The sequence below is a fragment of the Ursus arctos genome, unplaced genomic scaffold (assembly GCF_023065955.2).
Source record: "Ursus arctos isolate Adak ecotype North America unplaced genomic scaffold, UrsArc2.0 scaffold_6, whole genome shotgun sequence".
NCBI classification, from domain to species: domain Eukaryota; kingdom Metazoa; phylum Chordata; class Mammalia; order Carnivora; family Ursidae; genus Ursus; species Ursus arctos.
This window is the reverse complement of record NW_026623078.1, coordinates 13113918-13186006: the sequence shown is the minus strand read 5'-3', so window position 1 is coordinate 13186006 and position 72089 is coordinate 13113918. Positions and strand designations below refer to the sequence as shown.

Here is a 72089-nt window from a genome sequence, read left to right as displayed (position 1 = left end):
GGATCACTCTTAGGCTTGTCACTACCTTTCAGTCTTGTCTTTTTCTCACAGATATTCCCAGGCTACCCTTGCTTTCTGAGTGTGGTAGGAGCAGTAGAGTTAAACTACTGGATTTATTGTTGACTTCTCTGCTTTCAGGTGATTTGAAATTTGGATGTTCTTCTAGTTCAACTGAGGATGTAGGTTGTAGTCCTACTGGTGTTTCTTGTTGTCATCGTTGTTATTGTTCTTCCAGTCACATTGGGATATTTTAATTTAAGAAGCTGCCATTTCTTTGGCTACTATTTATTACCTTCCCTTTTTAAATTAAAAATTACTCATCAGCTCACATAGCTTATAGCATTCAGATATATGGGAATATAGCACCATTTTTTCTTTTCCCTAGAAGAGTTTACATAGAACCTAGAGCCAGGGTTGGCAAACTTTTTCTATAAAGAGACATATATAAATAGTTTTCACTTCACAGGTCATATGGCCTTCATAACAGTTATTCAAATCCCACAATGTGGTGTGAAAGCAGCTGTAGGGTAGCACCCTCAGCTGACCTGCAGACGTGGAACTGTAGATGGTTTCCACCAACCCACAGATGCATGGTGTGTTATACTAAACAATTCTTGTATTAAGTTACTTACTTCTTTTTGGGGTGATTTGTTTATGGCAATAGATAACTGGATAAGCCCATTAGAATAGATATATTCATAATATACATAATATATTTATATTTATACAGTAGATCCTTGAGCAACACGTGTTTGAACTGTGTGGATCCACATATATGTGGATTTTTTAAAATATACACAATATAATACTGTAAATATATTTTCTTTTCCTTATGATTTCCTTACTAACATCTTCTTTTCTCCAGTTATTGTAAGAATACCATGTATATTACATATAACATACAAACCGTGTTAATTGACTGTTTATGCTATCAGTAAGGCTTCTAATCAACACTAAGCTATTAATAGCTAAGTTTTAGGAGAGGCAAAAGTTATACACAGATTTTCAACTGTGCAGGGATTTGGTACCCCTAACCTGCTTTGTTTAAGGGTAAACTGTATACAACACACCAGGGTTGGTGCTAGAAAAAAGGAATGCCATTTACTCATTTTTTTAATTCATTCATTTCTTGTTAGAACTTCTTGTATATTAAGGATTGGCTTTGCATTTTTTAATAATACTAAACAATCTCAAAAGATACAGAATTCATATGTCAAAAAAGTTTCTATTCATTTTGAAGTTGAATAATGTATTATTCCAATAAAATATTTACACAAAATTTAGTTATTTCTATGGACATATTCACTTTGCATGACTTTCTGAAATGATCACAGAAATTTCAGTATTGGAAGGGAACTGGAGGGAACTTCAAAGTCAGTAATGATGAATATTTTCTTCATTCTTTGGACAATTAAATGAATTTCTCTTTCCAGAAAGAAAACACTGAAATTATTTTGCACACATCTAAGTTGGGGGGGGGGCATTGTGGAGCTCCTGAAGCTCATGTGTGCACCATGGGTTCAAACACTTTTGGTTCAATGACTAGCAACACAGAGCCCCTTTTTACAGATGAAACCAACATTCGTGGAAAGTAAGGGAAGTACACAGCTGTCCAAACAAACAAAAAACCCATAATAGGTGATGAATTTGAACTAAGTAGATTATTGGTTTTTGATTATTTGGGCTAAACTCTTCTTTAGTCTGAACTAAACATAATTTCTTCAACTCTCTGCTGCACTTCAGTGGCATAGATAAAGTTAGAGAGCTACCTTAAGGTTCATTTAATTCCCTCTGCAAAGAGCCAGCTCATAAAATAGAGTGATTCTTCACTCTCTTCAGAACACTTTCTCTGGCTTACATTTTTCTTTCTGACAATTTCCTGGGCAGTAACTTCATGAACATATAGAGTGCTGCAAAGGTGAATGTGGGTGAGAATCTATGTGTGAAAATCCCAAATGACCCAAAATATTGTTTGTAGCCAGAGGAACAAATTCAAGAGGACTTGGCACCATCCAGACGTATCTTATCAGATTTTGTTGTCATAGTCAAACCTGACATAATAAAATATCAAAGGTCTGTTATTTGAATAAAACATTTTACTTTATGATTTTTGTTAATATTGCCTAATTTTCATGTTTTATTTCATATTTTTGATATATCGTGGAAAGGGGAAGAACATGTAAAAATAGAGATTTTCTTCTTGGAAGAAAAAAGGAAATCCGTGGATAATCATTTCCCAGGGCCACACAGTGTTTCACAGATTTAATGCAATTGTTCTCAACATTAGACTGACTTGGGAATGTTTAGCAATACGTCCATACTCAGCCCCACACAGACTCAGCTCTTACTAGGTATGAGACATTATGCTAAACTCAAAGATAGAGGAACAAGACCTAGACACTCTTTTCAGAACATCATATTCTAGGTCAGAGGCCATAAAATTGGCACCAATTTGGCCTGAAGATGTCCATTATGTTAGCCCATACAGAGTTAGACTCCCAAAATTTAAATTAGTGGCAAATTCATTAAGCTACAGTTTTTAGCCTTAAAAAATCAGAATATATAGCAACATTAAGGCCATGTTACACATGACAACTATCAGCTGGGTGGGACTGCTCCTTTAGAAGGTATGAACCCTTGCCTAATTCTACCTGATCCATACATTCATGCTGTTTGTGGGACCTTGTAAGCACTTGAGTCTGAGACATGTGGTCAAGTTGAAATAGAAAAAAATGTAGACCTGTCAGTAATTAACATTGTGTGAGAAAGGCTATAATAGATGCCCTTATATGAATCCACAGGATATGGTGTATGGTGTTTTGGGGGAGTATTTCTGGAAATATTTTATTGACATCTTATGCTAAGTTTCATTTGTTTGTGAGATTGATTTCCTGGTCGTCTAACAATATCTTAAGAAGAAAACCTCATAGCAAACTGTGAACTCCATCAAGCATAATATAGGCACCTGCTCCTTTATGTTGCCAATCCATAATTCCATTCATTGTTTCCTTGAGTACATATAATGAGCCATCCACTCATTTACACACTGGATTTTGAGGTCATTCTGGTGATTGGCTTTAGTGACATTCTCCTCTCTGCCCAAGTATCTCTCCAGTTCTCATATCCATGGTCTTACTCAGGTAGGATCACTTTTTAAGTGGTGGTAATGATTTTATCTCTTGTTACTATCTCAGAGGTCTATGAATTTTTACTAGGGGGCACTTGAAGTCTGAAATACCTGCACAACTGAAAAGATTAGAGTCCTAACAGTAAAATGCTCTTCATTATAAGAAGCCAATATTTAGAAGCAGGTATCCATTGAATTATGTCATATAGACTTGAATGTTCATCTTACTTTTGAGATAAGCCTTGACTGAGTACTCAGAAAGCATGATAGATGAACTGAGGGAGAGAGAAAGGAAAGCAAAAGAGTAACTAGATTATACAGTGCTCTAGGATGCTCTGGGCTACCCTGGGACAGGGGGCAGCAAGATGCATGTGACTGTGCAGCTGTGATAATGAAGAAAGGACATGTGGGAAGAAGGAATTAACAATTTAGACTGGAACTTCACCTGCACCTGACCTTGTTCTGCTGTTCTTGGCATTTAACAAAAGCGATCATCTGCACATTTGAGAAATACAGTGGCAAATAAGATGTTTGCTTGCCAATAAGCTCCATGTATATTTGTGTCCTCAAAAAACCCAAGTAATTAACTCTGAGGTTTCAATCCAGGAGAATCATTTAAATGACATGATATTCATGACTATGGAATGAGATATTGATGCTTCATATGAAAGATAAAAGGCCCCAGGAAAATAAAAGCCAAAGCATTTTCTTATTTTCCTTTGATACCAACCAGATTAATGTAAGCAAAATAAATGAATAATGGAAATAACGAATTATGCTGTTTAAATTTATTTCCATTAAAGAAAAATGCATTGCGTCAGAAACCTGAGTATTCTAGATGGATTGTCTATATTGGTAAAAATCATTACATTACTGCTTGATTCTACATTTCATCATACCTGTTGAAAAAAGCCATGTCACAAACAGCCACATATTTAGTCCTGCTTCCCTTTTCTTTGTGATTTATTATTTCTCTGCAATTAGTCTATTTTATACTGCCATTAAAAGAAAAAAAATACAGAGAAAGGACAGTACTTAATTTCCTGCATAGGCAGGTGGTGTTGACTGCCAAAGATGAAGGGCCCTGCAGGAATCAGCTTTAGACTTGAAATTTAATATCTCTATCAATTTATTAGTTACCTTGAAAAAGTAGCATATTGCCTTCTAATTTCAAAATTGCAATTACAAAGGATAATCGATTAGCAATGGAACAACCGAGTTGAGAACAGCTAAAATGCAAAAAAGGCAAGAATTTGTAGGCATATCCAGAGGGGAAAAAAGTTTATACAGAATAAAAAGGTGAAAATTAATTCTAGATCTCCACTGCTTAGAAAATTAAAGAAAAAATATAAATTTACAACCTTATTCATTGTAATGTCACCAAATAATGATAAATAAATGTGATTTTTCAGTAAGACAGGGGGACAAAACATCCTGAGATGTGCTTCTTTCCACTGTCCCTAATCTACCCGATGATTGATTGGGATGCTTTAGTTTTTAGTCCTGAATTCCATCTTAAAAAGTAATTACTCTCTGGGTGCCTAGCTGACTCAGTCGGTAGACCATGTGGCTCTTGATTGCAGGGTTGTGAGTTTGAACCCCATGTGGGGCATAGAGCTTACTTAAAAAAAAAAAAGTATAGAGGATCCTTAAAAAAAAAGTGATTATCCTCTCTTTTGTTATGACAATTCCTGTGCCAGAGATACTGTATGGAAACCTTAAGATACTGCTGAAAAGTAAATGATCATCAAATCCCCCAAAACACACCCACACACACTTGGGATGGGGGGAGAAGAGAGGAAGAGAGAGAGAGAGAGAATTCATGGCAACTGCCTTAGCTTGGGTTACCTCCCCAAAACAAAGCCTAGGACAAAGGTTTGTATCTTTGGAAACTTGGAAACAGTTCCTGAGGTGTAGATTTGTGCTGAATGGGTTTTCCAAATGAACAAGTATGGGAGAAGCAGGTTTGGACAAATGGAGAAGTTGAACTGTGATGTCCTGCCAATAGAGGCATCAGCCAATCCTATAGAGGGCTCTGAATCTGAGATGGCCTTGCAGAGTTGTTCCAAACCAGGGAAGGGGTCTAGGCCTTTGTACTCCAATACCGACCAGTCCTTGGATATTAAGTCACCCCAGGAAAGTAGGCTAGCCTTGAGTAATGCAGCTCTTTCAGTGAGAAGTGATTCTCAGAGAGCCATCAAAAAACAATACTTCCAAGATTGTGACTTGAGTGCCTTTGATCTCACAGGAGGGCTGGGCGGAGCACTATAGCAACCAGTGTAGCTTGCCTGAAGGTAGACTGTTTTGGAAAGAGATCACAAGGAGGAAGATGGGGGTGAGAGGCTGTGAAGAATAAAATGGAGAGGAGGCATTAGTTCATTATTGAGCTAGCTGGTCACAGCTGTGGACAACTGGGGCTCCTGCTGAGAATACTCCAAAGAACTTTGTGGAATGCACAGAAACATCCATCTGAGACACAGAAAATGGGAACTTTTATTGATTGGCTTCATTCCCCAGTGGGCAAGGGTTGCTGCAGGGCTGTTAACTGTCTCACACTTCTAGTTTTGTGCTTGTGCCAGAATAGCTGAGCATTCTCCTGCAGGAATTCCACATAATGGTAGCTAAAACATCATGGCAGAAGGCAAGAGCCACGTGGTGTAATTGAGGTAAGGTGCTCTCAGGCTACACCTGATGGTGGCTGGTTGCCAGAGCAGGGGCCAGAGCAAAAGGGTGGTAGGCTGAGATGATATTCAATGGAGAGTAAATCATAGTAGCTTTGCCTTTTCCATTCTTAATAGCTACCTGTCATAGGATCTTCAGTCTTTCTTGCTTATTTGGCAAACTCATACCTGGGTATCAATATTTATTGGCTTTATGTCCACTTGCATTTCGCCACATATATTACCACCAGGAATAATCTGCCATATTTGGACAAGCGTGATGAAAATCTTTAGAACAATGTTGAACTGCAATCTAAGAGCTTTAACCTTTTTTCTCTTTAGATCAAAGCAAAAAATATTAAGCTTTTTATATTGCTTTTTATAATGAGTTTGGTAGTATGTGTTTCCTCATTTATTCAGCAGCCTCAAGAAAGTATGCAATACCCATACATTCTTGAAATTTTTCAAGAAATTTCTAGAATCCTAGAAAGGGATGTCATATTAGAGAACATCTAATGAAATTCACCTTGTTTACAGTAGATTGAACTAATGCCAACCAGAATAAGTCACCTTGATTATGGCACACTATTCATTAGTGACTGGACTGAGTAGAGCCCAAGTTCACACCTGCAGTCCTGCAGTCCAGTACCTCTTCCATCCAATACTTCATTTCCTCCCAAACTACATGTTCCCCACATTTTTACTCCTAACTATGACTAAACACATTACTTGGCTCCTACACTTTTTAAGCAGAATACACTGAACATTATCTATTATGTAAAATGTTAATTTCATTACAAGACTGTGAATGAAGTATAAGCTCCTCTTTTCTCTCTAAACCAAATCAGAGAAATGATTCTTGTTTTATAGAAAGTAAATATAAAGCTTTGCTCAGAAATAGGAGTTTTTATCTGAAAACCAGGAGACTTTCATCTCTGAAAGACCAGCGTGGGTAGGATTGGGCCGCAGAAGGAGACAAGGGCGAAGGACGTGTAAGAGAGCAGAGTATAGCCACAAGTGTGGAAGTGCCATCAGGGGAGGGTCAGATCCAGGTGGCCATAGAATAGAGAGTGAAGGAGGGCCAATGACACCCTGAAGCAGGCAATTAGTTGGGGCACCAAAGCCAGAGCAGGTGCATTATGCCCACTGCCCACTCACTCAGCCTAGCTTCCCAACTGGCTGCCACAGAACTGTTGCCTCCAGGAAGCAGAACTCAGGACAGAGGGACAGGCAGTGTCTTGGGACAGAAGAAACCTGCCAGCAGGCAAAAGGAGCTGACAGAATAACTTGCCTGTTTTGCCCATAGCTCTAGATTGAAAAATACTTTTTTCTCTGGAGAATTTGTACCCTGAAAATGCCCTTATATATTTTTGGAATTTAAATTATGTTACCTTTGTGGTTCAGATAATTATAAGCTAAGGATAAATTTAAAACATGCTTAGAATGATAATATCCTGGATACTTGTAGAAGAAAACAATTGCATGGTGAAAATATTCTCCATTCAGCCTCCTTCAGGAGTTAGTTAAGTTCTGTTGGGTTCCCACAGTAAAAATTACAGGACACTGCAGCAGAGACAACAGTGATAGTGGAAGACTCTAAGAAGCACAGACATTGGGATTATTTGCTAGAGAGCACTAAAAAAAAGCAGCACTAAAATTGGTTGATAAAATGAAGGAGGAAATACAAATATCAGAAAGAAAAGATATTGTCAAATAAGAAAAGGCAGGGGTGCCTGGTGATGCAATCAGTTGAGTGTCTGTCTCTTCGTTTTGGCTCAGGTCATGATCTCACAGTCTTGAGATTGAATCCTGCATTGGTCTCTGAGATCAGCAGGGAGTCTTCTTGAGATTCTCTCCCCCTTTCCCTCTACCCTTCCCAGTCATGCTCTCTCTCTCTCTCTCTCTCTCTCTAAAATAAATAAATAAATAAAATCTTAAAAAAATAAGAAAAGGCAGATTTGAAAAGTAACAGAATAAAAACATTACAAACGAAAAACAATCCTTGAAGTTAAATGCTCTGCTGTTCAGACAGCAGATTAGATACAATTTAGAGGGAATTAGCAAACTACCAAAGTGGTTTGAAAGTACTTATAGAAAGTACTTATACTAAGAAAATATGTCTAAGAAGTTACAAGACAGAATAGGAAAAGTTGTCCTAATAGGCACTCAACATTCCAGGAGGAAAAAATAGAGAAAGTTAAGAGGGAACATTTATTGCTGAGAAGTTTAAAAAATTGATAGAAGGTCTACAGAATTATAATCAAGAGGAACATGGAATATTCTCAGCAAGGTAAATTATTTTTTCTCAAAAGCCTCAGATAGTTCTTGTTACAGAGCTGAAAGAGGAAAGAAAAAGATCTTACAAGCTGGTCAAGAGGAAAGACAGATTTCACCAGAGGAATGATGTTTAGACCAAGATGATGGAACAAGGAACAAGAGTAATCATATCTACAAGGGGCTCAGGGACGATAACTATCACTCTACAATTATGTGGTCAGCCTAACTTTTGTTGCAGAATTAGTACAAAAAAAAAGACATTTCCAAACAAAAATTGAAGGCATTCATAGCCACCAGCCTCAGTGAAAGAAGTTGTGAAGTAATTGAGGAAGAAAAACAATGGTCCAGAATAGAAGGTCTGGGGTACAAAAAGATTCTTTCCACTGTAGAGAATATAGTCAATAATATTGCAGTAATTCTGTATGGTGACAGACGGTAACTAGACTTAGCAAGGGGGTTATTTCATAATGTATAAAATATCAAATCACAATGATGTTCACCCAAAACTAATAGGATATTGTATGCTAGTTATACTTCAATTAAAAACAAGATCCTTTGAAACCAATAAATGGTTAAAAAAGAAAGTACTGATGTTTATTTAGAGTGATTAAAATACAAAGAAAATGCTGATAGTAATATTACATAAGTTACCATGGAGTCATATTGAATGTGCTCTAGTTTGTTTCCATATCTTATCTGAGAGAAAGAGGTGGATTTACTCTAGAATTCAAATATGCATGTGTGCTAGACACCCCCCATTTACCACTCAGCCATCTCTCCATCATCCTGCTCTTTGCCTGGGAAGGGGACCCTTGTGGCTGCTCCATGGGTCCCCTTGCCCTTTGGATTTCAGTTGGTTTAGAGGTGACAGAAGAGTGAAGTGGAGATATTTATTTGCCTGGCTCCCTCGCAATTGGGTCACAGGTGGGCTGCATCCCTTTTCCAAAGACAGAGTCTGTTGGACAGGGCTCTTTTAATGCTCTTATGGCTGCATCTCCCCTTCCTGGGCTTGGAAACCATTATACCTCCCTTGCCCTTTGAAACCTCCAAGAGCTAATGACCACTCACCATTCTTCACAAAACCCTGCTATACCCTACTATACCTCAGGAAAAATCCCTTTATTAAGATATCCTCATTTAAGTGTTTAGTTTCCTGAAAGTGCCCTGACTTACATAGCATGCTGACATTATATGGACAACTGCTGAGTAAATAAGAACACAGTGTAAAACTTGTGAAAGAGTAGAGGTTGAAAAATATCTAGAGGGGCGCCTGGGTGGCGCAGTCATTAAGCGTCTGCCTTCGGCTCAGGGCGTGATCCCAGAGTCCTAGAATCAAGCCCCACATCAGGCTCCTCCACTAGGAGCCTGCTTCTTCCTCTCCCACTCCCCCTGCTTGTGTTCCCTCTCTCACTGGCTGTCTCTCTCTGTCAAATAAATAAAAAACCTTAAAAAAAAAGAAAAAAAATTTTAGTAACCAAGTCAATCTGAAAGAAGAAACAAAACAGAAGAAAATATTTAAAAATCTGGAAATATAGAAAGACAAAATGATAGCACTAAATTCAAATATATCAATAATAACAAAAATATAAATGGACTAATCCCAACAATGAGAAGATACAGAATGTCATATTGGATAGAATAACAAAATACAACTCAATATATTCTTACAGGGCATACACCTATAACTTCACAAACATTTTTAAAATAAAAGGCTAAAAACAACAAAGCTGTCATTGCTATATTAATAAAAGACAAACTAGGCTTTTGGTCAAAAAATATCATTAAGGATACAAAGGATTCAATAAGTAATGATAAGTAAAGGATCAAATATATGGAATATAAAAAACAATTTTGAATTTGAATGAATTTATAATATTACCTCAAAAGACCTAAACTGAAAATGAATAGAGGGGCACCTGGGTGGGTCAGTTGGTTAAGAAGCTGCCTTCAGCTCAGGTCATGTTCTCAGGGTCCTGAGATCAAGCCCAGAGTCAGGCTCCCTCCTCGGTGGGGAGCCTGCTTCTTCCCCTTCCTCCTCCCCCCCGCTTGTGCTCTTTCCCTCTCTCTCTCAAATAAATGAATAAAATCTTTTAAAAAAGAAAATGAATTGAAGCTAAGGAGAAACTGATAAATTTAACATCAATTTCAAAAACTGATAGATTAGGTAAGCAAAAATAATTAATAATAGTATTGATGATGTGAACAACACAATTAGTGAGTTTAATATAATGGGTGCATGCAGAATCCTATATTCACTTGTTAAGAATATACATTTTATAGAACATCTGGGCTGTTCATATAAAAATGGACTGTGTACTAAGCCTTAAAAAAACTGTCAGCAAATTTCAAAGTCTTGATATTAGAGAGACTGCATTCTGAAATCAAAGTTGACTAAGTTGGAAAGCAATTATAAACATATAACTAGGTTGCTAGCCATAAGAAATTAGGTAAAATCAGATTTATATCCTGTCCTAAACAACTATAACACCTGGAAAAATATATTTAAAAAGAACCTCTTTCAGGCATTGGAAAGCAATGGAAAAGCAATTACAAGCAGGCTTGTAATGCTGGAAACACAGGGGTACACAGGGTGAACTGCAAATTCACCCAGGCTTGCATCCTGGGGACATACTTCCAGGCCATGATTCAGGGAAAATGAGCCCAAGAAGGAAGCAGTGGTCCTGCTGGTGGAAGTGACAGAGAAGAGTTCAAAGTACTAAGGTGACTGAGATTTGGGGGACAGATTGACAGAGGGTGGGCCTAATATGAGTGGAAACTCATCTTAGGTCTGTGGATGACTTGTAGCTGTGTGAGAACATAGAAGAATGCAGCCGCTGGGAGGCCAAGAACTAAGTGAAAGTTCTGAAAAGCATACATTTCTGGGAAGGCATTAAAATTCAAGCTTAGAGTGGAGAGATTTGGAGGGAGGGATATCTCTCCCATACCTTCAGAAAACCCAAAAAGACCACATATTATGAGAAAGGATAACACCCTAGCAGTAAGGGCTATGCCTTAAGAATAAACACAGAACTACAGTTAAAAATGCTCTCTTAAATTTAAATATAGTTGATACCTTACATTAGTTTCAGCTGTACAGCTTAGTGATTTGACAAGTTTATACATTACGCTATGTTCACTGCCAGTGTAGCTATCATCTGTCCCATTACATCGCTATTACGATATCATTGACTGTATTCCTTATCCTGTGCCTTTTATTCCAGTGACTTATTCATTCCATAATTGGAGGCCTGTATCTCCCATTTCCCTTCCCCCCTTTTGACCATTCCCTCACTCCCTCCCCTCTGGCAACCATCAGTTTGCTTTCTGTATTTGTAGATCTAATTCTGCTCTTTGTTTATTCTTTTTTTTTAAGATTCCATTTATAAGTGGAATCATATGGGATTTGTTTTCTCAGTATGACTTATTTCATTTAAGCATAGTACCCTGATCATAAAGATATTCACTGGGCTGGAGAAAAGAGTGGAAGAACTCAGTGAGACCTTCAACACAAAACGACATTTGAAGTGACTTAGCCTGACAGGATATAGATGATCTACCAGCAATTTATCTACCTGTCAGAACAAAACCCAGACTCTTGAGAAGGGGCTAGCGTAATTCCCAGTGTTTATAACATATCATCTACAATGTCTAGCATTCAGTTACTAAATACTTAGATACTTAAATAAGCAGGAAAAGGAATCAATAATCAAAAGATAATTCTGCCAGTATAAGGATGCCAAAAATGATCTAGATTTTTGAAATAATATAGAAGGCTCTAATATAACTATTATTACAATGTTAAAAAAAAAAAGATAAAAAAAAAACCTGGACCAAAAACGGATGAAAGAGGAGTATTTCAACAAAGAATTAGAATTTATAAATAAATCCAATGAGTGTTACAGAACTAAAATATAATATCCTAAGAACTCACTCAATAGGCTTAACAACAGACTGGATGCAGCAGAAGTTAGCATTAGTAAACAGGAAGGCAGGCTTATTGAATATATATATCCAAAAGGAAGCAAAAAGAGAAAGCAAACAAACAAAAAACAGGACAGAGTATGCAAAAGATACAGTGGGGTATGATATAAAGGTGTAACATATGTGTAATTGGAGTCCTAGAATGATAGGCAGGAAAAATGGAGGGGAAAAATTTTGAAGAAATAATGGTTGGAATATTTCTAAAATCTCATAAAAAGTCCAGAGAAACACAGAAAGTCTTGAAAATAGGACAGGAAGAGTATTAGCAGCAAATTTCTAGTGTAGTTTTTCATGTGACAAATGCTCAATGTCTCTTCAATTAGTGCTCTGCAATGCACCCATACAAAGGAGATCAGACATGGGAATATCTGTCTCAAATGTTCTCCATGAATCCCTCAACCAAAAGGATTTTATGCTGAATTTTTCCTACAAGCCAATCAAGCTCCTGCCAGAATGACACAAGCTCTATCTGTGCTTTCTCTTTTGTCTAATCTTGTGGCTCTGCATTACCATTTAAGTGTCAATGACCTCTAAATGTATCTCTCTAGTACTCCCTTCAGTGATTAATAGAATTATTTCCAATTGAATAAAATACTTTCATTTGGATGCTTAAAAATGATAGATAATTAGCTTGTCCAAAGCATCATTAATGACAGCTCAGCTCTGAAACTCCCCTACATTAGTAAACTGGCACCCCAGTTATTCAAAACAAAAATATAGAAACTACCCTTGATTTCTTTCTTTACTTCATCCCCTACATTCATTCTATTAGCACTTTTTGTTAAGTTCTACATAATCTTCAAATTCATTCATTTCTGTCTATTTCCACCACTAGCCCATGGTCCATACCACTGTCATCTCTGCCTGGACTACTACAATATCTTCTTAGTTTGCCTTCCTACATTCACTCTTGTTTCCCCATCACCATAATATTTTGCAAATACAGCAGTATGAGTAATGTTTTTGAAAAAAAAATGAGATCATGCCACTCTTTGGTTTAAATTTTCTACAGTTTAAGGTTTAACTTTTCATTATACTTGGGATAAGATTCCTTAGCCCTCTCTGAGACCCTGTGTCATCAGGCACCTGCTTTTTCTTCAGCCTCATCTCTCATCCTTCCCTCCTTTATCATTATAATGCCTCCAGCTACTGCTTTTTTTTCTGTTCCTTGGAGCAATCAGGCTGCCAGGCTGGCCCTGATGGCTGGCTCCTGGCTGTCCTTCAGACCCCAATTCGAGTGTGGAGACTTCAGACGCCTTGCTGAACAGTCTCTCTCTCTCTCACAGCCCTGTTTTATGTTTATTTATGCGTTTACTTGTTTATTGCCTGTCTTCCTCATTGTAAGTTTCATGAGGCACAAGATGTTTTTCTTCCCGGAGACTAGAATTGAGCCTGCATGTAGTATGTGCTCAATTATCTGTGGAACAAATGAACATACATACAGAAATGTCGACGTCCAAAGCAGTCTTGTTTTCAAAGTTCCATGCTAGGGACATTGAGCAAGCATTTACTAGTTTGCTGTCTGGTACATTCCACACATGACATTTCCTCTATATTGCAAGGAATATATTTCCATGCTTTGTCACATTCTGGCTTCCCAGCAGTTTAACCAACAGGGGGCCCAGGAGAAGTTTGGGTTTGAGAGGAATGAGAGGCCAGAATGTTCCTTTCCCAGGTTCCCTGTTTCAAGGGGCATCTTTAGCAGTAGCTACACTACCCTGTGGCTCCAGCTGCACCAGGGGGGCAGGTTGGGGTGGAGTGGAGAAGCAGTCCTTCACAATGGGGTCTGAGCTCCCTTTGGGCAGCCCCTCCTGTTGTTTTATCTCTTGCCATTAATATATTCCCAGATCCTGCCTGGGCTCTACGAATCTCATTTCCCGAAGTCCTTCAGTCTCAAGCTGGTACAACTTCATTCTATTCACTGGTCCCCTGTCTCCTGTTTGTCTCTTCATCTATGTAACCAGTTCCCAGGATTAAATATTCTTGTTTGCAATACCTGCAGTGGTTTCTCTTTTTTGAGTGGACTTATACTGATCCAAGCACATATTTCCAAAATGCTGTCATTGCTAAGAACACTTTGGTGCTCCTCTTATATAACCGTTATCATATCGTGTTTTATGAACCATCCAAAACAATAGTTTGATTAATTTGATTCACTGTACAAGCCTAGAAGTCACTTTGACTATTACCAAATATCTGAATGATATTTAAATTTTTAAAAACCCACTATTTCCACATGTACTAAAGTTTCTGGATGGAATTATAAAAGGGACATGTAAATTTTTTTTAGAAACTACTATATTGTTGGCATAACCATATCCTTCTAAACACATCTATGTATTCTGTGTCCCTCTCTCTCATTCTTTCTCTCTCTCTTCTTGCCCCTTCTTTCTTTCTTAGATCAATGATGGTACTTTAAAGTTATAGCAACTCACTTTTGCCCTTACAGATCCAAAATAGTATGGCCTGTGGTTAGATATTGGCATATGTATGATAATTTTAAAAGTTGATTTATCAGCAATTCTAAACAAAGAAGTGAAGAGAGACGGGAAATTTCAATTGCATTTTATAGTCTATATGTTCATTACATTTTTATATTGCCTATTGGATGTCAGTTTCATGCTTTAGCTTCATTCTACAAGTTGTTTATATGGAAGGTATTCTATCTCTGTGCAAGATATTCTATCTTCTCATGAAACAAGCATAAACTTGAGAAGTTTTATATATTTAAGATAAATGAAAATAAATCCTAAATTTACAACTAAATTTATATTGATGTCTCTCCCCCTCCCCCAAAAAAGCCAAGATCTTCAGTAAATGACTAAAATGAGTGTCGGTCATTTGACTTTCAAAGTATGAGCTGATTGCATCCCAAGCAGTATTGGTGCCTGCGTCTCCAGATGAGCCTTCTCCAGGAAGGTGCACACTTCACAACAGGCTGGTCAAGGCCCAGAGACAGTGAAAGTCCCACTGTAACTCTTGTTGGAAAAACACTAATTCACATCCAATACAATTCTTGTAATTGAATTCTGGTATGAGTAATGTAATATTTAATTTACCTTTACAGAAGAAACTATTCATCAGATCAAAATTTGATATAGTATTGTTCGTAACTTCTATAAAAACATAAACAATTAATTTGGTTTAGTACCTGTCACCCACTGTGTGGTATAAACAAACTGAAATGCATTCTTACCTTTCAGAGCTAAATGGTGCTGTTTTTGTGGAGGCAATCTCTGAATGTCAATATGAAATATTTTTTTTTCAAGTTCTGTCATATGGGGGAGCTTTACAAAATCTTCACAAAATCTTGTTTTGTAGTACATGTATCAATGAAATTTAATGTTTAAATTGTATAATAAAATATACTTATTCATTTGTATTTTATATCAATCTACCAATGTAACAAGAATTGTGCATGCATCAAAATCTCTTTTCTAGGGGTGCCTGGGTGGCTCAGATGGTTAAGTATCTGCCTTCAGCTCAGGTCATGATCCCAGGGTCAGGGGATCGAGTCCCATGTCAGGCTCCCAGCTCAGGGGGGAGTCTGCTTCTCCTTATCTCTCTGCCTCTCCCCTTGCTTGTGTTTCTCTCTCTCCAATGAATAAATAAAATCTTAAAAAAAAAAAAATCTCTTTTCTGGCCTTTCTTACTTCTGAATCTTCCAAAAGGCTAGTCATAGTCAACACCACTGATAAAATGCTTAGAGAGAGAAAAAGTGGATTTAATCCTGAGGATTAATTGTATTTTAAATATATTGAATTTGCGATACTATGTGGTTAAATAGCACGTCTAAAATACCTAACCCTGCTTGATTCTGGCTCCAAGGAGAGTGGCTGGAGACTTAAATACTCCCTCCTATGCAAGTAACATGACCAGATGACTACTTAGGTATTTTATCTTTTGAGTAGGCCATAGAGTATGTCCAGTATAAGAAGGAGAGAGTGTGCTAATGTCCCAGACACCTTGTGTGTGTGTGTGTGTGTGTGTGTGTGTGTGTGTGTGTGTGCCCATGCATGCACAAAGAAGGATGGAGAAGAGGAGCACAGGAAGAGGTGGGAGTGGGGAAGCAGTCTCTAGTCCTATTGCTTGGGCTTCCTGCTACTTCAGAAAATGTTTCCTGGTTTATATCTTTATATTATCCCATATAATTGTTTTGTTTTTCTTCAGTTAATTATACATTTTTACTTTTCATCTGTGTATATCATTTCCTCCCAATCTCCTTTTAAATATATTTTCTTTTCATTTTTTCACTTTGATTATTCATCAATGACTGATTTTTATTTTCCTGGAGTATCTAGTTGTAGGAAGTTCTTATAGTGAAAGGATGATGTCAAGATAACATTCCATGCTTCAAAATCTCTACAAAGAGACTGACTTCTACATTCTGAAATGATAAGCTTTGTACCACAAAATTTGGTCTGAAGTGATCAACATTGAGAAACAACTAGGTAAATTTATTGGACCTTAAAAAATAATGAAAAAATTCTGTGGGCTGTTGAGAAAAACGATCCAGTCTATAAGAGTAACACAATTAAGCTGGTTTCATTTCTCCATGGGAGTAGTTAAAGCCATAGACAGTGAAATATTTAATATTTACAAAATACTCAAGGAAAGAAAGTGTGAACCAAGCATCTTATATCTAGTCAAACTGTCTTTTATGTGTAATGACAAAGAAAAATTTATTTGAGTATGTAAAAGCTTAGAGAATAAATTTTATAAAATTGTAATCATAAATACAACCACTTTAACTTTATAAATATTGTTACGGATTGAATTGTGTCCCCACAAATTCGTATGTTGAAGGTATAATCTTTAATGTGATTGTATTTGAAGATGGGGTTTTTAAGCAGAAATTAAAGTTGAAGGACTTGTATCCTTATAAGAAGACGAAGAGGCACTAGCTTTCTCTCTCTGTACACATGCCCACAGAAAAGGCCATATGAGGACATAGCAAGAAGGCAGCCATCTATGAATGAAAAAGAGAGCTCTTACCAGAAACCAGCCCTGCTGGCACCTTGATCTTGGACTCCCAGCCTCCAGAACTGTGAGAAAATAAATTTCTGTTCTTTAAACTCCCCAGTCTGTGGTACATTGTGATGGTAGCCCGAGCTGACTAATACAAACATATAATCCACCCTAAATAATGGAAGAATTACATACAAAACACAAGGAAAAGGAAACAACCTATATTAAGAAAAGTTGTAAGAAAAAAAATTCAGAAAGCAGAAAACTTAACACAAAATAATCTGAGATAATTGAGTCTAAACATATCTGTGAGGTTAATAAATATAAATGAGCTTAATTCACCTCTAAGCGTAAAGAAGATTTTCAAATTGAATTAAAAGTCAAACCTCAGTTCTGTGCTATTTGTAAGGGACATTCCTAAACTGAAGTCACTTGGAAGAGTTGCAGATAAAATGATGAAAAATTATCCTAGAGAAATGCAAAGGAAAAAAAAAGCAGGGGTGATATTGTGCTAACACATAGGATTCATTTTTTTTTTTTTTAAGATTTTATTTAAGGGCGCCTGTGTGGCTCAGTCGTTAAGAGTCTGACTTCGGCTCAGGGCGTGATCCCAGAATCTTGGGATCAAGCCCCGCATAGGACTCCTCTGCTGGGAGACTGCTTCTTCCTCTCCCACCGCCCCGCTTGTGTTCCCTCTCTTGTTGGCTGTCTCTCTCTCTTTCAAATAAATAAGTAAAATCTTTAAAGAAAAAAAGATTTTATATATTTGTCAGAGAGAGAGAGAGTACAAACAGGGGGAGCGGCAGGCAGAGGGAGAAGCAGGCTCCTTGCTGAGCAAGGAGCCTAATGAGGGACTCAATCCCAGAACCCTGGATCATGACCTGAGCCAAAGGCAGCTGCTTAAGGGACTGAGCCACCCAGGCACACCTAACACATAGGATTCAATCGTGACATATGCTATGGCTTACTCAAAAGATAAAAATCTCTAAGTAGGCATGTGGTCAACTTACTTGCATAGGAGGGAGCAATGAAGTTATGAAATGCCTCCATTATATCTCAGATATACTTAATTTATGTGTTATTTTCTAGGAAGCTATGGCTCATACACCCAAAGATTCTTAAGTTATTTACCACAAACAATCTTAGGCCAGGAACATCCTGCTGAAAGCATTTAATAAATAAGGATATTCATCCTAGCTATTTCCATTAGTTTATTTTCTACAGCATCTATTATGGCATGCTTACAAGTAATCAGACAACCACCTGTCTCCCTATTACACAGGAGTAACCTCTAAATCCTATTAGTGAAGAGAACTGAATTGCAGGCCAACTGTTTAACTTCTTTCTTCCTAGATATTAGTATCAGACAACATGAAATACAGGACAGAAAGAATTATATTAATGTTAATAAGTTAAATTTGCAAGGAAAACATAACAGTTATAAATAATTATGAACAGCAATTCATCAAAAATATGGAAGTAATATCCATGAAGCAGAAAGTACAGAAGCACGAGGAACAGAAAGAAACACACTTCTGCTAAGGGAATTTAATTCACCTCTCACATAATACATCAAGTTGACAGTAAGTAAATGAGAATATAAAAGACTAAAACAACACAATTAGTAAGGTACATTTGATCGACTTTTACTAAAGTCTATGTTTTTACATTGGAGAAAATATTTTTTTTCAAAAGATCGAGGAACATTCACATTTACCTTCTATTAAGTCCAGAAACAAATTTCAACATGTACTGAAAAGGACAAAAAAGAAGAAAGAAGAAAAATTTCAGACAACACTTACTCTACTTTTTACATTTTAATCATGATGGTATTAATAAATAATTATTTAGGTAGGTAGTAAATTTTCTTCAAAATCCAACTTGATATGTTTCATTCAAAATTAAAGGAAGCTTATGGAGCAAAATCATTTTACGTAATACTTGTATATTCCTTAAATATTATTCATAATGTAACTATGCAAGTCCCTTTAAATTGGACAAAGAGTAGAAGACAAAAAGTGGATCTTACATTATATGTTTTGTGAGACTATTTTGGCAATCCTCTGGATGCAAGTAAACTATATTTTTCAATTTAATTTTGTTAAGGATTTATTTATTTTGGAGAGAGAGCACACATGAGTGGGGGGAGGGACAGAGGGACAGGGAGAATCCTTGAGCAGACTCCCAGCTGAGAAGGGGAGCTTACATGGGGCTTGATCCCAGGACCCTGAGACCATGACCTGGACCAAAATCAAGAGTCAGCTGCTTAACTGACTGAGCCACTCAGGCATCACTCAATTTAATTATTTTTTTTACTAAGGTATAATTGACAAATAAAATTTTAAGATATTTAAAATACAATATGATAATTTGATATACATATACATTTTGCAAGGACACCACCACATCAATTCAACATATCCATCATCTCTTTTAACTTTTTTGTGTGTGAAAACACTTGAGTTCTACTTTCTTAGCAAGTTTCAATTATAAATTACAGTGTTATCAATATGGTCATCATGTTATACCTTGCATCCTCAGATCTTCTTCATCTTATAATTGGAAATTTGTATCTTTTACAAAACTCCCTATTTCCCCACCTCCCAGCCCTTGGCAACCACTTTTCTACTCTCCACTTGTAAGAGTTCAACTTTTTTTTTTCTTTTAAGTTCCACAGTAAGTGTAATTATACAGTATTCATCTTTTATGTCTGACTCATTTCACTTAGCACAACACCTTCCATGTTATCACATATGGCATGGTTTCCTTATTTCTTAAGGCTGAATAATATTCCACATTTTCTGTATTCATTTATACATTAATGGGCACTAAAAGTTATTTCTATTCCTTGGCTATTGCAAATAATGCTGCATTAAACATATGAGTACACATATCTCTTCAAGATAATGGTTTTATCTCCATTAGATACATACCCAGAACTGGGATTTCTGGATCATATGGAAATTCTATTTTTAATTTCTTGAGGAACCTCCATACTGTTTCCCATAAACAAATTACCATAGTTGTAGTTATTTTTTTTTCTTTAGAGAAAGCGCACAAGCAGGGAGGGAAGCAGAGGGAGAGGGAGAAGCAGACTACCCGCTGAGCAGGGAGCCCAATGTGGGGCTCGATCCCAGGAACCTGAGATCATGACCTGAGCTGAAAGCAGCCATCTAATCAATTGAGCCACCCAGGCACCCCAGCCATAGTTATTTTTAATAGTTTTTTCTTTTAACCTTCACACTAGAGTTATAAACCATTTACTCATCACCATTACAATATTAGGGTATTCTGAATTTAACTATATATTCACCTATCTCAGTGTGATTTATAAGTTCATAATATGTTTTTCTGTTACTAGATAGTGTCCTATCATTTCCGTGTGAAGAACTGCCTTTAACAATTTTTGTAAAACCAGTCTACTGCTGATGAATTCTTTCAGCTTTTTTTTTGACTAGAAAACTATCTGTCCTTCAGTTCTAAAGGACAACTTTGCTAGGTTGAGCATTCTTGGTTGGCAGGGTTATTTTGTTTTGTTTTGTTTTGTTTTCCTTTCAGCACTTTGAATATATCACCCCATTTTCTTCTGGTCTGCAAAGTTTCCACTAAAAATCTTCTTACAGTCTGTGGACATTCCCTTGCTTGTAGAAACTGTTTTCCTCTTGCTGCTTTTAAGATTCCTTGCCTTTAATTTTTGACAATTTAATTATAGTGTGTTTTGGTGTGGGTGTCTCCAGATTCATCTTGTTTACAACTTTCAGGGATTTCTTTATTTGGATGTCTATTTCTTTTCCAAGGTTAGAAAAATTTTCTGTCATTATTTCTTTGAATAAGCTTTCTGCCCTTTTTCTCTCTCATCACCTTCTGGAACCCCTATAATGCGTATATAGGACCACTTCCTAGTATCCCTTTACCTTTATTCTTTTCTAATCTTTTTTTCTTTTTGCTCCTTTAGTTGGATGAAATCTACTACCTTGTCTTCAAGTTGGCTTATCTTCACTTGACTTACTTTAATTAAATTGAAAAATATAGTTTACTTGCATCCAGAGGATTGCCAAAATAGTCTCACAAAACATATAATGTAAGATCCACTTTTTGTCTTCTACTCTTTGTCCAGTTTAAAGGGACTTGCATAGTTACATTATGAATAATATTTAAGGAATATACAAGTATTACGTAAAACTATTTTGCTCCATAAGCTTCCTTTACTTGACTTACTTTGCTATTTAACCTCTATATTGCATTTTTCCAGTTTAATTATTGTATTCTTTAGCTCTGTAATTTCTGTTTGGTATTTTTAATATATTTTCTATCTCTTTGTTGAAATTCTCACTTTGTTCATGCATTGTTCACACTCTGGGGTGTCTGCATGACCTCTTCTGGGACAGCCAAGGATAAGGCAGAAAACAGTTGTTCACAAGTCAAAGAGTACCTCGGTTCCTGGGAAACTAGTTATCTTCCAAACTAGCAGTTGGTCAGCTCCTCAATGGACAGTGACTTTGTAAACCTACCCTAATGTCCTTGCTTGCTAATTTATGCATGATTAGTTATGGTTATTCCTCAATTAAAATCTCCTGACTGTCTCTCTCTCCTTGAAACTCGTGTTTTTATACATAAAGTGAAGCCATAAAACAATAAGATTCTTATTGAGTTCATGCAAATAACTATATTGCCATGAAACGGACGGAGACTCAATAAAATAAGTGAATTCTGTGGACGGTGAGAATCAGATATCAATTAAAAGTATTTAATATCAGTTTACCAAAGTAAAGTCTACAAAACTGTTATAGATCACAATTAGATTAAAGTCATCCATGAGTGGTATGCAAATAAATGTTTAACAACCAACTCTCTGGTAAGCACTAACAAAAACCATGATTTGTAACATTTGCCAGTTTCTGAGGTGTAAATATTCCTACCATTGCTGATTTCAGCTACAAGTATAAGGCTACTGAACCTGAAGTTGGGAAGAGATTGGCAGTAGTGGCTCATTATATAATTTCCCCTGTACTGATACAACAGCCATACACTCCAAAGCATGGATTGTAGTAAAACATAAAAAAATAATATGAAGTGATTCATTTTTAAGTATCTATTACCTTCAATTATAATATAATTTATTTAACTGTAAGTTTATGTGATGTAACTTTTAGTAATATCAGTTTTTAGCAGCTGATTAGATATTCCTAAAATGTTAACAGCTGATTTCAATACACCACTCTATCTCACTTGTGATCAAATTATTCAACCTCTGGGAACTTATCCTACCTGTATACATGTATAATGACATGTAAACACACTTGCAGTATTGTTTCTGGTAGAAGGAAATGAAAACAATCTAAGTTTCTATTTGTGAGGACTTGTTATATAAACCCTGGTATATCCACAAAATGGAATGCTCTGAAGAAATTAAGACAATTTTTAAAAGAATAAGAAAACTGTATTGATATAGAAATATCTCCAGTGTATATGCTACATGAAAAACACATGATTCAAGACAATGAATATTTTTTGTGTAAAAATGTAGAGAAAGCACTTTAATTATATTTGCATAAAGGAGTAAAAAATAGAACACAGAGGAAACTCAAAAAGTAGTTTACTTGTACAAGATAAGGATAGAATACGGGAGATGGAGATAGGATGGGAGGGAGCAAAACTTCTCAATACCTTGGTAAACAGTTTGGATTTTTGGTTCATATTACCAAAACAAGTAATCTTTTTAAACCAACGAAAAAGAATCTTTTTCTATATTAAACAATAAATGATATTTTCTTGATGTTTACCAACTAAACTCAATAAATTGTACTATATTTTTAATTGTATTACTTTCACATGTGTGATACAGTCCTGTTAATATCAATTACTTTTCTTCAAATAAACATATTTGCAGTATGACACTTAGCGTCTTTCTTCAACTCTTCTGTGGAACGACTAGTCTTTCACTCTACTGACTGTAGTTGTCTAAATATAACCCTTTTTTAGGGGAGTTTAACATACTAACATTGGTGAAAATTTTCTAAATAATTCCCATTGTGACCATTTGTCTCTGTTTCATAAAATATATTAACTAGCTCTTGCACAAGAGACAATGAAGCCATAGTTCATACTTCAAAGTTAGAGCAAACACTTGACATTCTTCTCACATTTTAATTTTACTCCTATGACTCATCTCTGCTTTCATTCAAACTAAAATTTTTGTGCATCCTGAAGAGGTGAAAAGATCACTGGGTGGGATGCAAAAGAATGATTCTATTTCTGGATCCTCCACTTACTAAATGATCATGGCTATGTGGCTTGAGACCTTGGATCCTGTGTTTTAATTATAAAATAGAGACAGAGTTATTCTGCCTAAAGTACAAGGAAGTTATCACATTCGAATGAAATATTATCATATGAAATACTTTGACAAAATCAAAGGCTTACTCAAATTTATGCTACTGTTATAGCCATCAGTACAAAGAGATGCTTTGATATACTGCAAAGATTTTGAGATCAGTAAAAATAGTACATTTGAAGTCAAATTGGGTTTCAATTTTGCTGTATTGTTGAAATTTTTTATATGTGCCTTCTATTTTTATTTACTTTTATTTCTTTACCCAAAGTAATATGTTATAGCACCTACTCCCTCTGCTGTTCAAATGTTTTTGTTTTCACTTTCTGTTAAGCTGGGGTCTAGAGGAGGGAGAAGAGGAAATAGGGAATAAAAGCAAACAAAATTCACCTCTGTGTCACCTGTTATATTACTGCAATTATCTCTTTCTTAGGGAGGATTATTCAAACATTCTGTACTTTTTTTGTAGTTTGTAGAACTAAGCTTTGATCTTCTTTTCAAGTATCACTCTTTGAGTGTAGTCTACAGCCTTTAATTTTAATGGCATATGTTGTAAAAATGCTAGAAATTGGAAACCTTTTTTCTTATAAAACAAAAGAGTCAGTCAGGGATGGTATTATTCGATGTCAGTACTTATTGTGGCTTTGCCACTCAGGAGATTTTATTTCTAGACTGAGTGCTAACTGAATAATTGTGAAATTTATTGCAAAACACGTGACATTTTTGGCAAGCACTGCCGTCAAATACAAAGCTTATTCTGAGTCTAAACTCTTTGGAGTCATGAACTTCAAAATTTTGTTAAGCTCAGTGGGTTTATTGATCTTAGTAAATGTACACAATGCTACCTAAGATTTAAATGAAACTACCAGCTTATTTTCTCCAGATTTATTATCCCTTGAGTTCTGTCACTTTGCTCATAATTTTGCTTTAAGAAGTATGTAAGAAAAAGGGACAGAAAATGCTATTAAAGTATTAATATCACCAAGGTGATATTAAATCAAATGTAACCACTGTATCAAGTTAATGCTACCTTTCAAACATGGTAAGATTCTATCAGCACCTTTTCTGGTCTCAAGTCCATCCATCCACTTTTGCTTCTTTATTGTGAAATGTAACATATAACCTGCCATTACTCTTAATTCATTCAGTCAATATATTTTTTGTAGATGCCAGATACTGTATTGGGAATATAGGTAGTAATATCGTTATGAATACTTATTAAATCAAAATACTTTCCACTCTTTGCATATAGAACAGTGAGTTTGGTGAGGTTGAGTGAGCAAAATGAGTGAGGAGGATGAGGGTTTGTGTTTGTGGCATGTACTGGCTACACTCTGGGTAGCTGTCTATACAGCTTATCCTGAGCCATTCAAGGGGAAGACAGAAAGTGGCTATTCCAGGATCAAAGAGTCCCTCAGTTCCCGGGAAACTAGCTATCGGTCAATTCCTCAATTGACAGGCTTTTATAAACCTGCCCTAAATGTCCTTGCTTGCTCTGCTGTGCATCAGTGGTTATGATTATTTCTGAATTAAAAACTCCTGACCTTCTTGCTCTCCCCTGAAACTCATGTTTTTATGCATAAAGTGAAATCATAAGATAATTGTATGAACGATGAGCAATACAAATAATATGCTCATGTTTTTAAAATGGCTCTTCTGATTCAGCTCGCAGAAGTTGAAGATCTGAAGTGCCTCCAGCTGTACTCAGACCAGTGTTTTCAAGTAGAGAGGGGGCAGTAAAGATGGAAATGGAGAGGCACCCTCCTCTTCTCTAGACCCATTTGGGGTGGATTGCATCAGAGATGAAGAGATGGTCCAGGAAATATCTATGAAAAACGTCCCCTGGGAGGAGTCCCTTTTTACTATGCATCTTCTAAGCCAAACATAATTCCCAGAATAGCAGTCCTAGTAACAATTAACATAAGGTGTTAATTGGGGCTGTGTTAGGGATCCGCAACCCTATTGGTTTGACAGAAAACACACCAAACAAAGAGAAAAAGAGAAAAGATTCTCTTAAAATTCTAACATGTTTCTGCAAAAGGTTTTAAACAAATAATATATGAGATATGATATTACTGGGAGTCACATGAAAATTTTCTAATTTCTACAAATAATTCATATAGTGTCTAATGAGCTGAGACACAATGTGGCTTCCACATGTGTGGTTCCATGGCCTGGCAGGGCTGGATCAGTTGGCCATGTCTCTCTACAATAGCCAGTGAGGACACCCTTGGTCAATATCCATTCTGGTCATGACCTACAGTGCGTGGAGTTGAAGTATGTTTTAACCTCCATGGAAAGACACACAATGTTGATGATCAAAAGGGAAAAGAAATCTCTTCTTGGGAGCCTTTGTGTTGATGTTGTTTTGTGGCACTAATGCATAGTTTCATCCATTCTAAGACAACTCAAAAGTGAGGCAAGAAAGTCAGGGCTAGGCAAGACAGTATCTTTTTAGTTAATTAGGACATTGGGGAAGGCAGATTATCAAACACAGAAGTATAATGTTTGAAAACAAACTGAAAGAAAGTCACAACCAACTTCCTTCTCTGTGACTGTAGGTCAAGGGTGACCAGGTTAACATATGAGTTGCTTCTCCCCAGCTCCCTCCTTGCAGCAGGGTAAGTATAATTAGCAAGGATCCTTGTGAATCGGGAATGTGGGTCCTGAGAGTTACCGTAAACTTGGTAACTGAGAGAATTTATTTTTTAAGTTTTTGTTTTAATTCCAGTTAGTTAACATACAGTGTTAAATTAGTTTCAGGTGTGCAATATAGTGATTTAACACTTCCATACATCACCCAGTGCTCATCACAAGTGCCCTCCTAATAAAAAGATATTTATAAGGTGTGGAAAGAGCTGAGAGAAATCAGGAAAGGATGAATTGAGTACCTCAGCGAGAGAAGCAAGAGGGAGGGAGTTCTTCCCCTTTTGGTATGAAGGACAAAGGGAAGGAGGAATTCTTGCAACTCTTGAGAGGGCAGCTGCATAAAGGGGGCTGCCAAGCATGAGCTGTGCCTTCACAGGGGAAACAAGCTGACATAGGACTCTGGTGGGAGAACCTTGGAACAAAAATTGGACTTTACTCTCCACCTGCCCTCTGGTCTCTTGCCCGGCTGCCTCCCATACCTGGACCCAACCAGTACTTTCTAGACACAGAGCAGGATGAAGAAGGCAGAGAGTGGATGTGTAGGGGCAAAAAGATTTTCTGCATGGTTCTGGGGAAACAGGAAAGCTGGTGTTCTCCTGCCTCAGAGCTGGGTCCTTGACTCCTGAACATCACATAAGCTGACAGTCTGGAACCTTGTCAATACAGAGAGGACACCCCCCACACCGCAGTTTGCACCTTTCTCTCGCCTGGTGACTGGCCCAGTAAGGGCCCTTTCTGTGCCCACAGTGAGATCCAAAGTGAGGAATGGCCTTGGGCAGGGCAGAAGGCAGGTCTCTTTTCCACTAGCCAGCTGAGTAGTCCTCATCTCCAGAGTAAGAGTTCCTTAACAGAGAACCCTAATATCAAGTGGCTTTTCTGACTTTCATTACATTTTATTGTCAGTTCACTTCTGTTCTAATGCTCAAATAGAAAGCACAGTTTTAATTATAGATAGTGCAAGGCCCCCAGTGACTTTTTGTCAAGCGTATTATTTTACATTGTCTGTCATGTGGACACTGTTGATGACCTTTCCTTGAAATTTTCTCTTATCTAGATTTCCCTGACTGTGTTTCTCTTTCTCCTCCTTTGTTTATGCCTGTTATCAGTGGTCTTTGTGAGATCCCTGTCCCTCTGGTGTTGTTTCTCAGCATTGTCTCATCAGTTTGCCTTTCTTTTCATCCTCACCCTGGCACCCTTATTCCTGTCCTTGGCTTTAACTGTCCTTCCTCTCTCCAACACTGACTCTCCCCAGCATTAGATGATCCTGCACCACATGCACAAACAAATGCCTCATGGGCACCTCAAACACAGCTTTGCAAAACCTGGACTCATTATGTTCTCCTCCAAGCTTGCTGTGACTTCTCCTAGATTTTTTTTTTAAGATTTTAGTTATTTATTGGACAGAGAGAGACACAGCTAGAGAGGGAACACCAGCAGGGGGAGTGAGAGAGGGAGAAGCAGGCTTCCCGCTGAGCAGGGAGCCCGACGCGGGGCTTGATCCCAGGACCCTGGGATCATGACCTGAGCCGAAGGCAGACGCTTAACCACTGAGCCTCCCAGGAGTCCCTTCTCCTCTATTTCTTATTTCAGTTAATGGTGCCATCCTCCACTTGGTCAGCCGAGCATAAGCCTAACGTAATTCCAGGCTCTTCCTCCTCCCTAACTTCTACATTCACTTAAACTACAAGTTTTTGCCAATTTAATTTCCTAAATGGTTCTCAAAACTATCATGTTCCCTACTTGCTCAGCAATTACTTTGTGTTAGGGTTGAATCATCTCTCACCTAGACCATTACAGTAGTTTTACTACTGTTTTCTCTTCAAATACACCCTCTTTAAATCCATCAACCACCACTGCCAACTTGCAATCTACTCAAAACCCCTCAGTTTGTGCACCATTGTCCTTGGGACTCTCCACTTATGTCTTCCTCCATCCTCCACCTGGCTCTCACCTCAGTACCATTGGTGCTGCTAACACTGGGAACATGCCACAATGTGCTATTTATTGCCTTGTGTTGCCATAATTTCTCTCACTCCCCAACCTAGCACCTGACATGGGACTGGCCCTGAATTTTCAAATCTTTGGATTCAGTTTGATCAAGTGGCTTAGTGTAAGCAGTTTCAGGTTTAAGACTCAGCTCCCTGACCATGGGAAAGTCCTTATTTTATCCATCATTTAAATAATACTAAGACGACTTTTAGTGTTAATGTACATGATACTGATTCAATATGGGACTTGTCACACATGCTCCTGTCCCTTCCAATACAGTCTACAAATTAAAGATAAGTGATTTTTCAAAAATCCCAAATCTGAGCATACTACTCTACTGTCTGAAATTCTTCATGTCCCTTCACATGTCTTACATTAAAATCCAAAACTTTCACCATATATTTGTTAGGGCTCAGTGTAATTTTTTTCAAGATTTATTTACTTATAAGAGAGAGATTGAGAGAGAGAGAGAGAAGTGAGCACAAGCAGGAGAGGGAGAGAGAATTCCAAGGAGACTCCGTGCTGAGTGTGGAGTCCACAGGGCTTGATATCATGACCCCAAGATCACCACCTGAGTGGATACCAAGAGTCAGGTGCCACCCGGTGCCCTAGGGCTCAGTGTAATCTTGACCCTGACTGCCATTTTATCTTGTGCCATACTTCCGTTGGCCACCAGGCTCAGATACCTTGGACTCTCCTTAGCTCCATAAATGTGCTCCTCTCCTGCTCATGCACGTTCTTCACATATGCTAGAATGTCCCTGACTAGAATGTCCCTTTTTTCCTCCTCACCTGGAGAACTACCTTGCAGTCTTTAAGTGTCAACTTCAACACCACTTGGTCCTGAGGGAGCTCCCTGATGCTTTTGTTGGGATGAAAGTTCCCTGACATCTGGTCTTCAGCCCCCCCCCCAAACATGTGCAGGCTGTACACCTGGAATAGCTCACAGGATGTCTTCATGACAAAGACACGAAGGGGACTTATATCTTTATTAAGGCAATTTGCAGATAGCGTCTTGAAGAAGAGAAACCTTTTATTCGCACAAACTTGTTGCATTGGTTATTGACTACCTTGTTTTATTAAACACGTTTCCTACAAAACACTTACTGGTTAATGGTACTTGTTATTAATTAATTATTCATAAAACTTTTAAAAATTTAGGTTCTGTCTCTCACACTAGATTGCATAACCTGTTTGGGAAAAGATTGCCTTTGCTTTGTTACTCCCTTGAGTCCTGCCTTTCCACCTGCCACCTGGGGACATTCACAATATCTGATGAGTAACCTGACCTGGACCCTGCTGCATTCTGGCTCCTCTTAGGCTGTACTGGCCACATCTGGGGTCTTAGGCAAACGTAACTGCTGCCTTCAGCTATATACTTATTGCAGGTTTATGTCTGTTTTTAGAACTGCAAAAAAGCAAATTGATCACAGTTTCCTGGCGGGGTCCATAGTCTATACAATAGAAATACCAAAGCACCCACCACCCAAGACACTTGGTAGCATGAAGCAGTAAGAATAACTGAAAACACATTTTCAGCTTTACAAGTACTTTACTTGTAGTTATAAGCATAGTGTTAGCACTGAGCAGAATGGCAGGTAGCAATAAAGTGAGAGTAAGTTTATATCAGTGCATAATAGTGTACAGCATTTTAGCACTTTATTTTTCCTCTCGATTTTATATGCTTTTCTCCAATATTATGATAAAATCTCATACTCCTGACAACCTGACTCCACATAAGCACACTTCCGCACTGTGTTCAGAGACACAAGCCAGATTCCCCTAACAACTACAACTGCCTGAAGGTTTCTTAATGCTCTGCCCATTTTGGCTTCACTTTATTTTGACCATTAGTTTGGTAAAAAAGAAAAAAAAAGGAGTACTCAAATGAAACAAAACTGCCTTTATCATAATTAGTAATTTTTTGCCTTCAAAAGACTGTCTCAACTAACAGAGGAATCTTATCAGTGATCAGAATGAGAACATCATCTTATAGTTTAGAAGTCCCAGGCTGAGTTCTGCATTCTGTTTTCATTATAGAAGTATCTGACAAACCTCTCCATAAACATACACTATGTGTGTGTATATATATGTGTGTGTATATACGTGTGTGTATTATATATATATATATATTATATATATTATATATATATGACATAGAGGGAGATCAAAAATTCAAGTTATTGGAATTGTACCAACTTGGAAACTTCTTTATAGTTTTTTATCTCTTGAAAACTGTTAGGGTGCCTGGGTGGCTCAGTCTGTTAAGTGTCTGCTTTTGGCTCAGGTCATAATCCCAGGGTCCTGGGATCCAGCCCCACACTGGGCTCCCCGCTCAGGGGGGAGTCTTCTTCTCCCTCTCCCCCTCTGCCCCTCCCCCAATGCTCTCTGTCCCTCAAATAAATAAATCTTAAAATAAAACCTTTACTTAAATCTTTTCAAGTAATACCTTTTGTGTTCCCCCTTTTTTGTCCTTGCCAAATAACCCCTTTTATATATCTTTTGTCTTTTGGGGAAGAGAGGCTCTACATTTTCTCCCTTACATGAAATCATTCTGTGCAATTAGCATATGGTAAGAACCAGAAACACCTGTGTTTGAGCCCAACTCAGTAATATTACCAGCTGTGTGAGCCACCTGTGTGCTAAATACAACAAAAAAATTAACCAGTGTGGTAAGTGCAAAAGGAGGATAGATCTTGTAAATACCCTTTCAAAAGTGTGTTGCACAGAGATAGTTGTATGTATTTTCAATGCATGAAATCATAAATAAATAGGTAGTAGACAGAAAAGATAGACGGATAATTCTGTCTTTCCTAGCTATTTTCCTTTAACATACTATTTTTACTTTCCTTTGCACTTGGGATACTACTTAGTTTTCAAAGAAAATGTCTTCCTGGGCTCGTTTGGTGGTAGTCTGGGATCCCTCTGGCAGGAAATGAGCCCCCAGACATCTGGAGAGGATTCGTCTCCCATCTTCCTAGCAGAGAAGGACCCTCAGACACATGGAGATCCCACCATTCTGATGTTTTGTCATCTTCTAATGAAAATCTGCAATCAAAACCTAAAAAATTAAGATTTGATAATAATTTTCAAAATACCAATGGTCTCAGGGTTGGAGGGATTCTATTGGGTAAAAGAGAGCTTTCCTGTTGTTCTTTGAATCAAATTGCTAAGAAGAGCTGTGCATTTTGAGGTTATTGTTAAGACTGGTGGTTAAATGCCTCTTCGGGGGGTCACAATATCTTGGACAAGATAGGAGCTCTCTTCTGCTGTCAGCTGATGAATGGAATGACTGTATCAGCATCCTGACTCCTATACCCAGTGGGGAAAGGGGAACTTCCCCACTGTCCTTCAGGGCCCTCACTTCAGTGGCTGAGTCATGGCTCCCCAGTACAACTTACCTTAGCCTTCCTTCCATTTCCTCATTTTCCCCTGGGTCTCTTTGCCTGAGGGTGTCTTTCACCCAGCAGAATCTGACAGGGATCCTTGGACTAGCAGAGTTAAACACAGAAATGATTTCTCTATGGGGGTTCAGGTTCTTGGGGGCTTCATAGAGAAGGCACCTTAGGGACAGGAAAGTGATGATTGCAGGAATTAATAAAAGGGAAAGAGACATTGTTAATTACCCGGACAACACTGAGGCCTGAGTAAGGAGAGCGTTTTACTTATTCGCAGGTGAATGCGTGATTCTGGATACCACGAAACACAGGTAATACCCATAAGGTGCAGTCTGTTTGTTATCCCAGAGAAGACTAGAAGGAATAGGATGCACAGGAATATTTTATTTATGTATATGAAATTATAAATATCTTATGACCCGGTCTTATTCTAATTGGATTATTTTGCTACTTTATTTGGATGGGACATTCAAATAAACAGAAATACGCTTTTTCTCCTCTCTTGAAAGAAGGTCTGTCTCGAGAACGATGCCCACAGTTGTTCTAGACTTTATTATGAATATAATCCAGATGCATATTCGCAGTGAGACACACCCTTCCTTATTACTAAAGCTAAACGGCACAGGGGCTCAGTCTTAGGGCCATCCAAGAGAAGCTGACTGAGGCTCTGGGTAGTTGGTGCTCTCTGAGCCTCAGCTAGGGGAGCGGAGCTGGGCAGCTCCCCCCGCCCCCCAAACTGGGTTTGGGTGGGCGGGACGGGGCGGGGCGCCCCTGAGCTCTCCGGCTGCCAGGCCAGTGCGCCCACGGAGTCCTAGCAGCAATTGCCTGGCTGAGCCTCCGCGGGTCATGGGAGCCGCGCACTGAGCCGCGGCCACCGAGCTTGGCTGAAAAGGTGCCTTCACCAGAGCTCTGGACTGCGGGTGCGCGGCGACTCCGAGGGCTGAGAGGCCCCGGGAACGCGAGGTTCTGCAGGGGCCAGAACGTCCCCTGGACCAGTCTCCGGGTCTCAGGGAGGCGGAGGTGAGCTTTGGGCTTTCGACTTTCGAGGAGCAGTCCTGGGGAGCGAGGGCTCTGTGCTCGAGAGCTTTTTGTTCCTGGGGGCTCAGAGCAACAGTCTGGGGACAGTTCCACCAGGGGACCGTGCCTAGGAAAGGGTTGGAGAGGATTTCAGGAGCCCGGGAAGAGGAGCGAGCGCTGTCCGCCTCACCAGTACCCAGCGGCCCCTAGAGGTCCGCCCTCCTTTTCCCGCCGCTGGGGACGTGCGCCGGGGTGGGCATCAGCGGGTACCGGGTTACCCGGGCTACTGGCCTCCGCGCGCTGGCCCGTGTGCGGCCAAAGTTTGCCTCTCCGGGTGCAGCTGGTTCTCTCGCTCTCGCGGCCCCGCAGGTTCTGCCTCTGCTTGCCCTCCAGCTGCAGCCGACTGAACATGGAGTCCCCGGTCCAGATCTTCCGCGGGGAGCCGGGCCCCACCTGCTCCCCGAGCACCTGCCTGCTCCCGAACGGCAGCGGCTGGCTGCCGGGCTGGGCCGAGACGGATGGCAACAGCAGCGGGGGCTCCGAGGGCGCGCCGCTGGAGTCCGCGCACATCTCACCCGCCATCCCTGTCATCATCACAGCGGTGTACTCCGTGGTGTTCGTCGTGGGCTTGGTGGGCAATTCTCTGGTCATGTTCGTGATCATCCGGTGAGTGCGGGGTCCAGGCGCCGCAGTGGCTGGGGTCGGGAGGGAAGGTCTGGCTCTGAGGCCGGGACGGACGGTTGGGGCTCCAGCCAGGCGGCGGGGACCCCTTGCCGTCGATGCAGGAATCCGGAGATTCTCAGAGGGTGGCCTTTTTGAAGTAAAGGATTTCCTGGAAGAGTTTTGGGTGGGGAACCGCGAGGTTCACACCGGGCGAATCGAACAGCTAGGGGCGTTTTGAGGATTTGAATGACCCTCCACTCCCCCCTCCCCGCCCCCGCAAGCCCCTACTGAAAACTACGGTATGGAAAGTACTAGGGTGTGGAGGAAGGTCAGTGTCTTCTGGAAAGGAAGCTAGTTCCTTTGCCTGGCTTTCTTGCTTGGTTGCCTGCGCCAGATTGGAGCACTTTGTTCTGTCCTTTGCAAATATTTCTTAAGGTAAAATTCAGGCCCATCGAATACACTGGAGATAATTCAGAATTTTCTGTGACTCATCAGATTGGTATTATGGTTTATGAGCAAAAGCCAATATACTATTTAGGGTTGTTGGTATCCATGCATGAATCCTTTTAGTACTGAAATGTTATCTCATTTATTTAGAATATCAGTGATTTTTGTAAATAAGCCATCCAATATTTATGCTCTAAAGTGTGGGTTGTAGAGGTTTTAAAAAATTGCTTTACTTTTTATTTTCCACCGAGAGAAACTGAAGGTTCTATTTTATTGTTCTTTGGTGGCATTACATCGAGGTCAGCTTCTAATTATAAATAGCCAAATATGCACCTATTTTCACTAATTTTCTGGTAAGTGAAGTGATTCTTATATTGGCCTCTTTGAACAAAGAAAACAAGAAAAGAAAAAAAAATCCCAACTTTTCACTCAGTCCCCTTTGATATATATATATATATTTCACTTTCTGGGGGAGTTAATGCTTTGGAAATACACCTTTGAGAGTGAGTAAGGAGATTACATTCCTATGAGAAGTCCCTGTGAAATAAAGGACACAAGACACTCTTTTCAGGGACATTGAAGGGATGAAGAAAAACTACGTTTTTGTTTTTTAATTCTAACTTTAGTTTAGCTCTTTATTTATTATGAACCTTAAGAACATTATCTATAGTAGCATGAATCTTGGGAAATCGTCATAATAAAAAATGCCCATTTATCTGTCTATCTAGGTTTGAGAATATCAGGTCTTTTATCTTCATCTGTGCTCTGGAACTAAAACCCATCATTTAAGCCTCCAAATACATATTATAAATCTCATTTCACCTACAATTGGTGTTTGTAGCTTGGTAGCCTTGGTTTCCATAATTGTGTATTGCATATTATAGGCATTCTATCTGTAATGAGTAGAGGCTACAGAGGGAGGAGATATTTTAAAAGCACATTGTTTTTCTAAGTCATTAGTAATTTCAGGGCTGCTCTCCATTAGAGAGAAGATTATAGCAACCAAAAGAAAAGAAAAGACAGCTGTGTTCTCAATTACAATTAAAATTTTTAGGAGCTCTTTGGTTCAGAGGCTGTTATTTTGTAATAAAACATTGTTACACAAAAATAAGATGCTAAGAAAAAAGCCAACTCTCTTCCTACTTATATCATATTTAAGTGCATGAGCAAAACAAGTACATCTTATTGTTATTTGAATGAGCACCTGAAGTTTTGAATTTGAGAAGAGCTTCTTAGTTGCTTAACAACTGTTTGTATAGCCCCGCGGAGTAGGATCAAAAGGAATGAAGAATCCTAAAATATGTGCAAAGACAACTCCATGGGGAACAGTAAACATGTCAGAATGAAAACAGAATCCTAAATTAACTAGGACTTTTAATGGCAAATATGAATATGAAGAAATAGAAATAGAAATGAAATATAAATATATATAACAATTACATGTAATTATACATAATGAATAATCACCATTATAAATAGTAATATAGTACACTTACTAATTATTCATATATTTATATAACATATACAATATATAATTATATATGTGTGTGTATGTGTCTCTGCGTGTGTGTGTGTATCCAAAAGGTATCCAGGACTAAAATTTGTTAAAAGGAGATAAATTCAGCTAAAAATACAAAAGAAGTTAGCTAGTTCATGTAACATCATCCATCCTCCCACCCCACTCCCAACTACTTGGAGATGAAATATGAAAAGTGAGAAGTTATACTATCATCCTGGAATGCCAATGTACTGAAACATTAGTTTGCTTACATATATAGCTAAGAGGATTAAGAAGTATTTGGAGTTGGTTAAGAGTGAGAGATGGTCAAAGAGCTGAAAAATAAATCCTCAAAAGAAAAGTTGGTGGATGTGGGTTTATTTCACTCAGAAGAAGGGACTGAAGACTAGAGAGAGGTGGCTATGGTGTACACATCAGAACTGAGAGCAGAACCGGAGTGAAGAATTCATATGCAGCTTTTATAATTGATGTTGAGGTCTGAGCAACACTGCTTGAAAAGATGGAGGATCACTTTTGAGAGGGACACTATTTTAAAATATTACACATTGAAAAGGGCCATGGTTCAGTCATCTAGGACATCATTCTAAAGATGGGATTTAGAAGTTTGGATGTCGGGGCAGGTGCAGGTCTGAGATGGCCAGCTCAGACTTGGGGAGAAAGTTATGGTTGTCGAAAAAGCTTTGACTATTTTTAGACCTATCTTGCAACAAATGCTGAGATGCCCACCCACACCAACATCCTGGATCTTGCCAGGCAGTCTCACCTGTGATATCTTAAACTTTTCCTTCTCCTGCAACTTCCATGCATACAGCTGTCTCCTCCCCTAGCAGATATGACTAAAACTTAAGGGACACTAAATATATGCCAAGCCAGTAAAGCTCCCTACTTCACGTGAATCATTTTATTTACTCTTCCCAACTATAGGTGTATTACCATCTGCATTTAACAGATGGTGAAATGAAGGCAAAGTAAGATTAAATAAACTAAGGTCACACCTTGCTGATTGTGGAGCCAGCCTGACCCGAGAGCCTGTGCTTTAGTTCACTGTTCAATTCACTGCCCACTACACCACTTCTGCAGACCTGTTACCCAGCAGCCCTTCATTTTTTCCCAGATTCTCTTTTTATCTTACCTGACTGGACACCATAAACCATCGCCACAGCATCTCTTGACAATACATTCAGCTGCCTTGCCTTCTTGTCCTTCTGCCATTGTCTTCCACCGAACCTCAACGCTGGATCAAGCCAGTACCTTATTTTCCTATTCCTATTCCTGGCAAATTGAATGCTGCTGAATACAATCAATTCTATCTTTGTTAAGATACACTTGAAGGCAAAGTCACCGCCTTCAAGTGTATCTGACCCCAAGTCTGCCTAGTGTCTCTGTGTCTCTCTCCTATTTCCAGAAAAAGCCAATTCCTTTTCCCATTTGTCACTAAAAAAGCAAAAACAAAAACAAAAAAAACAACCAAACAAACCAAAAGCAGCAATAACAACAACAAAAACTAGTTTAATTGGCACTAATTTGTAAGCCCTCTTCCTGACCATATTTCATCATGCTCAGGGGATGTTCTTAACCCAGTAGTTCATTGTGACACTAGAGTCTAGCTGCTGGGAATGCTCTTCCTACATACATGCATTGGCATCCGTCCTCCCTTATATCATTCCATCTCTTTGGAGATGTTTCCATATTTGTATGCAGGGCAAATCCCTGCTCCTGAGAATTGAATCTCATCACCTCTGGCTCTCCTGAGGTCTCTGCTGTGTTAGCTATCCCCTTTCTATGCTATCTGTAATGTCTCCACTCTTTTTGTCCTGTAAGCATCTGGACATACTCAAGCATCTGTCATCTTACAGGTAATCAATATCCACGACCCTTCCATTTTTCTGAGTTCCCTTAGCTAATGTCTTTTCATCCTCCTGTGTGTTGTAGGTAAGCTTCTTGGAGGGATAATCCTTTTTCTTCATTTTCTTGTCTTCCACCTGTTACTCAGCCCCAAGCACTTGGGTTCCCTCCCTGACACTCCTTTACCAAAACTAGAGAGCATCATGTTTCAGCTGCTCATTTTCGGCTGACTGTCCCTTGATTTCTGTGGAGATTTGGCACGCTAAACCAGTCTTACACCCCTCACTTTCTCTGATAGCACCCTGTCCTTCACTTCCTGACACATCCTTGGGGTTTCTCATCTATAACACAGACTCTTCTTCCACTTGTGTTTCTTAATTGGTCATATTCTCCAGAGCCTTCTCAGCAATTCTGTCCCACTTTTCACATTCTCTGTATTAGTCAGGATTCAATCAGAACAGCAGAACCAGTAGGAGATGTACATGTGAAGAGATCTATTGCAAGGATTTGGGTTATGTGACAGTGGGACTGGCTGAGCAAGTCTGAAACCCGGAGGGCAGGCATCAGCAGAGGCAGGCTGCTGGCCACAGGTGGAACTTTTTTCTCAGGGAAGCCACTGCTCTGCTTTCTATTAGTGTGCTAGGGCTGCCATCACAAAGTGCCACAGACTGGGTGGTTTAAACAACAGAAATTATTGTCTCACAGGGAGGCTGGAAGTCCAGAGATCAAGGTGTTGGCAGGGTTGGTTTCTTCTGAGGCCTCTCTCCTTGGCTTTATAGATGGCTGTTTTCTCCCTGTGTCCTCACATGGTTTTCCTTCTGTGTGTGTCTGTGTCCTAATCTCCTCCTTTGATACAGACACCAGTAAAATTGGATTAGGGCCCACCCTCATGATCCCATTTTACCCTGATTTTACCTCACTTTGACTCTTCGAAGGCTCTATCTTCAAATACAGTCACATTCTGAGATACTGGGGTGTTAGAACTTGAATGCATGTATCTGAGGGGACATAATCCAGCCCTAATCGCTGCCTACCCCCTTTCTGTTCTCCTTAAGAAAACACTTTCCTCAAGCTTCAATTTTCTTGATAATTATGTACATATGTTCTCTTTAGTTTGAAGAAAATCTTTACTCTTGTAAAGGCATGCTTCCTTTTAAGTTAAATGTAAGAATAAACAAGGAAAAAATTATTAGGACAAAAATAACAGGAATCAAGATTACTTGGTTTTTGGTCTTAAGTTTTACCTTTTACATTTCTCATTAGTTTTCATTAATTCATTGCTACCACAATAAAGACTTCTAGGCGGTCAGTCTTCTGCTAACCTTGCCCTGAGAGTAGAAGATTTGCTTCCCCATAGTTCAGCCTGGGCAGTGTTGAAATTTCCTAAGAGGGACAACTTTACGAGAGGCTTAGGAAACAAACAAAACAAAACAAAACAACAAAACAGAACCACAAATATACTCTGGAAATGGTTCCATTTCCTGAACTCAAATTTCTTCTCCAAAGGCAGCCAACCCACCTGAGCTTTCTGGGCACAGAGATTGTTTTTTGCAAGGGTATCTGTTTTCTTCCTCATAAATTGGGGGACAGAGTGTTTCTTCCCCAAGCCACTGACAGAAGTCCCACTCTGCAGAGACCATCTTAGACATTGCATATACGGACTCAGGTCTCCCCTGAGTTGGTCTGAGTCCCATGGTTGAACTTGTGACCATCCCAGGAAACTGTGTGGCTATCACTGAATTGGGTAGATATGGGAAGAAGTGAGTTGACCCAATCAGAGTGTCCGATGCAGTGCCTGCCTCTTTTCCATCCAGAGAAAAGAGTGTCTGTTCTTTCTGGAAGTTCTCATTGCAGTCATGGCAGTTGTACGTACACACATATTCCATATTCTCTCAGATGTCACTATAGCCTACCTTGGATAATACCGCCAGACTACACCTAGTGAGGTATTGAAAAAAAGGCAAAAGCTTAGGTATAATTAACCTTTTGCTGCTCCCTCTCTGACCTCCATCTTATCTCAGGCCTTGATTGAAAAATATGTTCTCATTTATCCTGAGTTCTCTTTTTGGAATCAACGTTGAACATTTCCTTAAAAGTAAGCATAGTGAAGATCCCTCCAGAAATTATTTTCAAAAGTGCCTATCTTGCATTTTTCCAAGTAATTTTATTATTTCATAAGCTCTCAAAAGAGAGAATTGGTTTCACTGCAACTGGTGATATGGATTAGCAAAATGGAACTATTTTCTTCCCTGTGGAACGTGATTGCAGCTGAAATCCAAATCCTTGTGTTTCACAGATCAGAGACTAGCCAGCTGCATCTCCCTCCCCCCCAAAAAAATGAAAAGAAAGAAAGAAAGAGAAAGAAAACCAATTTGGTCATCTGGTATAGAGCTCCTAACCTTTAACAGACTCCAGGCAAAATCCTAGTTTTCCAAATCACTTCTTGATTCTATTGACTTTATGAGACTTTAGAATTTTTACTGGTGCCTGTCTTCGACTTAGGTTGAGGAGGGACTTATTTCTGGCTGGGAGATGATTGCCCCTCTCCATTGATCATTCAGCTGTATTTCTTGAGTAGCAGTATCTTCCTGTGAGCTGAAAAGTTGGCGATTTTTTCACTCCAGATTAACTTCTGGGTGCACTCAATTGTTGTTGCCCCGGGGGCTCTGTCCTCAGTGCAAAAACCTAAAATTGTATGGCTGCAGGACAGATTTTTTTCTAAGGCTTGACTTATGTGGTTTCAGTGGTGCAAGTAATGCAGGCTCAAAACTGTATTAACAAAAGATTTATTCTTCCACAGAAAATCAGCCAATTTTTGTTTGTTTCTTTCTTTGGAGGGGATACTGGCTTATGTCTGAGATAAGGAAGACTGATGTAAGAGAGGAGATTTTAGGAGTGGGGATAATATTGTAAAAGGCTTGTGTGTGTGTGTGTGTGTGTGTGTGTGTGTGTGTGTGTGTGTGTGTTTAAACACCCCTTCTCTGGTCCAGCAAGTCGGAATTTAGAAGAAAGATGAGAAAAACAGAAAGCACGTGATGACTATGTGATGAATTGAGAGACCCCAAAGAACTGGTCTGAAGGTGGAGAAGGGAGCCTTCAGATTAACAACGGCTAGAATTTGGAGCATTTAGAGACAATTGGAACACTTTTCTGAGCTCCTGCTAAGTATTAACTTACTTAACCTCACAAGACAACTAAACTCGGTCTGTTTACCATGTTGCTTTCCACCCAGTGAAGGGGCCATTTCCTTCTGATAGAGTACAGAGTGGAAGGGTAAACTTGTCTCCTCTCTGCCAGCATCCTGTGGCTCCCTTAGCTATGTCAGTTTTCTGTATAAAATTAGAAAAATCATTTAAGATATCTGTGTAATTCTAAATATGCAGATAGTTGTTGGCTGAGAAACAACATGTCAATCACATGAGATTTATAGTTTTTCTACTGGGTGTTGTCAGGCATGATAAACACTCACCCTGTGTGCACAGTTGAACACACTAGAACATTCATTCTGGGTGTTAGGACCATGCCTACAGAGGACAAATCTATCCTGGGCACCAGCTGTTGCAGTGAAATCACTGTTCTGCTTTCTTCCACTGCCCTTCATGGACAGTCTGCCCACCCCCATGGTATGTGTTGCATGTCCACCGATCCGGCTGTATATCACTACCAGCTTGGCCACTGAGGCTGTGACAGTCGTGGAACTCAGGGACACATTCTGCTCCTCTGTTCTTTCTATAGCTTTTGCTCTTTTGCGTATGGGAGAATAATTCTGGGGAACTGAAGGGGCTTGACGTCTGTGTGAATCTGTAGATTCACACAGTGAATGTGAATATAGTGAATATATTCAATTGCAGTGTCAGATCATTGGAGAAACAGTGACCGAATTTCCTTTACTTTCCTTAAAAATTAATAAGCTATTGCCCCTTAGTAAAGAACCATAATTTCAGGGGTGCCTGGGTGGCTCAGTCGTTAAGCCTCTGCCTTCAGCTCAGGGCGTGATCCCAAGGTCCTGGGATCAAGCCCCGCATTGGGCTCCCTGCTTTGCTGGGAAGCCTGCTTCTTCCTCTCCCGCTCCCCCTGCTTGTGTTCCCTCTCTTGCTGGCTGTCTCTCTCTCTGTAAAATAAATAAATAAAATTTAAAAAAAGAACCATGATTTCAATAGTAAATAATCCAAAAAGACATGGCAACTTAATTTCGAGATGAACTGAAAGTTATCTGGAGAATTAATGAAGCAAACTCATTATGTTTTCAAATAAATTCTTCTGAAACTTCACATCAGTAAAGCCATCATTACTGATCGTTTCAAATATGAAATTTGAATGCTCTGTATCTGGAAAATATGCCCAGGAAAATGAATAAATCATTCTTGTTGGCAGTGCAGAGAAAAGAGTGTCAAAGCATGTCTCTCATTATGCTAGTCCTCCATTGTTGGTTTAAAAGGACTGCATTTTCCCAGGTATCACAGAAATTTCCTTCTACTGAGCTTGGTGTGCTAGGGGTCTTCAGACCTTAGCGCAGCTCCAGTCTTGTAAGATAGTGAGTGGCCAGCTTCCTGTGGGTCAGGAGTATTTGGTCACACTCATTCTTTTCACCAGGACCAAACAACAATTCTTCAGGTGTATTCTGTAGGCCTGTAGGTATTTGCTATACTAAAGGGGTATATTCAGAAAAATGACCGCTCATGTGTTTATTTGTTTATTTCATTCTGTTGGACCTATAGTTCAATGGCTACAGATTTTACCTCCTAATGTCTCACTAACTTGTGGTCTGAGGCAAGCCATTTACTTCCTCTTTACTCTTTTTCCTCACCCAAGCAATGGGTATTGTTTGTGGAAAAACTGCAACTTTATAATGTACATGACAGCCTTTGTCCATGGATGGGCAGCGTGCTAGTGTTTAATATTAGTATTCCATTCCCCATATCAAATATTTTTACCCTCATGATGCGTACTTCACCACACTTATTAGAATGGTTTTCAATCTTTAGCTGGGGAAGAAGCAGAACTCACAGAATCACATTATTTCTCTGATAAAATTTCTCCCTCCTTAAAAAATTTTGGAATGAAAGCCCTGAATGCCTTTACTGATTAGCTATGGAGTCTGAGAACCCCTGAAAATCATCTCTAAGACTGTTTACTCTTCAGAAGAAGTGGGGGCAGTGGTATCATATGGAACTGTCAGGCAGGTTGTTAGGACCGTGGCAGGGAGTTAGTAACCACAGTAATGATACTAGCAGCAGCACTGATGACTGCAAGGGCTGGCATCCAATGAGCAATCATCAAATACCAAGTCCTGTGTTGAGTACGTTGAGGGATTGTCTCACTTAGTCATCAAGACAACTTTGCCAGATAAAGTTCCCAAAACAGAGTCTGCCCCACAATAAACCCTTAATGCTCCACATGGTTTGCCTCTTGGTATTCCAGGTCCTCTGTGGCCTGAGACCCCATTTCCCAGCTCAGCCAGGTTTCCATTACTGTAGCCATGAAAGCCTCTCTCTCCAAATCCTTCTCAAAGTGCAAGAACCTGTCCAGGTTATATCTCCTTTAAATGTGTCCTGATCTCCTCACTACACGCTGATCCCGCCCTTCTGTCTATTCCTCTAGTTCACGTTGTAATTTTGACTCTGTCAGTTGAAAAGCTCCCAGGGGCATGTTCTGTATATTGAGTTTTTCAGTCATCCTCAATGCCTAGTATATTGCTGTGTATGGAGCAGGCACTTAAAAATGTGTTGAAATAATGAAATGATGAAGGCGGGGGGCGGGGAAGCTTGACTATAACCAGAGAGAAGAGAGGGTGTGTGTGTGTTGTCAGCATGGGGGACAATTGCAGGTAAGAGCTAAAAATAACTGAAATCAATAAAATGGAAAACATGTTTGTATTTAAAGCTATATGGTGATTACCCATCAAGATTATGGGTTTGTTATGCTGTCATAAAGTTAAAAGGAGCTCCTGATTAAAGAAGAATCATTTAAATTTAAAATAAAAAAGCACTTGGGCAATCAATACATCTCAACAGCAAGGGATGCTAATTGTTCAAGAATGAGCTCTTCTACCTGCACAGTGTCTGAGCACAGCAGGCCCTTGGGAAGAACAAGAAGATGTGAGACTGCTGTGGTTCAAGGTCAATGTTCCCCCCCCATGCCTCATTTTTCGTGTGGCAAGTGCCATGCTCTCCCAGAAACCCTGCCTGGTGACACTGATTCCTGATAGTTCAGCAGATAACCTTGTGTGTATATGGCTGCCAATCCAGAAGCCACCCCTCAATTCTCGGTAAAGAGAACTCCAGTAAGAAGGTCTTGAGTTAACATATGATGAGGAGCATTTCTCACTGCCGGAGACACCCTCCACCACGTAGCCAGGTGATGACCTTCCTCATGGCTGGCACCCTGGGTTCTCTGGTTGACCTCTCTTCCTGGCCTGCTTCCTGCATCCCCTCCAGTACATCTTACCATCATTTCCAGGTTTGCAACATTGACAAGTGTAGTGAGGACAGCCCGCAGATTTTGCTCTTTTAGTGCCATATGCTCCTGTGGTGTGTACGCTAAAAAGTGCAACCACTCGCTGCCAGCCCACCTCCAGCTTCTCTATACGAGCCAAAACTTCCCACCCAGATGGTGCCATTTTACTTGAAATACTTGCACATTTTTGTAAAGCAGGGTGGATGAAATGGAAAATAATTTCATATCTTATTGTAGTAAGAAAGCTTTCTTTTTTCCTCCTTCGGGGGATATTTGACTGAAAGGACTAGCTACTATCTCCTTTTGATTAAATGAACAATACCAGATTGTGAGGGTCTTATTATCACACTTTCACAGGATTCGGTCCGGTATAGCACATAAAAGACCCTCAGTAAATATTTGTTGAATTCATAGTTTATTCACTAGTTTGAATTACACCTGTCCGTTCTCCCTTTCAGTGTGGTAGGTTTATAAATATGTATCTTCCAGACCCCTGGAGAGAGGCCTTGCCCTGCTGCCCTTTCCAGATTGTCCCACGGAGGTCTGCCTTTGCCAACATTAGAAACATCACTTTAGAGTGCCTGGGTGTCTCAGTCAGTTAAGCATCTGCTTTTGGCTCAGGGTCTTGATCCCAGGATCATGGGATTGAGTCCCGAAGCATTGGGCCCCCTGCTCTGTGGGGACTCTGCTTCTCCCTCTGCCCCTCCCCCCTCCCCCGCTCCTGCTTGTGTGCCCTTGCTCTCTCTCTTTCTCCCCAAGAATCCCTGATATTAACAAAGATTGTAGCAGGTAGTGCCTTTGACTTCTGCTCTCATATTTAGTGACTCTAATATTGCAAAGGCACAGGTAACTAGGGAATTTATTATCACAAAAATAAATAAAACCTTAAAAAAATTTAAAAAAAACATCACTTTACTCACCTGAGTCTAACTTGCTTCACTAATATTAGGGAGAAGACTGGCTAAACTCGAGGAGCAGTTGTCGTGAGAATCAGATAAAAAACGTGGAGATCAAAGCACGGGCCTTTGTAAATTATACAGTGCTTGGGGGGTTTTAAGAATGCAGAGGTTTGAGACTTGCAATGCCGTTTATAGCCATATGACTTTGAGAAATGCACATTACTCCCGTGAGTCTCAGGGGCATCATCTGTAGAAAAGGGATACTGATACCTACCATGTGATGTTGTGGCAAGGACTGAATGGGATAAATATGTGGGATGTACAGCAGAGTCTGACACAGGGAGTGTTTGAAATAAATGGTTACTAATATTGTCATCATTAACATGAACCATCTCAAAATGAGAGTGACGCCCTGACACTGGGATGCTGGCAGATCTGGGGGTCTCTATGGCAAGAGGGTGCTGGTATGTCTCTAGGTCTCTAGGTGTCTCTGGCCCTGGGGGCTGGTGACAGTGGTAGTTCTTACATGAATGGTCTGGGCAGAGCTTGTTTCTCTGGGAGCAAGAACTTTTGCTACAATTAGTATTGTTAAAATTAGTGTAATTTGTAGACATTTCTGTTATAGGTGCTCATCTCTCTTATTCTGAGATCTGATGACAGGATTTGAATTCTTTATAAATTCAAGGCTTAAGCAATTTCATGTATTTATTTGTTAAAATATTTTTGAAAAGCTAAGAGAAATTGACTTATCATTTTATGATTAAAGATGTGTATTATATATATAATATGTATATATATATTTCCATCAATTTTTATTTACATTCTAGTCAGTTAATATATAGTATAATATTGGTTTTAGGTATAGAATTTAATGACTCATCACTTACATATAACACCCAGTGTTCATCACAACAAATGTCTTCTTTAATGCCAATCACCGATCTGGCCCATCTCCCCACCCACCTCCCCTCCAGCAACCCTCAGTTTGTTTTCTATAGTTAACAGTCTCTTATAGTTTGCCTCCCTCTCTTTTTTTTCCTTCCTCTATGTTCATCTGTTTTGTTTCTTAAATTCCACATATGAGTGAAATCATATGGTATTTGTCTTCCTCTGACTGACTTATTTTGCTTAGCATAATATACTCTAGCTCCATCCACGTTATTGTAAATGGCAAGATTTCATTCTTTTTTATGGCTGAGAATTATTCCATTGTGTATATATACCACATCTTCTTCATCCATTCATCAGTTGGTGGACACTTGGGCTCTTTCCATAATTTGGGATGATTAAGATGCATATTATATTTTATCATAACTCATATTTCATTCCATTCACATTCTTCTAGCATGTAAAGTTGCAGGCATCATTTTTACTATTATCTTTCATATTCAAGCTGAACCATGGCTCTAACCAAAAACTAGGTTCCTTTTTTTCTTCTTGTGGTGACTGATGGCTTCCACATACATAAGGGAAGGAGAGGAGTTGAAGACCATGAAATAAATTAGGCATATTCTCTGGATTAGGAGCTTTCCATTAATTATTTCAGGAGCTCTATAAGATAAACATTATATTTCCCATTTTATAGTTGAGAAACTGAAGCTCCGTATTTAGTGACCTTTCCAAAATCTAACAGTTGGAGGGAAAAATAAGAACTGGAACCCAGGTCTACCCAACTGTATGAGACAGGGAACATCTGTCTAACTTCATAAAGTAAGAGGAGAATATCAGGGTCACTAAATATGAGAGCGGAAGTCAAAGGCACTGCCAGCTACAATCTTTGTTAATATCAGGGATTCTTGGAAAGAAAGTTGACAGAATAGGAGGTTGGCTTGTAAGATACACTTTTCAAACATAAAACCATACCCTAAAGAACACAACATTTGAACAGATAGCATTTCAGTCTTGCTCACTGGAAACATTTGCTTTGTCTCAGTAAGTGGACTTTCCTAGGTATCTGTGTCTTTTTAATCACTATTTATTTATTTATTTACTTACTTATTTATGAGAGAGAGCAGAAGCAGGGGAGAGGGGCAGGGGGAGGAGCAGACTCCCCACTGAGCAGGGAAGCCGACATGGGATTTGATCCCAGGACCCCGAGTTCATGACCTGAGCCGAAGGCAGATGCTTAACTGACTGAGCCATCCAGGCGCCCCACATTTAATCACTTTCTAAAACTTGTAGGCCACTTAATAATATTTGAGTAAAATTGTAAAGGTAAAACTTAACATATTTTAAAGTAAACTTCTCATTCTCCAGATTAAAGCACTGTTTAGATAAAAGAGCATCAATTGAAACCCACAGATACTGACTCTGTGCCATTCTTCACCATGCCTCCATCCAAGCACAGACAAACCATTTTGTAGCAAGAAGGAAAGAGAGGAGGGGAGGATTTGAGGGGAGGGTGAGTGGGATGCTGAGAGTAAAGTGTGATCCTATGTGTAACACATTTTGAATCAGGTCATCTACTGCCTTTACGTTGAGTATGGCCATTTGGTTTTATTATCTTTATGTGACAGGACCTGAAACTCAGAAAAGTCATACACTGAATCCAGACTCTGGATGATCTGACTTCATAGAAGACCATTCTGCCTCCCAGGAGAGCCAAGGCCGTTCTGTCACTACATGTTAAAAGACATTTCTCATGTAGAAGTTTATGTATTGATTCATGTTATATGGTGCATTCAGGGTTCTATAAAGTAAACTAAGATTTATATGCTACCGTGTTGGGTCCATGAATCAATGTATGCAGCAAACATTATCTACAAGTAGTAAATGGTTTGTATAAACGTTCAACTACATATGTATGACTGCGCTATGCAGATACTCTCCATTCTGCAATTATTTGTTACTCTTTCAAGTGTTTTAGGAAGTAAACTGAAAGTCCAGTGGTCAAAAAAAAAAAAAAAGTTTATGTATTGAAAGACATCCTAGCAGTGATCAATAAAAACCAGTGATATTGATTTTACAGACAAAGCGTAATTTTCCATAAGGCAGCTCCTTATAAACGACCTTTAATAACAGTCAAAGCTATATCATTAAGAATGTACATGGGGCATGACTGATTTAATTACGATAAGGTCTACAAATCTGAGGTGTGTAGAAAGTAGTTAACGTGGATTTCTCCTACATATTCAGAGGCATTTGGCCTCTGAAAACCTGCTGATACTGTTTGGAATGTTTCATGCCCTATAGATCCCTCAGGGAGCATTCTCTAAGTAAAACAATCCTCTTAATTCAGTTGTAGTTGAAAATGGAATTGTTCTAAACTTGATGTTATGATGGAAAGAATAATTTAGGCTTAAAGGCAATGTTTTTGACCTGTTTTGAAAATTACTGTCCCCTTAGTTGGAAGAGAACAACTTATGTGCTTTAAAAATCTCTCAATATGAGAGTAAAGAAAAACTGAGTTATTTCTCACCTACTGTGCTAGATTACATTTAGTGCTGTGATGTGTATAAGGAAGAACTCAGCCTGCTTTATTTACATAATGCATGTAAGATGAAAAACTAATGGCACACTGGCAAACAAAAATCAACACATTTAGCTGTGTTTTAGCCATTGAAATTGAATGTATTTAAAAAATGAAAACCAGTTTGAATTTTCAAAAGACGTAATTACAATGATGGATTTCTCAAAATGACCCTGAGGAAAAGTTGAGTAAGCTTTATCTTTGTTTTACACAGTGAAAGGGAAGTAATAAAGTATGTAAAAAAATGCTTAAAGGCAAGCAACTCCAGATAGGATTAAAATGAATTGTCAGTCACAAAATAAAGACCTGTATTATGTGCGAGTCTGTCAAAAAGATCTGTATGTATATTTATCTATTTATCTATGCTATTTTCTTTGCCTTTTTAAATTTAAATATATTTTGAACAAAGCACTAGAATAAAAGCTAAGTCAAGTCAGAGATTTTTGTCCATTTTTCCTACTACCCCTAATATCTAGAACCATCCTTTTACATATTAGATGCTCAATAAATATGTAAAGAATAAGTGAATGAAAAAGAAATTTAATAAGTCAAAGGTTGTTACAAACACATTTACCTCATGGACTTGACACAAAGTTGAAGAGAAATGATCTTGTTTCTTGTCTTTTAGATACACAAAGATGAAGACAGCAACCAACATTTATATATTTAACCTGGCGTTGGCGGATGCTTTAGTTACTACAACCATGCCCTTCCAGAGCACGGTCTATCTGATGAATTCCTGGCCATTTGGGGATGTGCTGTGCAAGATAGTCATTTCCATTGACTACTATAACATGTTTACCAGCATATTCACCTTGACCATGATGAGTGTGGACCGATACATTGCTGTGTGCCACCCCGTTAAGGCTTTAGACTTTCGCACACCCATGAAGGCAAAGATCATCAACATCTGTATTTGGCTCCTATCGTCATCTGTTGGTATATCTGCGATAGTCCTTGGAGGGACCAAAGTCAGGGAAGGTAAGGGCAGCCATGTTCATTTCATTTTTAACAACCCTAATTCTAATTTTATGAACTTTTAATTTGCAAGTGAGTAGAACACATATCCAGGGGAAAAACCAATTGCTAGTGGAAATACAATGCTTAAATCCACGGAAGATGAGAAACACAACAGTTTTGTGCTTTCCATATTTAAACAGAGGATGGGATAAAGACATTACCCAAACACAGATGCCCAACCTATCTGCTATTCTGGACGTGCTTATCAGAATCAAGAGGGTTGGAGATGAAGCAGGGAACCATAGGCATGTGGATTTTTAGAATACAATCCATTGCATGCTGGCAATTGTAAGATATACCTACTTGCTCCTCTTCTTTCTCCCTAAAAAAAAAAGGACCCTAAATCATTAGAAACCTATGCTGGCTCTTTACTCTTTTTCTTTAGGGGTTAATCTCCAGGTCACTATCATAACAGCTTCATTTGGCTGTAGGACATTCAGAATTGGGTTCACAGATGGATGATAATACACATGAGCAAAACTTAGATTTTGGACATACTAGTTCTTATCCAATGCAAACAGGATACTTGATGTTTTCCCAATATTGCTAGGCTAGTGGTTCTCACCCCAGGCTATGTGTTGGAATTAACCTGGGCACTTCAGAAAATACAGATGATCCTTGAATAATGTGGGGGGCACCAACCCCATGTAGTCAAAAATCCTTGTATGACCTTTGACTCCCCCAAACTTAACTACTATTAGTCTACTGTTGATCCAGAAGGCTTACTGATAAAATAAACAGTTGGTTAACACATATTTTGTATAGTATATGTTAATATGCTGTATTCTTACAAGAAAGTAAGCTGGAGAAAAGAAAATGTTATTAAGAAAATCATAAGGTAGAGAAAATACATTTATAGTACTGCTCTGTAATGAGAAAAATCTACATAAAGTGGACCTGTGCCGTTCAAACCCATGCTGTTCAAGGGTCAACTCTACTGCTGCCTGGGTCCCACCCTGGGAGGCTCTGGTTTAATTGACCTGAGTCACAGTCTGTGTATCTAGATATTTTTAAAGATTTATTTATTTATTTATGAGGAGGGTGAGTATAGGGAAGGGAAGAGAGAAACTTAAGTGGACTCCGTGCTGAGCGTGGAGCTCAATGTAGGGCTTGATCCCAAGATCCTAGCCGAAATCAAGAGTCAGGTGCCTAACCATCTGTGCCACCCAGGTGCCCCTGCATGTCAAGATTTTTAGGATGTCCCCAGGTGACTCTGACCTGTAGCCAGGGTGAGAACTACTGTTCCAGCAGTTTTGCTTTACTATTAAAAGTAAAGCAATGAAAATATCTTTGGTCTTAGTAGAAATTCATTGAGAAGAGGGGAACAGAACCATCACTTTGTACTTTATAAATGCTATTTATTGCTGTAGCAGTTCTCTAAAATGTCTAGTTTGTTAGGGAGGCTCATGATACCTGTAAATACAGATAGTTGAATATGTGGAGTAGGGACCTGCCAGATCATAGAAAAGGCAGGTGCTAAAATCATAGCTTACCTGGCATAGTCCACATTTGTAATGAAACACAATCTTTTCCCTCTTAAACTATAAAATGAATTTCCAGCTTAGCCATGGAAGGTGTTAAGCTATAATACTTGGTAAATTTTAAGATATGTCAAACTTTATCAGAGAAGCATTTTAAAATATAATTAATTACACACAGGATTTTGTTTCTTCGTGCATACAACACATGGAAATACAGTTGCAAGAAACTCTTCCAACCCTAGGGTGTTGATGCTTAAGAACTGGATTCAAGAGGAGAGGCTGCATATACACCATGAGGACTTGAGGAATGGGCCAGATAATAAAAGAAGATGGTGATTTTCCCCAGGGCAAATGAAAAACTGATTTTGAGATTTCATGACATACTTGCAGACTTAGCCACTACAGTCTTCTCATCATTTCCAGAAAAATGACATCCTAGAAGCAATGGATTTTAATTTGGTTTTTGAAAGATGAAATGAAGATAGATGTAGGTTTTCCAGGAAGGAGTTGCTGTAGATGAATGTGTGCAGATGCCGTGGAAGAAAGGATCCACCAGCATCGGGAGATTAATTTGTGCAGCAAATAGAGGGGAAAATGGGAGAAAATTAAAGTAATCTTGTAGACGGTTCCTTCCTTTCTTTGTTTCTTTTATTTTCTAAAGCAGATTTTGTTTATGTGATGAAATATTGTCCCTGAACCATCTAGTATGCTCATTTTTGACACTCCATGTCAAGGCTCTTGCATGACCAAGAGGAGTATTTTAGACATTCTCTATGCCCTGAATCAGAGCTGAATGGCATTGATAGTTTATAGTGTCGTGTTTGTGGAGAATGCTCACTGAAGGAAATCAGGCATCAATTGCATTAGAACACATCCACCTGGATGAGAAATTTCAGCTAATGCTTCTGAGTTTCTTTCTGGTATCTTTTTGGTTAAGAGCACATATTCTGGAAGCAAAACGCCTGGGATTGAATCCTGATTTCACCATTTAGGGACAGTATCCTTTTGGAGACATTACTCAGATTTCTGTGCCTCAATGTCCTTCCTTATCTGCAAAATAGGGGTAAATAATAGTGCCTACCAGTTAGGGTGTTTTCCAGATCTAATGAGTCAGTGCATGGAAAGCTGAAAAGCAGGGCCCACGTCTAGTGAGCCCTTGGTAAATGGTAACTAGCATCTTTATGTGACATGGTGATTTTAACAGGTCCTGCCTTATTGCTTATGTTTATCAACATCTGTAGGGTATTCATTCAATATTGAGGGCTCGTGTGTACAGCAAAATTTTCACTTTATGGGCATATGGTGTTAAATATAACATTTTACATAGTATACATGTGTGTACTGTGCATATTACATGTGAACAACTCAGTGAATTTAGAGATAAATATACACCGGTGAAACCATCACCCCATCAAGACCACAGACAGTTGGTCTGAAGTTTCTTCCTGCCCTGTTTATTATTTTTCTTATATGATAAGAAAATTTAACATGAGATCTACCCTCTTAGCAAATGCTGAGTATGGAGTACAGCATCATTAGCTATAGAACCTATGCTGCATAGTAGATCGACAGAATTTTTTACTTGCATAAGTGTACCCTTTGACCATTGCCTCCCATCCCTCCTGCCCCAAGCTCCTGGAAACTACAGTTCTACTCTCTGCTTCTATGAGATTCCATGTATAAGGGAGATCATATAGTATTTGTCTTCTGTGTCTGCCTTATTTCATTTAGCATAATGTTCACCAGGTCTATCCATGTTGCCACAAATGGCAGGATTTCTTTCCTTTTAAAAACTGAATAATATTCCATTGTGTACGTGTATATACACCCCATACACCACATTTTCTTTATCCATTCAATCTTTGGTGCACATTTAGTTTTTTTCCCCGTATCTTGGCTATTGTAAATAATGCTACAGTGAATGTGGAGTGCAGATATCTTTGAGATATTGATTTCATTTCCTTCATATATATATCAAGAAGTGGAATTACTGGATTATATGGTAGTTCTATTTTTAACTTTTTGAGGAACCTCCATACTGTTTTATAGTGGCTGTACCAATTTGCATTCCCATCAACAGGGGTTCCCTTTTCTCCACATCCTTGCCAACACTTACCGTTTTTTTTTATTTTTGATAACAGCCACCCTAACAGGTATGAAGTGATATCTCGTGGTTTTGATTGGCACTTCTCTAATGATTAGTGGTGTTGAGCACCTTTTTTAATCCCATTGGCAGCTTGTATGTCTTTAGAGAAATGTCTATTTAGGTTCTTTGCCCATTTTAAATCAGGTTATTTGCTTTCCTGCTATTGAGTTGTATGATTTCCTTATATATTTTAGATTTTAACCCCTTATCAGATACATGATTTGCAAATATTTTCTTCCATTCTGTAGGTTGCCTTTTCATTTTGTTGTTTCCTTTGCTGTGCAAGAGGTTTCTTTGTTCTTGTTTTTTGTTTTTTTTGGGGGTTTTTTTTGTTTGTTTGTTTTTAGTTTGAATTAGTTTGATGTAATCTCACTTTTTAATTTTTGGTTCTGTTGCTTGTGCTTCTGGTGTCATATCCAAAAAAAAAATTGCCAAAACCAGTATCAAGAACCTTTTCCCTTATGTTATCATCTAGAAGTTTTATGTCTTTATTTACATTGTCTTTAATCCATTTTGAGTTGATTTTTATGTATGGTGTAAGATAAGTGTCCAATTTCATTCTTTTGCATGTGAATACCCCATTTTCTCAGCACCATTTATTGAAGAGCATATCCTATCCCCATTTTCTATTGTGGCACCCTTATTGAAGATTACTTGACTATGTATGTGTGGGTTCTTTTCTGGGCTCTTTATTCCATTCCATTGAAATATGTGTTTGTTTTTTAGTCCAGCACCAGACTGTTTTGAGTATTATAGCTTTGTAATATAATTTGAAATCAGGAAGTGTGATACCTCTAGCTTTGTTCTTATTCAAGATTGCTTTGACTATTCAGGGTCTTTTGTGATTCCATATGAATTTGAGGATTGTTTTTCCTTTCCTTCCCTTCCCTTCCCTTCCCTTCCCTTCCCTTCCCTTCCCTTTTCCTTCCTTCCTTCCTTCCTTCCTTCCTTCCTTCCTTCCTTCCTTCCTTCCTTCCTTCCTTCCTTCTTTCCTTCCTTCCTTCCTTTCTTCCTTGAGAGAGAGAGAGAGAGAGGGGTGGGGAGGGGCAGAGGGAGAGGGAGAGAGAAAATCTTAGGCTCCACGTTCAGTGTGGAACTTGACATGGGGCTCAATCTCACAACCCTGAGATCACAACCTGAGCCAAAATCAAGAATTGTACACTTAACTGACTGAGCCAGCTAGGTGCCCCTGAGGATTGTTTTTTCTATTGCCTTGAAAAATGCCATTAGGTTTTGATAGAGGTTGCATTGAATTTGTAGATTGTTTTGTGTAGTATAAACATTTTAACAACGTTAATTCTTCTGATCCATGAACGTAGGATATCTTTCCATTTATTTGTGTCTTCTTAAGTTTCTTTCATCAATGTTTTACAGTTATCAGTATACAGATATTTTAGATTTATTTACAGATTTATTTCTAAGTGTTTTATTCTTTTTGATGGTAACATAAATTGTTTCAGATAGCTTATTGTTAGAAATGCAACTGATTTTTGTATGTTGATTTTGAATTCTGTAACTTTAGTGTTTTTGTAATAGTGCTTTAATGGAGTTTTTAGGGTTTTCTATACATAAGATTGTGACATCTCCAAACAATTTTATATCTTTCTTTCTGATTTGGATACCTTTTATTTCTTTTCTTGCCTAAGTGCTTTGGCTAGAACTTCCAGTATTATGTTGAATAAAAGTGGTGAGAGTGAGCATCTTTGCTTTGTTCCTGATCTAAGAGGAAAAGCTTTCAATCTTTCACCATTGAGTAGGATGTTAGCTGTGGGCTTGTCATATATGGCCTTTATTTTGTTGAGGTACATTCTTTCTATACTTAATATGTTGAGAGTTTTAATCATGAATAAATGTTGAATTTTTTTCAAATATTTTTCTGCATCTATTTAGAGAATCTTTTGATATTTAATCTTTCATTCTATTAATGTGGTGTATCACATTATTTGATTTGTGTATGTTGAGCCATACTTGCATCCCAGGGATAAATCCCACTTGATTATAATATATGATTCTTTTCATGTGCTGTTGAATTTGGTTTGCTAGTATTTTGTAGGACTTTTGCATCTCTGTTCATCAGAGATATAGTGGTGTCCTTGTCTGGTTTCGGTATCAGGGTAATGCTGGCCTTATAAAATGAGTTTGGAAGTATACTTTCTTCTTCAACTTTTGAAAAAGCTTGAAATGGATTGCTATCCTTTTTAAATGCTTGATAGAACTCACCAGTGAAACCATGTGGCACTTGGTTTTCCTTTGTTAGGAGGTTTTTGCTGTAATCTCCATCTATTTGTTATTGGTCTGTCAGATTTTCTATTTCTTTATGATTCAGTCTTGTAGGTTGTATGTTTCTATAAATTTATCCATTTCTTCTAGGTTATCCAATTTGTTGACATGTGATTGTTTATAGTAGTCTCTTAAGATCCTTTGTATTTCTGTCTTATCAGTTATAATGTCTTTTCTTTCATTTAGTCTTCTCTCTGTTTCCTGGTCTAACTAAGGGTTTGACTTAGTTTATCTTCAAAAAACCAACTGTTTTTTTTCTCCTGTTTTTTTGGTCTCTATTTCATTTATTTCTTCTCTATTCTTTATTTCCTTCCTTCTAGTAACTTTGGGCTTTGTTCGTTCTTCTTTTTCTAGTTTCTTTTTTTTTTTTTGATTTTATTTATTCATTTGACAGAGAGAGACAGCCAGCGAGAGAGGGAACACAAGCAGGGGGGTGGTAGAGGAAGAAGCAGGCTCATAGCGGAGGAGCCTGATGTGGGACTTGATCCCAGGACGCTGGGATCACGCCCTGAGCCGAAGGCAGACGCTTAACGACTGCACCACCCAGGCGCCCCTCTAGTTTCTTAATCTGTAAAGTTAGGTTATTTATTTGAGATCTTTCTTTCTTTCTTTTTCTTTTTTACACCTTAGTCCACAGATTTTATTTCTCTACGTAAGCAGAAAACATTTTATTTATTTTTCTTATAATTTTTATTTTGTTATATTAGTCACCATACAGTATATCCCCAGTTTTTGATGCAATGTTCCATGATTCATTATTTGTGTATAACACCCAGTGCACCATGCAATAAGTCCCCTCCTTAATACCCATCACCGGCCTATCCCAATCTCCCAACCCCCTCCTCTCTGAAGATCTTTCTTTTTTCTTAATGTAGGTGGTTATCACTATAAATGTCCCTCTAAGGACAGCTTTTGCTATATCCCATAGTTTTGGTATATTGTATTTCTATTTTCATTCATCTCAAACATTTTTAAATTTTCTTTGATTTCTTCTTTGATCCATCGGTTGTTCAGGAGTGTATTGTTTAATTTCTACAGATTTGTGAATTTTCCAATTTTCCTCCTGTTTAATGTCTATTTTCATGTGGTCAGAAAAGATACTTGATATGATTTCAGTCTTCTTAAATTTGTTAAGACTTGCCTTGTGGCATAACATATGTTCTATACTGGAGAATATTTCATGTGCACTTGAGAATAATGTATATTCTGTTTCTCTTGAATGGAATGTTTTGTATATGTCTGTGAAGTCAATTTTATTTTTTAAATTCATTTTTTATTTTTTAAAAGATTTTATTTATTTATTTATTTATTTATTTATTTATTTTGGTGGGGAGGAGCAGATGGGGAGGGAGAGGGAGGAAAAAAGAATCTCAAGCAGACTCCACACTGAGCTCAGAACTGCACCCAGGGCTCAATTTCATGATCCATGTAATCATGACCTGAGCCAAAACCAAGAGTCAGACACTTAACCCACTGAACCAGCCAGCCCCCCCCCAGTTGATTTATAGTGTTGTTCATGTCTGCTGTTTCCTAATTGATTTTATATCTGGATGATCTATCCATTGTTGAAAGTGGGATATGAAAGTGCCCTATTATTGCTATCTCTGTCTCCTTTCAGTTCTGTTAATATATGCTTTATATGTTTAGCTGCTCCAATGTTGGGTGCATATATACTTAAAGTTGTTACATCCTCTTGAAGGCTAGGTTCTTTTATCATCATATAGTGACTTTGCCTCTTATGGCAGTTTCTAAGTTGAAGCCCGTTTCATCTGATGTAAGGATAGCTATTTCTGCTCTCTTTTGGTTTCCATTTGCATGGAATATCTTTTTCTATCCTTCACTTTCAACCTGTGTGTTATTAAAGCTAAAGGTGCATTTTTTTTTCCTGAAAGAGAACATTTAATAGAAATGGTGCATGTGGACTTGAATTTCCTCGATGATCACCTCAGCACTCTGCTTTCTCTTTGTTGGTATAAGTTTAGCTTCACTGACATATCTGGAAGATTTTTCTAACTCTATCACTGAATGTTTTCCAAAGTCTTGTAAAAGTAGCTGTAGTTGATTATTTCAACCATTCAGCAAATATTTATTGAGCTTCTACAGCATACAAGACAATTTGTTAAAGAGGAAGCTGATTAAACATCAGCTCTTACATTGCCTTACTTATCTCAGCAGATTGCTCTTCCATAAGAACTACTGTAATCAGTCCCCATTTTCAAGGGTTTCCATGTAGTATTCATTTATTCACTTATTTAACAATTTGTATCCCTTAAGCACCTTATGTTCTTATTTAACGATTTGTATTCCTTAAGCATCTTATGTTCTTGCCACCCTATGTGGCAGGGATTATATATTGGATAAAGCAGGCTGGTTATCCACCCTAAGGTAGTTTGCATTCTGGTTGGAGAGAAAAACGCCAGGAAAGGTAACACATTATTAGAGAAGAGCTTCTGTCTAGCTTCTGTCATTATATAATGATTAAAAAATAAAGTGAGTGTAATATATAGAGAGAAAATAAGTTGCAAGGGAGACAACTATTCAAATGGATCAGCCTCTGTATAAATATCTCTGATGTGACATTTAAGGTGAGGCCAATCTTAAGAAAGAGATAATGTTGGAGTACACAAAAGCTAAGCATGGAAAAGACAAAACAAAACTAGACATGTTCCCTACCTTCAAGGAGATTAGATTCAATAGACAAATCAAATCCAGACTAGTATATTTTTTAAATTCAGATTTTCACAATGTGCACCTGTCAAAAGTTGTTTAATAAACATTTTTTGCAATGATAATAGTGATGATTTTTTAAAAAATGATTTTAACTGTTAGTATTCCCATAAACACTAAACACACAAACTAAAAAAATGCTCGTTTGTTTTTAATAGTCTTCGCAGTAATAGTACTTTAAACAGCGATTTTTTTAGAGAATCAAAAATTACGAGTTATTCTGGAAGTTTGCATTTACTAATGACAGGTTTGATCTGGTATCTAGTTGATAAAAGATATGTTTCTAAGATAGTCATCTTTATTAATTGGACAAAAATGATTATATTCTTTGTATTGTAAGTACGTCTAATTAAAATTCTAAGATGGTACATTTTGTTTTTACTAAGAGATATTTGATTAAGATCACATTAAAATGTTTTAGAAAATATAAATAGAGATGTTTCACTACTTAAAAATATTCTTGTTCAATTTTTGAAGTAGATTTTTCCCAATATCAGAAGAAAATATCATTATAAAAATTATGCTCTTATTATTGCACATGATTACTTTATCAGTAAGGAAGGATCAGGACAAAGAGTTTTGCCTGCTCTGTGTTCAATGACTTCTCAGAGGGAAGAGGAAAAAATGTGAACTGGTTGATGCTTGGGGAAGAAGGGAGACCCAGAGGGGTGAGCAGGCCCTCAAGGAAGGTATCAAAAAAGTGCTTATCCTGGGTCTCTGTTCTTTCTGGTCTCTGCTTTTTTCAATACGAGGGTCACTCCAAAAAGAATACTATCCAGCAAAGAGAAGCAGAGCAAATAACACAATTTTCCAAGTAATCAAATAAAATATTTGTTTTATCTGTTACATAGTCAGTATTGGTAAAAATGAAAAATATTTCTCACATGAATTTCCTTGATGATGGTGTTAATGAGGATGATTTCCTCCTCCTTTTCCTCCCTTTCCTTGCTCTGTTTTTTTTCCCCCTTTCTTCCTCTTTCTCTTCCTTCTCCAAAAGTTTACTCATGTTTCAACAACACCCTTAATCAATCGATTCCATTAAGTCGCAACTCCTGGATCATATTTAGACACATTTTGTAAACATTTTTACTGACCCACGTAATGCTTTCTTGTAAATCACTTGATGTTTTCAGACAGGTTGGCTTTTCCTAAATTGAATGGCTAGATTTGAAATATTTAGTTATTTATTACAAATAGTTACTAGCTTTTATTGTCAGAGGCTTAGGTCTGGGAGAATTGTTAATGAATGGAAATGAAAGTAAGGACTTATGCTATAAATTACCAGTTTAGCTCTTCTGAAAGTCATCCACATCAAACTGGTTTCCACAACTACATAATTCATATTGCTAGCTAGTAATATGTATTTCATAGCATTGTGTATGTTACCAATAAATGGTGACTTTCTGGTTTCATTGATCTAGGCACTGATAGGATGGTTAATATACATAGCATTCATTCCTAACTTGGTGATCTGCTTCAGGTAATATCATCTCACCATAATTAGACCTTTATACCCAAACATATTAAAACTCACTTTCAGAATACTTTGCAGCCACAGTAATAAGAAAAAATTTTCTTTTTGTGCTTCTGTTTTGTTCACCTTGTCCAGACATGGATATCATTGAGTGCTCCTTACAGTTCCCGGATGATGATTACTCCTGGTGGGACCTCTTCATGAAGATCTGTGTCTTTGTGTTTGCCTTTGTGATCCCTGTCCTCATCATCATCATCTGCTACACCCTGATGATCCTGCGCTTGAAGAGTGTCCGACTCCTTTCTGGCTCCCGAGAGAAAGATCGCAACCTCCGTCGAATCACCAGGCTGGTCCTGGTGGTGGTGGCGGTCTTCATCATCTGTTGGACTCCCATTCACATTTTCATCCTTGTGGAGGCTCTGGGGAATGCCTCTCACAGCACAGCTGCCCTCTCCAGCTATTATTTCTGCATCGCCTTGGGTTACACCAACAGCAGCCTGAACCCCATTCTCTATGCCTTTCTTGATGAGAACTTCAAGCGGTGTTTCAGAGACTTCTGCTTTCCAATTAAAATGAGGATGGAGCGACAGAGCACTAGTAGAGTCAGAAATACAGTTCAGGATCCTGCTTACATGAGGGATGTTGATGGGATAAATAAACCAGTATGACTAGTCGTGGAGATGTCTTCTTACAGTTCTTCAGGAAGAGATGAGTGTAATGATCTCGGGTTAACTCAGATTAGTACTGAAGTCTGAGATGGAAAGGTAGAATTTTTAACAAACTTTTAGAAATCTCATGGTCTGAAGTCATAAGGTGCAGGCTGGGTTAGCCACCCAGGTCAGTGGGAGCATCAAGGCTGTAAGGATGGAGTACAAAAGATTGGAGTAAGCAAATACAGCCCCTTTCTAAGGCAGGAAAGCAAGGCTGACTCCCAGTTCCTTTGATGAACAAAGAAATAAACCTCTTTCTTCTGGTTACTTAGATTTAGTCTAGGACCCATCTGCTGTGGCTTTTCCATGCAATGTGGTTCCAAAAGCTCTGTTTATTAAAAAAGGACAAGGAAAAAATTATTGGTTTCAGAGCTTAGTAGACGTCCAATCCATTGCTTTGCATTGACAACAACAACCTGAATAAGAACAAGAACAATTTCCAGGGCATGTGCCCAGCTCACTTTATGTTACGTGGACACACATTTCATATGGCTGTGTAGTGACGATTCCGGCTTAAGTATGGCTTGGACCCACACCTGAGGTGTCTGATGTTCATGTATAATAGGAAATTATCTTGATATTTATGAAGTTACTTAAACGTGCAAAAGGTGGTTTCCAACATAATTTAATTTCTTAAAAGGCACAGTTTGTTTTGCAGCATGCTATTCATATAAATAATTTCATGATAAAGCATGTCCTGATGTCAAGAAATATAAAGTGGCTTAAATATCACTGTAAGTATATATATTTCATCTGTAAATAATAGTATATGTGCAAATAAGGACTGGGCTTGCCTTCCAGCCAGGCACTTTCCCAATGACACACTAACAAGATCCCCTGAGTTATTGACAGTTGATGTGGGGACATTTTGTGGCAACATGAGTTTCTCTCTGGGAATCGGTCAGACAACATCTCTTCCAGACCCCTGAGCATCATTTAGGCCTTCAATGGTGCTCATAACTCATGTGCTAAACAACCACAAAATATTTCACTCATTCCCAGGTTGTTGACTTGGCAGAATCTAATTTGTATGCACCATCTCTTCATGACTATATAGCTGTTACCAAATTTTCTCTATCTGTGGAGGGAGGGCATTTTGCTCATGTTAATCTTGGGCTAGGATTTTGTGCCTTTTGGCAGGAAGTAGAAATGTTCCTAATTGTGGGCTGAACAAGGATATTATGTCACCCGTGGTGCTTGGACATACCTTGCACTGTGTTCTGTGAAGAGCATACCAGCTGAGGATAATGCCACGAGCAGCACATTTAGGATAATTTTGCTAAAACTTCCAGATGATATATTCATACCCTCATCTTTCCCCTGAAACTTATGATTTCAGAGGTAATGGCTTTTTCTGTAATTTGCCTCTGCAGAAGAAAGCGATAATTTAGAAATAACACCTGTCTCTTCTCTTCCTTAAGCCTACATGTTTTCAGGGCAGCACCCCCTGAAATTTAATGGGAAAATCAAATGTATAGACCTACATACTCATAGACATCATTACATCTATAGTTTCTGTTCACTGTGTACTTTCTGTCTTGTGTATATACGCTCTCCTTTTGGAAACAAACCTTGTATTGAAGGCTTTATATATGGCTTCAGAATTTTACTATGATGATGTTTGTCTACATTTCAGATTTTCATGACATCTAACAGATGACTTAAGGCAGAAAGGCAAAGTTCTTCCAAATGAACCCAAATGTTCTTTTGAGCATTTCTTAAATTTCATTGATTTTCTTTGGTGTCTTTGTATTCTTATAACTAAGTGTAGATAGGAATGGCTTAAATATTGGTTGACATTCACCCCATGGTTAAAAGTCTTGGCTACCATATAGAAGGTATATTTATACAGAGAGTAGTTTCTGGAACAAGCCCTACTGATGTGAAAAATATGCAAATCTCTTTATGGAACAGTAAGACCCAGGAGATTTTCTTGAAAGATTCTTATGCAGTGTAAAAATACACAATCATGGAATAAAATTATAGTAATGGGTTCTCTTTCACTTAGCACTCCATGTGCCCTTATGGCATCTGTTGTCATTGTTGGAGTCTGAACTTTAGCCAGATTATCCTGCATGTCTTTATGTCTAAGTCTTTATGTCAGCCCATGGAGAGAGAGAAGTAGCTCTGAGTGCCCATGAGAGCTGTTCTAAGTTCTCTATTATTGTGGGCATCAATTTCCCCAAATTGGAAGAAGAGAGTGGGTTTGTCATTTTAGGGCACTGCTTTAAGGAATGAAAAAGCAAGTCATATATGTTAGAGAAAATACTACTTACACAAAAGTATTCATTTGTCAAAAGTGTGCACATGTGTGCATGCATATGCAAGTTAATGTGTCTGTGTGTGCATAAGTATGTGTGTGTGTGTTCATGGGATCACGTGGGCATGCATATGTGAAAGTGTGAACATATGTCTTTCTGTGTGTGCATTGTGGGTGTGCATGCCTGCATGTGTGTGTGTGGATATATGTGTGTGATTGTGTATGTAAGCACGTGTAAGTATACATGTTTGTGCATGTGAGTGTGCTTGAGTATGTGATTGTATGCGTATGCATGTGTGAGTGTAAGTGTGTGCATATGTGTGATTGTGTGTGCACATGCATGTGTGTGTGAGATGAGGTATGTCTGTGTCCCATGTCTTGATAGTCCTGCACTCTCATCACAGCAAGGAGGGCACACTGTCTGCTATGTCTCTTTGATACCAGAACTGTGTGTATCAAATCTCAAGATCAACCCTACATAAATTCCATCTTCCTACCCTGGTGACTTCTGGAAGATAAGATCTAGTGAGGGGTCATAAAAAGACACAGAGAAATGAAACAGCCATGCAAGAGGCAGCAATGAAGATGAAAGCCCATAATTCTAACTGGGAGGATACTGACATTAATATCTCAGAAATTCTCTTAAGAATCTAAAAGCATCCCCTATGCCAAGAGTTTAAGTCAAAACTCAAAGCGTAATGCTGTAAAAGAAACACAGTTTAAGAAGTTATTTTGAAAAAATCAAGGAATATTCACACAAATCTTAAGAAAGTGGTTCCATTCTATGATGTATTGCTGAGAGATACAAGTTCTTAAATGTGTAGAACCATTATTGGACAATTTATAGAGGTTTCATCTAGTATTGGGACATAATAAGATGAATAACTGGAATAAAAGGAATACATTTTATTGGTATTCTTATTGGATGGCTTTAAATTAGACCTTTTTAGAAGAAAACTATGACAAGGCTGTATGTCCATCCAATGAGATTTATTTTCTAAACAAGAACTGTTTGGAAAATTAAGCATAAATATGAAAATACCATCCCAAAAAGGCATAAACCTGTTTGCCCTAAGGCAGTTTTCTTCTCTGAAACAGAAGTATACTCATATATTCTTTATTATATATATTTATATCTCGTACTTTTGGAAGGTGATAATTATGCATTGTATATAAGATTGTGTGTCTTGCAATAAAATAAAAACTGCACCTGCTCAAAATGCAGCAATCTATTACTGTGGTAAATCATGTATTCTTTAATGCTTTGATGATGCTGTACTTCAATAAGAACAATGGTAACTGTTTCTCAAAACTAAAAACAGTCTCCTTGATTTTTCATCCATGACAATGTTGTAGAGGATTAACGGAAAAAAATAACACATGTAAAGATCTAAACCATGATCTTAAATTCCAAAACCTACCAATCACTTAGGAAAATTCACGCCTTTCCACAGTTATGCTGTCTAGATCCCAGAATCGATGTTACATGCAGCCTTCCCTATGGAAAACCATATTTTCTTTATGGAAAATATTCAAAATTCAAAGTGAAGCTGTCCCAACTCTCCTGCCCTTCTTCCAGTACAATATAACTGCATTACCACCATGAATTACCTGTTTCTAAGCCTCATGGTATTTGTACACAGAAAGAGTAATTTAAAAACCAGTATCTTGACAAAAGAGAGATTTTTTTTTTGTAAGTAGAAACAAAGTTAGGAAAAGGAAATTAAAGAGGGACTCCTCTTGCTAATTGGAGAGAACACACTAGCAGGTCCTACTTTCATTTAAAACAACAAATTTCCTGTTGCAAACTTTATCTTTTACCGATAACTCAATTTCATTGGGGATTGGATATCAAGTATGTTATAAATTGGACTGGAGAGAAAACTCAATACGTAGCAAATTTTAGGCATTATGATATCTTCTTCTCTCTGTAATTAATTTGCTGCACTGTACATTCCTACAGATAGCCTCCAGGTTTGTGGAAACTAGTGATAACAATAAAAAAGAAATATTATAACTAAATTTTCAATAGCTGTTGCTTGAGAGGATGTTCAATCATATTTATGTCAGTAATTATGCCAGATTCTGCATAGGTAAACAAAACAGATACAATTTTAATACTTACATCTAAGAAAAACAAGCAATAAGGAAATAATTACAATGTATAGCAATGAAGGCATAATTTAGTGGATGCAACCCAGTCTAAAAGGTTTATCTATGCATTTATGTAGACATACTTTTAAAAATGCTTGATCTATGTCTATACATTGCACTTGAAACTGCTAGAAAAGTTAAGAGTAACAGTATTCTTACATATGAAGATAGTTAAAATGACAACTACTAGTAAATAATATGGACATTGTGGGTTTTAAATAGTCAAGGAAGGCTATATGTTGAAAGCCAAATAATTTAGGAAACACAGCCTTGGAATTACACCAGAGGGTGAGACATTGATAATTATAAGCTGTGCTGTGAAGGTGTTTGTAAAACACAGACCAAACTACAGGGTCTAGTGTAGTTACTTTCAACAATTTTTAATGGAACTAGGGAGGAAAGAGTTAAAATAGCTGGTGCAACCAGCTTGTGGAGGAGCCCTCTTTACAGGTGGGACAGGAAAAAAGACTGGTAACTGCCTAATATCCTCAAGTGGGTCTCTGATAAATATTGATTTTTGCCTGATGGAAGAGACATTATCTATAGAACGCCCTTAGCAGGATGTCCCTGGCTAGAAGATTACTTGTAATAAACTAATAATCTACAAGTTTATGGTTTTGAAGGGCATAAAGAGAATTTGTTTCTAATGTAAACACTCTCCTTACTGTTTGAAGTGGCCTAGAATTTCATCAGAAACTTCAACTGTTATTTAGGGGAAGAGACTCCATGTTGGATGTGGGAAAGAAGGACCAGGGACCACCCATGTACTCTTGGATGCCTCTCTACTTCATCAAAGCTGTAGAATTTCTGTATCCTTGAAATTACAAATAAAACTTGATATTTCTGTGTCATAATGTGCCTCAACCAGAAATTCACGCTAAAAAGATACTATTCAAGACTGAGAGTTATTAACAAAAGTATCAGTTGAGTTTTGATTTAAAATTAACAATGCTGAGGGAGTTAAGATGGCGGAGGAGTAGGGGACCCCTTTTTCAGCCGGTCCCCTGAGTCGAGCTGGATAGGTACCAGACCAGCCTGAATATCCACGGAATCAGCCTGAGATGCAGGAAGATACATCTGGATCTCTACAAATGAACATCTCCAGCGCTGAGTATTGATGTAGGAAGCGGGGAGCCGTGAAACCGCACACAGATATTGGAAGATAAACAGAAGGGGGAGGGAGCCGCACCGTTCAGGTGCCAGGAAGTGGTTGCCACCTGCACGGGGGAGCGGGCGAACTCGAAGACCGGCACCCACGAGAGAGCGAGAGAGCAGACTGTAACCGTGAGCCAGGGAACGCGTGTGACCAGACGGAAACGGAGCTCCGGTGTGCTCACTGGAACCAGACTGAGACCGGGAGCTCTGAGAGCACGTGGGGGCAGCTGGTGGCTGGCGGTGTTAGAAACATAAAGGACAGAGTCACGCCAGCCCTGGAAGTGAGGGCTGGGAGGCCTGGTGTGGGGCGCACACCCCAGGATGCTGCAGGGTTGAGCAACACCAACAGAAACAGAGTTAAAGTGGCCAGAACATCAGTGGAGAACCGTCCATTATCCCTCTGTCCTGAGACAGAGGCTGAGATTCGGCCACTGCTGCTCTCTCAGAAGAGGCACAGCAAATTGCCAGAGAAAGCCACCAGAGAACAAAAGCCTGGAAATACCGGCTCACAGTGTGCCCACCCTCACCCCCCTCACAGGGGACACGGAGACTCTACCCAAACAGGGTTGCCTGACTATGGCCACAGCAGGCTCCTCCCCCAGAAGGCAGGCTGAAAAATCAATAAGCCCAGATTCCTAAGATCCCTATAAAACAAGGGCACATGGTCTGGGTCCCAGTCAATAATTTGGGCTCTGGACAACCCCGTAACCTCTCCTCATCAGAATGACAAGAAGGAGAAATCCCCTCCAGCAAAGAAAAGACAATGAGTCTGTGGACACTGCCACAGAACTAATGGATATGGATATAACCAAATTATCAGAAATGGAATTCAGAGTAACAATGGTAAAGATGATGTGTAGACTTGAAAAAAGTATTAATGAAAATGTTGATGAGAATATAGAATCTCTAAGGGCGGAAGTGAGAGTGAATCTGGCAGAAATTAAAAATTCTATGAGCCAAATGCAGGCAAAACTAGAGGCTCTGACGGCCAGGGTGAATGAGGCAGAAGAACGTATCAGCAAATTGGAGGATGGGTTAGTAGAAGAGAGAGCTAAAATAGAATCTGGAGTTAAAAAAATCTACGCTCAAGAACATCATAGGTTATGAGAGATCACTGACTCAATGAAAAGTTCCAATGTCAGAATCATCGGCATCACTGAGGGGGTAGAGAAAAAGAGAGGTCTGGAAGAGATATTTGAACAAATTGTAGCTGAAAACTTCCCTAATCTACCAAGGGAAACAAACATTCGTGTCCAAGAGGCAGAGAGCACCCCTCCCAAGCTCAACCACGACAAACCTACACCACGTCACGTCATAGTGCAATTCTCAAATATTAGATCCAAGGATACAGTATTGAAAGCGGCCAGGGCAAAGAAATTTCTCATGTATCACAGCAAAGTTATCAGAATTATGTCAGACCTGTCTACACAGACCTGGAATGAGAGAAAGGGTTGGGGGGGGGGAGCATTTTTAAAGCTCTTTCAGAGAAAAACATGCAGCCAAGGATCCTTCATCCAGCAAGGCTGTCATTCAGAATTGATGGAGAAATAAAGACCTTCCAAAATCGCCAGTCATTGACCAATTTCATAACCATGAAACCAGCCCTACAGGAGATATTAAGGGGGGTTCTATAAAGGTAAAAAGCCCAAGAGTGAAACAAAACAGAAAGTCACAATCTATAGAAACAAAGACTTTACTGGCAACATGGCATCATTAAAATCATATCTCTCAATAATCAGTCTCAATGTAAATGGCCTATGTGCTCCCATAAATGCCACAGGGTTGCAGATTGGATAAAAAGACATGACCCATCCATTTGCTGTCTACCAGAGACTCATTTTGAAACTAAAGATACATTCAGACTGAAAGTAAAGGGATGGAATACCATCTTTCACGCCAATGGACCTCAAAAGAAAGCTGGGGTAGCAATTCTCATATCAGACAGATTGGATTTTAAACTAAAGACTATAGTTAGAGACACAGAAGGGCACTATATTATTCTTAAAGGATGTATCCAACAAGTGGATATGACCATTATAAATATACATGCCCCCAACAGGGGAGCAGCAAGATACACAAGCCAACTCTTACCCAGAATAAAGAGACATATAGATAAAAATACATTAATAGTAGGGGACCTCAAACTCCACTCTCAGAAATAGACAGAACACCCATGCAAAAAATCAACAAAGACACAAGGGCTTTGAATGCCATACTCGACGAGTTAGACCTCATAGATATATATAGAACACTACACCCCAGAACCAAAGAATACTCATTCTATTCTAATGCCCATGGAACATTCTCAGGAATAGACCATGTTCTGGGTCACAAAACAGGTCTCAACTGATATCAAAAGAGTGAAATTATTCCCTGCATATTCTCAGACCACAACACTCTGAAATTGGAACTCAACCACAAGGAAAAATTTGGAAGAAACTCAAACACTTGGAGACTAAGAACCATCCTGCTCAGGAATGACTTGATAAATCAGGAAATCAAAAATCAATTTAAACAATTTATGGAGACCAACGAGAATGAAAACACAATGGTCCAAAACCTATGGGATACTGCAAAGGCAGTCCTAAGGGGGAAATACATAGCCATCCAAGCCTCACTCAAAAGAATAGAAAAATCTAAAATGCAGTTTTTATATTCTCACCTCAAGAAGCTGGAACAGCAACAGAGGGACAAGCCTAATCCACACACGAGGAAGCAGTTGACCAAGAGTAGAGCAGAAATCAATGAATTAGAAACCAGGAGTATGGTAGAGCAGATCAACAGAACTAGAAGCTGGTTCTTTGAGAGAATTAATAATATTGACAGACCACTGGCAAGACTTATCCAAAAGGATAGAGAAAGGACCCAAATTAATAAAATTATGAATGAAAAGGGAGAGGTCACAACCAACACCAATGAAATTGGAAGGATTATTAGAAACTTTTATCAACAGCTTTATGCCAATAAATTAAGGAATCTGGAAGAGATGGAGGCCTTCCTGGAAACCTATAAACTACCAAGACTGAAACAGGAAGAAATTGATTTTTTAAACAGGCCAATTAATTATGAAGAGATTGAGTCAGTGATAAACAACCTTCCAAAAAACAGAACTCCAGGCCCGGATGGTTTTCCTAGGAAATTTTACCAAACATTCAAAGAAGAAATAATACCTATTCTCCTAAAGCTATTTCAACAAATAGAAACAGAAGGAAAGCTACCAAACTCATTCTATGAGACCAATATTACCTTGATCCCCAAACCAGGCAAAGACCCCATCAAAAAGGAGAATTACAGATGGATTTCCCTAATGAATATGGACACTCAAACCCTCAACAAGATCCTGGCTAATAGAATCCAACAGTACATTAAAAGGATTATCCATTATGACCAAGTGGGATATATCCCTGGGATGCAAGGGTGGCTCAACATTCACAAATCGATCGGTGTCTTAGATTTTATCCAGAATGAGAAATTCAAAAATGATATGATTCTCTCAATAGATGCAGAAAAAGCATTTGACAAAATACAGCATCCTTTCCTGATTAAAACCCTTCAGAGTGTAGGGATAGAGGGTACATTCCTCAATCTCATAAAAACCATCTATGAAAAGCCTACAGCAAATATTCTCAATGGGGAAAAGCTGGAAGCCTTTCCCTTAAGATCAGGAACACAACAAGGATGCCCACTCTCACCATTATTATTCAACATAGTACTAGAAGTCCTTGCAACAGCAATCAGAAAACAAAAAGGGATAAAAGGTATCCAAATTGGCAAAAAGGAAGTCAAAATGTCTCTCTTCGCATATGACATGATACTCTATATGGACAACCCAAAAGAATCCACTCCCAGACTATTAGAAGTTATAGTGCAACTCAGTAGTGTGGCCGGATACAAAATCAATGCTCAGAAATCAGTTCCGTTTCTATACACGAACAATGAGACTGAAGAAAGAGAAATTAGGGAATCCATCCCATTTACAATAGCACCAAAAACCATACATTACCTTGGAATTAACTTAACCAAAGATATAAAGGATCTATATTCTAGAAACTATAAATCACTCTTGAAAGACATTGAGGAAGACACAAAAAGATGGAAAATATTCCATGCTCATGGATCGGAAGGATTAACATAGTTAAAATGTCCATGCTACCCAGAGCAATCTACACTTTCAATGCTATACCGATCAAAATAACAAGGACATTTTTCAAAGAACTGGAACAAATAGTCCTTAAATTTGTATGGAACCAAAAAAGGCCCTGAATCGCCAAGGAACTGTTGAAAAGGAAAAACAAAGCTGGGGGAATCACAATGCCGGATTTCGAGCTGTACTACAAAGCTGTGATCACAAAGACAGCATGGTACTGGCACAAAAACAGACACATAGACCAATGGAACAGAATAGAGAACCCAGAAATGGACCCTTGGCTCTTTGAGCAACTAATCTTTGATAAAGCAGGAAAAAACATCCAGTGGAAAAAAGACAGTCTCTTCAATAAATGGTGCTGGGAAAATTGGACAGGTACATGCAAAAGAATGAAACTGGACCACTCTCTCACACCATACACAAAGATAAGCTCCAAATGGAGGAAAGACCTCGATGTGAGATAGGAATCCATCAAAATCCTAGAGGAGAACATAGGCAGCAACCTCTACGACATCGGCCAAAGCAACCTTCTTCATGACACATCTCCAAAGGCAAGAGAAACAAGAGATAAAATGAACAAGTGGGACTTCATCAAGATAAAACCTTCTGCACAGCCAAGGAAACAGTCAAAAAAACTAAGAGGCAACCCATGGAATGGGAGAATATATTTGCGAATGAAGCTACAGATAAAAGACTGGTATCCAAGATCTACAAAGAACTTCTCAAACTCAATACGCGAGAAAGAAATAAACAAGTCATAAAATGGGCAGAAGATATGAACAGACACTTTTCCAATGATGACATACAAATGGCTAACAGACACATGAAAAAATGTTCAAAATCATTAGCCATCAGGGAAATTCAAATCAAAACCACACTAAGATACCACCTTACGCCAGTTAGAATGGCAAAAATTGACAAGGCAAGAAACAACAATTGCTGGAGAGGATGTGGAGAAAGGGGATCCCTCCTACATTGTTGGTGGAAATGCAAGTTGGTACAGCCACTCTGGAAAACAGTGTGGAGGTTCCTTAAAAAGTTAAAAATTGAGCTACCCTATGACCCAGCCATTGCACTACTGGGTATTTACCCCAAAGATACAGATGTAGTGAAGAGAAGGGCCATATGCACCCCAATGTTCATAGCAGCATTGGCCACAACAGCCTAACTGTGGAAGGAGCTGAGATGCCCTTCAACAGATGACTGGATTAAGAAGATGTGGTCCATATATACAATGGAATATTACTCAGCTATCAGAAAGAATGAGTTCTCAACATTTGCTGCAACATGGATGGCACTGGAGGAGATAATGCTAAGTGAAATAAGTCAAGCAGAGAAAGACAATTATCATATGATTTCTCTCATCTATGGAACATAAGAACTAGGTAGATCAGTAGGGGAAGAAAGGGATAAAGAAAGAGGGGTAATCAGAAGGGGGAATGAAACATGAGAGAATATGGACTCTGAGAAACAAACTGAGGGCTTCTGAGGGGAGACGGGTGGGGGAATGGGATAGGCCGGTGATGGGTAGTAAGGAGGGCACGTATTGCATGGTGCACTGGGTGTTATACGCAACTAATGAAACATCGAACTTTACATCAGAAACCAGGGATGTACTGTATGGTGACTAACATAATATAATAAAAAATTAATAAAAAAGACTAACAATGCTGCTATGGCTAGTGCTAATAATTATAAAACCTCATATTTATTGTTATACTGAGTGTTTTCTATGTCCTGAATCCATACTCTCAACGAACCAATGAGTTAGTTGAAATGGAAAAGTCAAGTAGGTTTGCAAGTGTGACATAGTAAGTGGCAGAGATTATTACATGGAAAATGATGGGATTCCTCAGGATCAGCATTCTGGGATGTGGGTAAGCTACAACAGAAGAGATCAGGAGAGAAACACTAGCATAAACTTGGGAATTAGATGGCCTGCATTAAATCCCAGCTCCAACTGAAATTTGTGTGATTATGGGCAAGATATTATTTTCTTTGCATGACAGTATCCTCTGTAGAACATTGACCGAAAGAGTATCTACCATGTAGAATGACTGGGCTCCTATACCTAAAGTCAGGACTCAACAAGTGTTAGTTAATATAATTACTATTATTCTCAATTAGCCCCACTGCAAAAACATTGGATTCCATGATTTCCATGGCTTCTTCCAATTCTAAAACTGCACCACTCTGAGATTCCCCATAGGGTGCTTCACACAGCCATGTGACACATCATGACCATGTGAGGTTCAGCAGGTAGTGAGGACACAACTCTAGAAATAGAATTCCCACAGTTATCTACCACAGTACCCATCTCGTCAAAACTTCCACTCTTTCCTCAGTGGCTGCATAGGAAGAAAGGGGAAGAATCTGGTGGGAACAGAAAACGAGGGACAGCAGCATTTAAAGGACAGTGCATGTGAAAAGTATTTGCAGGTGGAGGTGGAGGGTGAGCTGAGGTGTGGGATGAGGAGAAGAGAACAGCAGCGTCATTCACCTTGGCTGCCGCAGGGATGGGATACATGGCATTCTGATAGCTGCATCACTTCTCTCCTGTTCTGGGAACGGGGCTCCAGATTTATGTATAGCCACGAAGAAAACCTACACTGAAAATATTTATATTCTTGAGTAATTAATTCTGAATAGCAATTAGTATTCAAATTTACAAATTTTATATTAAAAAAGAATCATTAAATAGTCTTCAACTTAGTGAGTAAAATTTAACACATAAGCTTCAGAATAATTAATACTTTTGAAGGATTCTAACACTGGGAATATTTTAGAAATAATACAAGGTGACATCTGTTAGAAAAAAATGAATATGTGCAGAGTTAGAAA

The 72089-nt window shown here is 38.6% G+C and overlaps 1 protein-coding gene across 1 annotated transcript; it reads left to right on the top strand.

Annotated features, from left to right (window-relative positions):
* The first annotated feature begins 32200 nt into the window (after positions 1-32200).
* Positions 32201-63012, top strand: OPRK1 (opioid receptor kappa 1). The gene is made up of 4 exons (XM_026516516.4): positions 32201-32399; positions 32766-33062; positions 48323-48675; positions 58958-63012. The coding sequence occupies exons 2-4, from the start codon at positions 32806-32808 to the stop codon at positions 59488-59490; spliced, it is 1143 nt and encodes a 380-aa protein (XP_026372301.1). The 5' UTR covers positions 32201-32399; positions 32766-32805; the 3' UTR covers positions 59491-63012.
* Positions 63013-72089: the final 9077 nt, after the last annotated feature.

Coding starts and splice junctions, on each gene's coding strand:
- OPRK1 (XM_026516516.4), top strand. CDS start 32,806: ATGGAGTCCCCGGTCCAGATCTTCCGCGGGGAGCCGGGCCCCACCTGC. Junction 33,063..48,322: donor GTCATGTTCGTGATCATCCG/GTGAGTGCGGGG, acceptor CTTGTCTTTTAG/ATACACAAAGATGAAGACAG. Junction 48,676..58,957: donor AGGGACCAAAGTCAGGGAAG/GTAAGGGCAGCC, acceptor CACCTTGTCCAG/ACATGGATATCATTGAGTGC.